This window comes from Oryzias latipes, chromosome 20, assembly GCF_002234675.1.
Source record: "Oryzias latipes chromosome 20, ASM223467v1".
Lineage (NCBI taxonomy): Eukaryota > Metazoa > Chordata > Actinopteri > Beloniformes > Adrianichthyidae > Oryzias > Oryzias latipes.
In genome coordinates, this window is record NC_019878.2 from 4,181,555 (window position 1) to 4,239,046 (window position 57,492).

At 40.5% G+C, this 57,492-nt stretch overlaps 1 protein-coding gene across 3 annotated transcripts; it reads right to left on the bottom strand.

The window, feature by feature from the left end:
* Positions 1-8,845: 8,845 nt before the first annotated feature.
* On the bottom strand, positions 8,846-54,006 carry fam69c (family with sequence similarity 69 member C). Of its 3 annotated transcripts, none has more exons than XM_023950337.1 (10): positions 52,941-54,006; positions 47,649-47,736; positions 46,281-46,925; positions 20,283-20,486; positions 20,158-20,214; positions 19,904-20,082; positions 17,343-17,640; positions 14,187-14,351; positions 12,386-12,460; positions 8,846-11,705 (listed from the first exon to the last, which is right to left on the bottom strand). In XM_023950337.1, the coding sequence occupies exons 3-10, from the start codon at positions 46,503-46,505 to the stop codon at positions 11,508-11,510; spliced, it is 1,401 nt and encodes a 466-aa protein (XP_023806105.1). In that variant the 5' UTR covers positions 46,506-46,925; positions 47,649-47,736; positions 52,941-54,006; the 3' UTR covers positions 8,846-11,507. The 3 variants fall into 3 exon arrangements, with proteins under 3 accessions (XP_023806105.1, XP_023806104.1, XP_023806106.1); XM_023950336.1 differs by having other exon boundaries at positions 46,281-46,995; XM_023950338.1 differs by having other exon boundaries at positions 20,158-20,211; positions 46,281-46,995; positions 52,941-54,005.
* Positions 54,007-57,492: the final 3,486 nt, after the last annotated feature.

The following is a 57,492-nucleotide window of genomic DNA, read 5'->3' on the forward strand; positions in this document are numbered from 1 at the left end:
TTCTGGTATATTCTTGTTATGGTAAAAAGAAAAAAAACCAACAGCGACTTTCCTGCGTTTACCTTCTGCAACCCAAGAACAGGTGACCCTGGTTCAGTCAGCCCTCATTTGATCTTGTCAGGCATCCGGCAGAGCTTGAAACAAGTTTTTACTCTCATCTTAAAATACTAAGCAGTGATTTTGTAAAAAGGTGTGAAAATAATCCAAATTGCAGAAGCTCAGCCTCAGTGAAAGGGGTAGGACTTTGGTCCAATAAGACCAGAGTCCTCAAGACTGTAGCATATTAAAGAAACAGTAAAAGGTCAGAACTGACATCTCCAATCTTCATGTCAGTATGTCTCTGAGGAAAACATCCTTGGGTCTTCTCTGTCTTCTCTGCAAAGAAAATTTTCTTTGCTTTGGATTTTCCCCTGGACATCATCCATGACACTCCGCTTGTCTGTGTTTGGGTCACATAGGAACAACCCGAGACAACCATTGACCTTGTTCTGCTTTTCTAGCAGATGCTAAGCTGTTCCCAGGTCAACTGAAAAAAACCTGTCAATGCAGATTGGGTCTGTCAAAAGGTCTTGTTTTTACCACATACACTGTGATACACCATACCCGTATGGGAGTTGCAGAGTTTTGGGTTGTCTGGGCTCATACAGACTTGTAGACAGCAGCAGACACACCTTAACCCTTGTGCTATCTTAGATGACCCCACCCTTACATTGACGTGTTCTCCCTACCATGACAAAGGTGGATAAAGGTGGAAAGATTTCATGTAATCCATGGACACCAGTGAAGATCACAAATCATTGAAGAAAAAAGGTTCAGTGCACTGTCTAGTGGGTCTAGATGACCCCACTCCCAATGTTAGAGTGCCTAGGATAGCACAAGGGTTAAAGGGAGCACAGATATGTCTTGCTGTTCCCCTAAGGCTCGCACAACAGCCCTGATGGAAAGTGGAAAGTACGATTGTCATGCATGTGGTAAGTATATTGTGATGCTGTGATGTTGTACAGCGTCCTTACGGCACACTCCAGTCCAGGGAAGGGCAACTCCAGGCCTCAAGGGCAGCATTCCTTCATGTTATATGACTGGACACACCAGAACCAGGTAATCAGTCATGATTAGGGCTTGGATATCAGAAAATCATGAAGACACACTGGCCCTTGGGGACTGGAATTGCTTATCCCTGCTGTAGTAATTACTAAGATGCGAATACTGGCTCCTTACTGTTTTATTAAGGAAAAAAACATTTAAAAAATGGTCATACGTTCAGTGAAGCTGATGTTCCTTCCCTTCTGACAGATGCAGCATTTAACATATCGGTAGAAACACCAGACCAGGTAGATCCTGAGTCAGGAAGTGATCCAGGTAGAGCTTCAGAGGGCTGCAGAAACCTGTGGTACCCCTCTACCAGAACCAACAAAACCTTTGATCGGGTCACCAATAGAACATCGGATTTTCTTTATCACAGTTTTCCGTCAAAAGCAGCACTCTGATGTTTGGATGCCCCCCCTCCACCCGTATTGTCTTTTCTCATTAAAGCAGCTGACATTTTAATACCCCCACCACTACACACACACACACACACACACCTACACACTCTCACACATCTTTAATCCAGGGGGTTTATATGTCTCACTTCAGACTCAGCTCAGTGTGAAATTAGCAGCAGTTAATCTGCATTTATGTGGTTTTGAACCTCAAGCAGGGCTCACACTGCTGCAAAAACAAACACGGGGCAAAGAAATTCCTGTCTTTAAAATTATTTTATGAAATCTTCTTGATACCTGTAAGAAATTCTTATCAGAAAGTCACAAAAAATGAGCATTTTTCTGTACATCGGTGTGACGAGCTCCTACTTCTGAAAAACAGTCTTCATCAATTTATTGAATGAAGATTTAATTTATCCGAATGATTTAAACAAAACAAAAACATTATTTTTAATATTCCTTTCATTATCGTTATCATTTGCTGTTTAAGAAAACATCACAAAAAATATAGAAAAATTTTTAAAAACTGAGTTTTTTATGTGTGTCTTAGTATCCAGCAGATCTCAACATCTGACAGTAGTATTTTATGGATGGATATAATCAGTAAGAGTACTACATTCATGTAATACTCCAATAGAATAGTAATGATCCACATACTCCAAGAAAAGTGTAAAGAAAAAATCAGTTAAAACAAAAGTACAGTCTGAATTTCAAACTATTTTACATTTAAAAAATAATAATTAGTGTCAAGTTCTTGAATAAAACAATATGACACTGTTTGAAAAATCATTTAAATGAGAGCTGATAAAAGAAGTTGAATGTTTTAATTCTTTTCCAGGATTTAAACACTAAATAAAAAAGTATTGAGATAAGTGTTCTTAACACAAGTAAAAGAAACATGGATTATTAATTAGGACCATTTTTGAAAGTAAAAGAAAAAAATAAAGTCTAGCAAGTAAATGTATCCAAGTAGCTGTAACTGTAATCCAGTTTGATTGACACAAGTTTACATCCTTTACCTGGATCAGCCCTCCAGAAACTCAAAAAATACAGTTCTGACATTCTCTCTTTATTGTAATGATCTGGTGAAAAATTATAAAAATGATAAAATTATTACAAATTTTTTTTTTGACTGAGTTTAAGATTTTTTAATCTTTTCAAATGCCTATTACACAGTTTATATTTTGAAAAGCTCAAACGACAAACCCAAACCTCCCAAGAAAGCTGAACATTTTCATTCCAGAATATAAAAAGTCTGAAACGGAACAGTCTGCCTTTCTTCAAACCGTAAATTTCCAGTGAGGGGTCCCCAGCGAAATTATTTCCGGATAGGTTTAAAAACGGACGGAGGCATCACACAAACATTGAAATCTTGTCTTTGGTGGAGGAAGAAAGGATTCAGGTGGACAGCTGCAGGGACACCGACGGTTTCATCGGGCTGCAGAGATCCTGCAAACCACCCATCAATGAATAAAACATTAATAAATCGTAACTCAAACAAATGAGCTTCCAAACATTTGGAACGTTATCAATAAACATTCAGCTCACCTGTTCAATTGAGTTTAGTCGGTCTGCTCTTCTGCGCGGCGTTCACTTGCTGCTCTGTGTGTTCACTTCCACTTTAATCTCGTAAATTTACGAGTTTTTTTCTTGTAAATTTACGAGTTTTTTCTCATACGACTTAAAATCTCGTAGTTTAACTAATTTTATTTTTTTTGGTGGCCCTTAAACTCCGTTGTACAACACCAATTCCCAAGTTGTAGGGTTTTTTTCCACTGTGTCCTCCATTCCTTAACCCAGTTTTCTTAGTATTGGAAGGTTTACGAGAAACAACCATACACTCGAGAAAACCTGTGGCAGGCCATTGAGATGGCTTGTGATGACACTTGAAATGTGTCTTGTAAAGGCTGGACGAGGCACACGAGATCATGTTTTTCCCGTTGTGTGGCTTTGGTGAACATTGTCTGGGATGTGGATGATGTCCTCTGGTGTGACCCGCACAGACATAAGATGGTGAAGTGCAATAAATGTGAACCGTGTCTTGCAGTAAAACAAAAACAAAAGACATTCTAAATGTTTACTCTAATTGTTCTTTTTTGGGGGGTGAGGTGTTTCCATTCTTTAATAACCATTTTGTAAGTGTTTTGCTGTGTGTGTGTGTAGGTTTTGACAACAGAGTCTTCAGTTAGCTTTTGACTCTACAGTTAAGTATTTTGTATATTTAGACCAGATTTTGAAAATCGTGTTTGGTTAACTTGGTTTAAGGTTTCAGAAAACGAAAAAAAAACTGTAAAAATAGACTAAAACTGCAGTGAAAGCAGAAGGTGTCTGACCTGCAGATGTGAAGTAATCACTGATCTGTTGGTGGTCTTTCCAGAGCTAAACAACCTCACATTAATGCGGTTTAACACTTTCCAACCAGCCCAGAAGACTTAAAGTTTCACAGATTTTAAATTAGCTTCTGGATCAGAAAAGGTTTTCCTCGGACTGAGAGGTGGGATCAGCTTACCCCCTCACCCCCACATAAGCTGTCCTCTCTGAGAAGCCGACTTGATTTAATGTGTGCTGAAGGTCAGGCTCCTCTCTAGGATTGTTGGAACTACTTCTCCAGTGGCTGCTGGAAACATTTAGATGAGGCGGATGACTTCACTGATTTACGCTCCAGGAAACAGCTCTGATTTCAGGCTTTACTTTTCCTTTTTATTTCAGCAGAAGTGAAATCCAAGTTCTGTCTAATGAGAGCAAAACCTCCTGCAGTAAGTGGAGCGAAGCAGATTGAATCAAATGTCCTGAACAGCATTTAAATCTTTTTTAATCAGCCAATGAGCCTGGAGGCTTTTGGCACCAACTCTTAACTTCTTAGAGAGGAAGTTTTAGAGAAGAAAAGAGGCGCATTCTCCAACCTGAGGATTTACATAGGAATGACACAAGATGCAAATGTCTGGATCTAGTTATGTCATCTCTGTTTGTATTTCAGCTTACATGTTGAATAATGTTCCAATTTATGTTTAACCCTTGTGCTATCTTAGATGACCCCACCCTTCCATTGACATGTTCTCCCTACCATGACAAAGGTGGATAAAGGTAGAAAGATTTCATGTAATCCATGGACACCAGTGAAGATCACAAATCATTGAAGAAAAAAGGTTCAGAGCACTGTCTAGTGCAGGGGTCGGGAACCTAAGGCTCGCGAGCCATATATGGCTCTTTTGATGGTCACATGTGGCTCGCAGACAAATCTTTAATTATAGTTTTTTTTTTTTCATTAGACCAGTCCTTCTCGGGCGCGATGCGATGCCAGAGGCGAGCAGTAGTAGCGGTGCTTAGAGAGAGAAATCTGCGCCAGCACTAGTATAAGTTTAAAATTGTCTATTAATTCACAGAGTTTGTACCACCCGGAAACCTGTGAATTGACGTGCCTAAAACTGCGCTCCCGTCTCTGAGAAAGAGCGCGCAGATGCGGGGACGGGATGTGTGAGGAAGAAAGCAGAGGGTGGGGGTGAGGTGTTGTGGGGACAGGCAGCAGGTGAAACGCGCAGGGATTGTAAAAACGTAAAACCCGCTTCCCGTCACTCACTGCAGCGTGAGTGTGTGTTTGGCTCCAGGTCTGCAGGTGAGCAGTCTTTGTCACATCTACAGAACATTCAGACCTACGATGACGTTTAAAGTCTCAACGCCTGAACGAAGCAGAAACTCACCACGTATCAACCAGACTAGACCATCAGCAAAACTACCACGAAAAATACTCATCATTTATTAGCAACAGAATAACAATGTTATTAAAAAGAATCCACAGACTTATTGTACTTTAAAAATGTTGAAATTAAATCAAATGCACACATTCATTTGTATATTTAGTTTTAAACAAATTGTCGCGGACTGAGTTGGGTGGCTGTTGGGCCGCGTTAAAAGTTCTGGGGCCTCATTTATAAACGTTGCGTACGCACAAAAGAAGGCGTACGCCACTCTCTACGCAATAGTTGAGATTTATAAAAAGCAAACTTGACGGGGAAATGTGCGGTCCTCCACGCAAGCTCTGACCCAGGCGTACGCACAAAAACGGGTGAAATGAGAAATGGCGACACCGTCGGCAGATGGAAGAAACATGTGAAAGTGAAAATGACAATACTGCCTCTCAGAAATAACATGAAGACTTCACAAAGAAAGTCTTACAATTAACAGCCTACACGAACACCCGTTGGACCGATCAGCAGTGAAACAAACAAAAAAATCAAACGAAAATTACAACAGAAATTCAAATGAACACATATTTGCAAAAAGAAAAGTGAAATATTTTCTACAATATTGGCATGTTATGCAATTCATCCTCATAAATAATATATTTAACAGAACGAAATAATGTACAAAACTGACATTCCCGTCAATGTGTCCGTCTGGCGGAGCAGATATAGGTGCAATCAGACAGACAGATGGATAGATAGAGAGAGATGCATTAATTGTCCACTGGGGAAAGTTGTTTACATAGTAAAACATTTCTTCATAAGCTACAGAATTATGGTATTCATGCATATGCCTTTAGTTTGTTTTATTTTTGATAAAACCATGTATGGCGTATGTCTCGACCATTCAGAAAGCAACAAGAAATTACATTTGCTGATCAATTTCCCATTTCCACGTCGATTATATTACCGACATCTGCAGCTTGTCAGATGTAATTAAATAGATGGAAATAAAATGCCCCATCACAATGCGTAATGACGCACAATGGCTGATCTTGCGCTCTTAGAAGATGTGGCAAATGGAAGAATTCGGAGTGAACGCATCTTTAGACAGCAAGGAGACTTGTTGGCAAACGAGGACGAGTGGCTTATGAGCCGGTTCCGACTTCCTCTGCGGGCTTTTGGGGGTGTGTCACCCCGTGCATCTGGCGCGTCGGTGTTCCCCTGCGCCTCAGTCACCACTCCACTTAAAAGGGATTCCCCAATTATTGCCGCCAGTCTCTCATCAGGAGGGGTCAGCTCCGGTGTCCCCCCCCCCCCCCCCCACACACACACACACCCATGGCAGACACGGGTGTGTGTGTGTGTGGGGGGGGGGGGGGGGGTGGTCAGCGCTAGACGTTTTTTTGCCTTGACTTTGATGTCCGACCTTTTCTTTTTTATTTCGGCCACGGTCCGAGGTTGTGAGGCTGCAGCATTTACGGCGTCTGCCACCGTTTGCCACTCACGTGCCTTTTTGGTATTATTAATGCCCACACTGTGCCCTCCAAACAACATTATTCTCCTCTTTTCCACCTCGCCAACGATAACTTCTACTTCACATTGAGAGAAGTTACGTTTTTTTGATTTTCTCTCCGTGTTTGGCATGGTTTCGCAATCAATGAATATTCATTTGTGGGCGTTTCACGGACTATTTATGGGCAACTATAGGCGTGTCATGAAGCCGCAAAAGCTGCGCAGCATTTAGAATTGGTTGTGATTTATTAAGAGAAAGATGCGTAGGATGTGCGTGCGCACGGTTTTATAACTCCGAATATTTCTGTGCGTACGCACGTCCTATGTTTCATCCGTACGCCACTTCTGACGCAAATCCTACGCAAAGTTTTATAAATGAGGCCCCTGAACCTTACCGTAGTGATAAACATCCAGTAAACTTGTTGCTTTATGATGCTTCATGGTCTTATCCCCCCCCCCCCCCCCCTTCTATTATCACCCTCCTACCCCCCCCCCCCCCTTTAACATCCCTCTCTCTTCTTCCCTCCTTTCCTTTTCCGTCCGGTCCAACACAAATGATTTTCAAACATGATTGAAATTCAATCTTGCAAACTATTAGTGCAAAGGTGAGCTAACACCTGTGCTCAGGTGAGTGTTTATGTTCTACTAAAATGGATGGTGGAATGTGAAAAGAAGGAGGGAGAGTTTCCAGCCATCCCCACACCAAGACCCCCGCCGCAGCAGCAGCGGCAGCCAGAACCCCCCAACGCCACACGGCAGCAGGCAGAGAACAACCGCCCCCCGGGCGATCACATCCGCCACCCAGGCCAGGGCCAGCAGGACTGCCGCGAGGCCCCCAGAGCCAGAGAGCAGGGAGACATGGGGGGAAAGAGAGTGACCCCACCCCAACCAGGAGAGCAGCCTCCCCCGCCGCACCGGGAGGGCCCAACGCAGGGTCCCACCCGAGAAGGGCGCCCACAGCCCCAGACGAGCACCCCACCACCACCCAGGAGTTCTGGGCATTCCCCCGCCCCAACCCCAGGTACGAGCCAGGACCCCCCAAGGGGGACCCGCTCCGCACTCCAGGCAGCCACCCAACCGGCCCACGGTTGGTCCAGGAAGGAGCAAGGCAGGGGCCAGCCTGAGAGTAAGAAACAGAATTTAGATTCATTCATTTTTTTTGGTTCTTCCGTGGTTCATTCATGATACATCTGTAAAAATGTCACATAAAGACCGATTTTCATCCGTGTAATATGCGGCTACACAGTGGCTGTGTGATATAGCCTTTGGCTTTCACTACAACCTGACGCCAGAAGCATGTCCGTAAAAACAAAGTTCCTGTATATTTTTTCTCTACAGGTTCACTGAGTGGTGCACGAGTTTGATATTTTGTGCAGACAACCTGTATGGGACACACATATGTTTGCCTTTTTTTAAACACATACAGCCTGTAGTCACCCACAAGGGCTGCTGGGACTGAGGCATTAGGAGACTCTTTTTTTTTTTTTTTAACTTGTCTTGTCCAACAGTTGAGCAGACAGATGAGAGTTGAAGGCTCTTGTATTGCACATATTTTACTGTTACAACAGTGGTTGTGGCTCTTCTGACACACAAGGTGTATATTTAAATAAACGCCTTTTGTCATTTTAATGAGAGCAACAGCCTCATGTTGTTGTCTAGGAGACATTTTCCTGGTTGTCTTCACAGAACAAAGACTCTGACCATATCTGCTCCAGAGGCCCTGCAGTCAACTGATCCTACTCTTAGTTTATTCATTCATTTTCCAATCCATTTATCCCTTTCGGGGTCACGGGGCTGCCAAAGCCTATCCAGGTCACTTGTGGGCAAAGTCACCAGTCTGTCACAGGTTGGAGTGTCCAAAATCACACACCGATATTTACACCTAGGGACAATTTAGATTAACACATGCACAGGGAGAACACGCAAACTCCAAACATGCAAACTTCACAGAGAAAGGTCCCTCAATGATGTTCTGGTTCAGGAGCCCTAGCTGGGACTTGAACCAGGGACCTTCTTACTGTAAGTGGCACAGTGGAGCTAACTACTGTGCCACCATGCAGCACTACTCTTACCCTTAGTATTTAAAAAAAAAAAAAAAAAAACTCTGTTGCCATCCATTTTTTCTGATGGTTTAAAACACATCCATTTGCCGACAGAATCTTTCAGAAAAACGGTTTCTCCAGCTTTTATTTTTTAATTCTGTAAACTTTCATCCAAACTCTCCTGGAAGAACTTAACGTGAAAAAACAAAGAATTAGTCAAACATCAGAAAACGTGAAAGATGAGGGACACAGGAGGATCTGATCAAGAGCAGCAAACACTAAGAAAACAGAAAGAGCACTGGTCACCGCTACTTGCAACCATGTGTGATCATGACTCAGCAGAAAAACAATTTCATTAGAAACTACAACAAACCAAACATGAGCTTAAGCGACATTAAATCAAATCTCGTCCACATGGGACATACAGTACATGTAAGTGATGGGATATTAATGCCTTCAAAAACACAGAATTAGTCATTTTCTTTGAGCCTCATGAATTATCTGACCTCAAATGCTGAAAAGAAACACTAAAGTGTGAAAGAAACATGGAGGCTGAAGGCCTTCAGCAGCAACCAATCATGATGAGGTGGAGACACAGAATTAAAAAAGGAAACAAATGAATGTTCACAGTAAAGATCTAACAAGAAGCTGCTGGATCCTGGAATAAACCCTGAAGATCTGGTCCAACATGAGGCTTCTTGTATGGTTCCACTGAAACATTTGCAAAGTGGAGCCATAGTTGAGCACAGCTTGACCTACTTTCTTATAGCTGATAACATCATGGAACAAAAACAAAGATGGGAAAAGACAAAACAAAAGAAAATGTGCATAAAAAATGTATGGTTTAAGTGATTTTTAAAAATATATTCAAATGTTTTGCTCACTACTTTATTCATTTAAAATAGAAATTTTTAGAAAATGTAAATGTGATAAGTTCTTCATATGGATTTTGAAATAGCAGTTTTTGGACGAAAATATGTTTTTGTTTCATTTTTTCATCTTTGCATGTTAAGGCTTTGTCACACAGCCACTACATACATTTAGCACATTTTCCACGTATGAAATTTAAGTCTTTCATGACACATGCGTGACACATGTAATTTGTGAGTGTTTCTCGCGTTTATCATTCATCGATGTACACAGAGGTCCATCAAGGCCCGGTAAGTGATCTTTGCAAGATGCATATGCAAATTGTGGCTTTCCACGACCGTTTCACCTCTAACGGGCATGTCCCACCGATGCAAGACATTTATATTGCGTTTGCGGCCAACATCTCACATTCAAATTACGTAATTGAGGCATGAATCACATATAAACAGTGCAATAATCATAGTTCTGTTGATTTACGTGTTCTTTGCGTGGTTTATTTTGAGTTCTTCCGTGGTTTGAACGTGGTTCATTCGTGAAACATTAGTGACAATTTCATGATCACAACTTTTCTCACTTTTTCCACCTAAATTCATGTATGACCAATTTTCATCTGTGCAATATGTGCAGAAATGTACGTAGTGGCTGTGTGACACGCCTGGACCATCACAGCCCTGTTAGAGTCACCTTGTCCAGGTTCCTCTGAACGTCAAAAAACAATATATTTTTGGACTCTCCTCTCAGCTGAGACATTTTCTAACAGTGGAACCTTTCTAACAGTAAGTATAAATGTGGGTTTAAGTCTCAGTTTAGGATCATTTTGCAGTCACTTTGTAGAAAAAGCATCCGTAAATGCACAAAGATGAGAAAGACTAGTAACATTTTTTTCCCAAAAAAATGACCACAACCTTTAACCTAATGCATAATTATGTATTTTCTTAAAATGATCAATATTTACAAATAAATTATGTGTAAACATGATTACATGGCTAACAACATAAATAAAAAGAAGAGTCAGATAAAAGTTGTTCTGGTTTGTTTTTGTCCATCTGTAAAAAGTATGTCAAGCTGTGCTGACAGGCTGTGGAGCGCCTCAGCAGAAGCACCGACGGTGACGCCATCTGCTGCTCCTCACAGTCGCTCTGATGTTTGGAGGAACTGCATCTTAGGAGGTACTTGTTTCTTTCCAGGTAACATGTTGCACACTGGCCCTTCAGTTTCTGCTGCATAGCTGTTTTTTCTTCTTCCGCGTTTCTCTTTAAACTAGAAAAATCTGTTGAATTCTCACTGAGAATAACCTTTCTGCTGGAGACTATGAACGATGTTCAAAAGAATGAAAACATCAAACCGCACAGGTAGAAAAATCCTCACATTTGTTTGAACTGTGAGTCAAAGAGAGTCAGGGGGGGGGGTTTGCTTTTGAACAGGGATGAAGACAGGACGTTGTGAAAACGGAGGTTCTTTGTGGCCACAGTTGTGTTTGGTGTGAAACTTCCAGTGTCCCCACAGGAAGTGAAAAAAACCCTACAACATCACTTTGAAGGCTTGTATAGAGATTGGAGAACCATCTCCAGGACGGACGCCAGCCTTCATGGACGGATTTGTCTCAATGCAGATGGACAACCTGCAGCCTCACACTTGATCCACGTTAGGAGGGGTGGGGTGTGGGCAGTAGGCCTAACGGCCTGGATATGCGATCAGTGAGGTGACTGACCTTATTTTTCAGAGTGGTCATTCACTTCCTAATAGAATCTGGACCCTAACATCCGATAAAAACAGGAACCACTCTCTTACTTTCAACCCCCCTCGGTCAGCTCTCCTGCTCCTTTGCGGTTCCTCCATGTGGTAATTCTGCCTTCACATTCATTTTTATGGATGATTTTACATCCTGGTCAATATCTTCATTGCTCTTCTTCACCTCCTCAGAAGTTCAGAGCTGTATGGACGTGTCTCTGTCCCTCCAAGGTTCCTCCTCCTTCTTCCTGTGGTCCCTCCTCCTGCAGGAGGCGGTTCAGGATGCGGCGCAGACGCTGCAGGATGCTTTGCTCCCCGTCTTCCTCGGGTTCATTGTCCCCTCTGTCTGTTTCGGAGCACTCCTGCACGGCCCGCTGCAGCTCCACCTGTGACAGGGGAGACCGCGAGACTCAGAGGAGAAGCTCCACCTGTGACTGAAAGAACTAAGAAGGAAGGAGTTTGAACTGAAATGTCAAATTAAATGGATCACATTCAAAAATGAACTTTCAACTTTTGTCTGTGGAGTTCCCCAAGGCTCAGTTCTCAGACCTGATTTGTTTGCACTGTGCTCTCTTGCTTGTGGTTTGATTTTTCCAAATCTGTCTCATAGTTTACTGTTGATTTGCCAGATTGTCATGCCAGGAGTTGCTGCTTGACGGAAACCTCACTGTCAGACGCCAGGGTTTATTGGCTGAAAATATTAAACTCTTTGAATAAATAAAACTGAAATTGTTCTTTTTGATCCCAAATTGTCATGGACGGAACTGCAGCCTTTTAAATTTTATAAGCAACACACTTTAGTGTGTCTTTGGACAACACTTCTAGTTTGTATAGTATTTGGCATTGATCAGCAATAATTTTTAACAAATATTTAACCCCACTGTGACTCTTTTATTCCATGTGATGGCCTGTATTCTTCAGTCAGTCAAAACACACGTTCATAAACAAAGTTTTTGCAGAACTGTTTGTCTTTAAAGTCCCACTCTAATCATCTTTCGATCTACTGTAAAAGCATTCCCAGAGTTTAGACTTGAAACAAGAGAGAAAAAAACACAGGAAAATCTACCTGCAGAGGGAGTCCTGCTTTGGCTCCGAGGATCGTGGGAGAAAACCAGGGCTGGAAGATCTTCTCACAGATCACCTGCAGAGAGGAGGATGATGACAAAGGAGAAATGTAATAGATGACAAAAGAGGAAGAGAGTAGAAAAAATCTGTAAATGAAGTGGAGAACCTGAGGGGAGATGAAGGATTTGTGTGAGAGTGGAAAACTGTGAGAACAAAGGAGAAGAAGAAAAGGAAGAAGATAAAGAGTAAAGGGAATAAAGAGGAGAGAGATGACAGGAAACACAGGCTGGAGGAGAGGAGGAGGAGGAGGAGGAGAGGAGGGGAAGGTGGTTTTGTGTTTATGCAGATGATACCTGACTTTCATCAAACACACACACACTCACACATACACACACACCGTTAAGCACACAATGGCTCTCTCTGTGAGATGACTGGCAGGCGGAGGGTCATCACAGGCTGACCTACGGGGCCTCAGATCAGCCAATCAGAGAGTGGCGTGTCATCAACTCATATCTTCACTCAAACTTTGTCTTATTCCTCATTCTTCTCCTTTTTTTGCTTTCTGAAAAATCTCCACTTGCACCTTTGACTGATTTTCCATAACAATTTTAAGATTATAATCTTTCAATTTCATTTTTATTCTTACAGATTATTTTTTAATACCACTTTCATTTTAGTGCTTATATCTTTTTCTCTCTCTCTGAATCGTTCTCTCTTTTTTTTACTAACATCTTGTCCTTTTCTGGTTTGCCAAAACTCTTTAGTCTTTACTTTTTATGTTCTTTTACCTCCTTTAATTGGACTAAACGATTGATCTTCAGGCAGAAAACGGATTTTCGCAAAGCCTGGACACGGCCATTGTCACGGAGACCCTGCGACCGACAGAGAATCTGGGGCGTCGTTTTTGTTTCGTCCAGATAAAAAAAAAGAAAGAAGAATTTATATATATATATATATATATATATATATATATATATATATATATATATATATATATATATATATATATATATATATATATATATATAGATATATATAGATATATATAGATATATATATATATATCTATATCTATATATATAGATATATATAGATATAGATATATTAGAATAAAACTGTTAAAACAAAGTTTAATCATAATCTATATTGAATCAATATTTAATTTTTACACATAAGATAAAATAAAATTCTGATTGTTACCTGAAACTTTTAATGTATATTAAATGACAGAGTTATACAAATTACCTTTTTAAATGATTTGTCCTTTAAACATTTGCAAAATGTACTACTTTGAATGATTTTAATTTTTCTTTTTCTTTGATTTAATTTAGTTTAAATATTATAGGATTTAGTGATTAGCATATTACATAAAAAAGACAGTTAAAAAAATATATATGTGTGTGTGTGTGCATATGTATAAATGCCTACAATTAAAATATTTATAATTAAAATTATAACAATAAAGGAAATAGTTAAATACTGGTGATTTATCAGGATTTTTGGGTTTAAAACAACAATCAGGGGTTCGTGTTTTTATAATTGAAAGTCAGTGTCTAAAATAATATTTCTTCATTTTACAATTTTACTATTTCAGATTTTTTTACTTGTAGAGGTGAAATAATCCACTGAGAAACAAAGATTTTCTTTTTATCTCCACGGAGCGCTCCACATCACTCCTCACACGCCGATTTTGAGAATTCCTGCAGTTCCCTAGAAAACCTTTTTTCTCTCAGTCTTTCAGCTCTTCCTCTTCATCCTCGGGCTGTCATGAAAAGTGATGAAGGGCCAGCATGACCTCTGACCTGCAGGTTGCTGTTTTGGCGGCGGGGGCTGCAGCGGCGTCTGACGGCGTCACACCTGGACGAGCAGTCGAAGAAACTGCAGTCTTCGTCGCTGCTGCAGTTCTGCTCCAGGATGTCCCTCATCTTCGGCTCGAAGAAGGCCATGTCCACGTCGATGGCCACCACCTGGACGAGAGCGCCGGCGAGAGCAAGGCCACCGCCGCGTTAGAGATGTCACAAAAACAACAGGTAAACGGAGGAAATTTTAAACTGCTGTAAGAATGTTCCCTCCTTTTAAGTTTGTATTTGAAATTTTAGACAACAGAATTTGAACTTAGTTTGTTTCTTTTTTTTTTTAATAAACCAGACTGTTGTCAATCTAGTTTAATTTTTTGATAGGTAAATCTATTTTGTTAAAGTTATTTTTGGGTCATTGTAATAAAACTGTGAAATAGAAAAACATCCTAGAAAGTAGAAAAACATTTTATTTACATCATTATTGACGTAAAAATCTTTATTAATACAAAATTTAATATTTCTTATTAAAATATGATGTCACACGGAACTTTTTATTAGAAAATAAAGCAGAAATATTAATCTGCAAAGCAGCATTGTTGAGGCTGGATAAAGAAACTGTAGCCATGAGCTCAACATCACAATATTTATGTTATTGGAGAAGAAAATATGTTTGCTAAAATCCCCCCAAACCTTTCAACAAAATTATTTTTAATGTGGTATAAAACGTTTTTAATTAAACACCAAATTAATTAATTAATCTGTTTGTGAGGAAAAATGGAACAGCAAAAGTGATCTATCTATGAAACTTAATTAAAATCAAATATTCTTTATGTTTCTTTAAAAATAAAAATGTATTGGCAAATCTTTACAGTAGGTAATTGTATTGATGTAAAGTAAACTTATTAACCGAAATTTAACATACGGTACATGAAAAAACTTAAACTTTTCTTTCCTAAAGAAAGTACGTGAGAAAGATAAAAAAGAAAATGAAAAATTTAACTCTTAATAAAGATTATGAGGCTAAAAGTTATACATTTTCAACAGAAATAAAGTTTACACCACTTTAGACTCAATCATTAAAATGATTTTCTCTGTTACATTTTACTGTAAATATCTTAGAAGCCTCTAAACAAAAACAAATCTAATGTTTTTTTGTTTTTTTTCCAGAAACACTTTCTGCTGAATCATGAAATTGGCGTCTTGTTTGGAGGAAGCTTTAGTTCTGGGACTGACACAAAACATCATCTGTATAGAGGATGACTCGAACCCTTCTGGACCTTCTCCGCTCTGCTGCATTCAAAGTCTGCAGGAAAAGTCGGTCGTAGTTTGATGTTTCAGATTTTCTGTGTTCATTTTCCATCAAAGCGGCTCCACAGTGGAAATCAAAGGATGTCGGGTTTAAAGGGAAAGAATTCTCAGGGGTGACCTGAGGTTCCAGCCAAATAAAACGGCTATTTTTATTTCTTAACATTTTTGTCCTCTAACGTTTCTAAAACGAGCTGATTTGACCTTTTATCTGATCCCACCTTTCACATCAAACTACTGCATTTCATGTGGAAATAGCTGATTCCCATCACTAAGGCTTGCTCAAGAATAATTCAGAAACATATTTTCCAGAAAAAAGACTGCAGTTACAGCAGCAATCAGCAGAAAATGCCTGAAAAAAGTCCACAACTGAATTCTGGTTAAACGAAACTCCATCAAAGGCCTGAAAAAAACATTAAAAAGTAAGAAAAGGTCAGAAATCTTGATGAAACTTAGACGGACGTCACATAAAAAAGTAATAATGAATTTTAAATGTGGAGTTCAAGGGAAGGAATCTGTTGAATTATGGAGTTTGGTGATCTTTCTAACGGAAATTTTTGCTTTAGTCTCCAAAGTTTTTGATTTACAATGACAGATTATTTTCTGAAGACAATCAATCATCATTAAGCACTTGATTTTGTAACGCTATAAAATTAATGAATTAATTCAGTGGGGATGGGATTATGTAAACTCGCTTCTTCCCACTTCTTTTCAACCAATAAGTCAAGCTCTTCTTGACTTTACATAATAATTAAATTAATCAAATGTGACTCAAGTGTGTCTTAGCTTTTGTTTTTTTTTGTTTTTTTTTAATCTACGCATTTCATCATTTCTGTAATGAGTTTGATAAATCTGGGATTTTATAGCACAGCGACAAAACAGAAGAGACGTGATCAAATTTGAGAGATTCCATAAGTGTGAGGGTTCGAGTGCAGTCCAAGCGTTCTCTCAAAGATCTGCTCCCCTGGATGGAGGGCCGCAGGAGACACTTGAGTGTGAGTCAGAGGACTTTAGATTTTGAGGAAAACACTTAAACGGAGCTTAGCAGACTATCTGCAACATGATCTCACATCACATCACATCACGGGACTCCTGAGATGTCATCATTACAGAGTGACTGAAATCCATCGTTTGTTCAATTAATTACATTTTCTTTGAAAAACATGCAGTGCTGCAAATGACAGAAAAAAGTGTAGCTACATTTACAGATTCAGGACGGCCAGAGTGTGAGATCATGGGACTGCGTTTCTGCAACAATGCTGACTTTGTTTTGGTCCTTTGTGATGGAGAAAGATCTGGATCTGCAAGATTCGGGGGGTTCTGAAGATGGGTGGGTGGATGGATTTGTGAAAGCTTGTTAAAGGCAAAGCTAAATTAGACAGACCCTTATTATAAAAAATAAAATAAAAACCTTGTTCTGCTTTTATTTCTAGTTTTGCTCATGTTATGTTATGTTTCATAATGTTGGGTGCAGGGGGGGGGGGAGGGGTGCGGAGGTCATGGTATGTTTTATTTGTTTTTATAAAAGTGCTTTATTAATAAAGTTTGATTTAATTTGTTTGCGCCCTAAAATCAATCATCTGTGTTAAAACTATATGTGTGATGGTTAAAGATTAAATAAAAAAATGCGATCAATTAAAATAGTAGTGATGTACTGGTAAGCCTTACAGAAATCTGGAGGTTTAATGGCAAAAATACTTTTTTATTGCATCAGTACATCAACTATCCATTTTCTTTACAGTACCAGGTTACTCTCCTCCAGTCCAGCTAATGAAGGGGGAAGATGAGGTACACCCTGGATGCCTTATAACTTCCTGGTTTGCTTCTGTCACTCATGCCTAATGTGGAACTTACTGTCAGGTCCTTCCTGATGGCAAAGTTCTCCGGCTTGATATCGCAGAGGTGTAATTGATGAGTGAAGTCGTTGTCAAAGTGCCACACCATGTCCAGGAAGCTCAGCGCGATTCGGTGCACCATCTCCCGGGCGGACCACCTCCCTCGGCCTGGAAGCTGCAGCCCGGGAACAGCAACCTCCTCCAGGGAGAAGATGTTCTGGTCCCAGGTGTGTCCAGCTGACAGGAACTCCACCGCGTAGAAGTGGCCGCAGGAACCCAACACTTTGGCCACATGGCTGCTTAGATCCTGCAGGATTCTGGGAAGTATAGGTAGATACAATAAAAATATGTGTACTTTTATTTTATCCAGGTACATCAGGACAATTTGGCTCCAATTTGAGATTTCCAAAGGATTTGGCCAAACCTTTTCAGAAACTTGGAATCTCATGTACCTATACTGTTGTAGGCAGGTGTTCGGATTCGCGGGGACATAAAACAAGTTGAAGGAAACGTTTCCAGGACGTGTGACTGACATTTTCCAAAGTGCTTTCAGGCATTAAAACACCATAAAAACTCAAACAGAAAGAACCCTTTTGGCTCTGTGGGGCCCTAAAGTCAACACGCTGAGTCAACAGGTTCAGACAAGAGTAATCATTTTCAAAACCAATGCTTACATTTTTAAATGACATGACGTCCTTCATCAGTTGTGAGGCAGAACTCATCGTCCTCAGGTTAGAATGATTCTGACAATTGGGAGGAGAGACTGTCATCTGAACTCTATTAAAGTCCAGACTCTGAGGCTGTTTTTGGTTCTGGGCAGAGGGAACGGGTCCTAAAGCGTCAGACGTCACTCTCTAAAACCTCATTACATTTGTTCCTCTTTAGCTCCTACTTGTTTTAAAGTCTCAGGATGAATCACAACAAATTTCTGTTGTTAATTATCTAAATTGTTGGTTCACATGGATTAACAGTTTGGAGTTCACAATAATTTGGCTGACGATAACATAATAACACAGATTTGGGTTTATCAAAAAAAACATATTTCCACTATAGATCAGTCCAAAACATGCTTAAACATTGTGGTCTTTATATCAAGTCAAATATTTCATTTGTCTTAACTATGGAAGCGATTCTGTAGCAAAATTAAAAATAAAAGTCAAAACCAGAAATGCTTTTTCATTTTCAAAATAAAGCTGCATTTTTTGACTCAAATTAAAATGAAAAAGCAATCCGTCAAAATGCTTTTTCATTCTCTTCTTCAACACACCTTATTCTGTCACTTAATTAAAATGATAAAGAACATGGTATTTGACATTTCATTTTCAAAAAGTTCTCTGGTAAATGTGTAGCAAAATTCATCTAGAAATGTCTAATTTGACAATTAAAATTGATTAAAAAAAAGGTTTTTCATTTTCAAAATGTATCTGCATCAAATGACTCAAAATGAAAATGAAAAATCAATACTTTCATTTCATACTCAAAAACCGCTTATTTGGTGTCATAATTAACCCTTGTGCTATCTTAGATGACCCCACCTTACTTTGACGTGTTCTCCCTACCATGACAAAGGTGGATAAAGGTGGAAAGATTTCATGTAATCCATGGACACCAGTGAAGATCACAAATCATTGAAGAAAAAAGGTTCAGAGCACTGTCTAGTGGGTCACAAGGGTTAAGACAAAAACGCAAAGAGGCAAACCAGGCAGTTACAGGCTTAAATTATGGAGTGTAAACCATTCATCACAAAGATTTAGTATCCAGATTAAGTGACCACACATCTGCCATTAGTTTGCTTTTATTGCTAAATCCTACGTCACGTATAGAAACGTTGGTTCTGCTAGCAGATAAACATTTGTGCTGATTTAACCCTCTTTCTTTTCTGGACTTGGAGCAGATTTGTCTTCTAACCTGTCAGACAGGAAATTGACATGGCTCTGCTCACAGAGTGTCTGATCAGTTTTATGCCTCAGTCTCTTCCTGGAAACCTTTAGCTGGAGAGATAGGGAAGTTTCCAGGCAGTCAGCCTTCTTTGTAATCTTTTCAACAGATCTGGTCTTCATGGTGGACCTTTGGAGGACATGCTGCTCTGTCATAACAAGCTGAAATCTCTCAGGATCTCAGTTTTTTTTTATTGCTTTACAGTATCAAAGTCCAAATCTGTACTCTTTGGATGTTTAGAAAACTAAATTGTGTTTCTTTGTTAAACAATAGAGACTTTAGCTGACAGCCTTTATTAAAAACAAAAAAAAGATATTAGTCAGTACTGTTTTTAAAACAAACATCAAACAAGTTTCTGTGAAGATTCCCTTTTCATGCTGTTTTTGTCTGAAGCACTTTTGGTTCCGGTTCAGGCCTGCTACCCAAGTAAAGTGCTTCCTGAAGATCCCCAACCTGTCCTAAGCCTGAGACGAGGCTTTGGTGACACCAACAGGACCATCTGAACTAAGACGACACCATTACAAAGGAACATAACAGAGAACAGAAATAAACGCTGCAGTGCAGGTCAGTGAAATCAGCATCTTCAGCACACCTTTAGGTAATGACGTCTCAGATCCATCAGAAAGCTTCAGAACAGTTTACCTGAGGAAGGTGTACTCCTCCTGCTGCAGCAGGGACCACAGCGAGTCCAGCTCTGCTCTGGAGTAACTTGTGTTTCTCATTTTCAGCTTCTTCCCCCAAAGCTTGGCCAAAGTGCTGATGTTTCCTCCTTCCCGCTCTTCATACTCCTCTTCCTCGTTAAGCCCCAGAGAGTTTCGTACCTGCATCACAGGAGACAAACACTCTGAAGACCAACTGATGGAAGTAGGACGGTTGCTCTCAAAGTAAGGACTTACCTCTAGAGTGGCATAGAAAACCACATCAAGAGCAGACAACTCCTCTCCTGTGTCCTGCTGAGCAGAAGGTAGAGTTAGGTCACACTTCTTTGGTCTTCCTCACAGGAGTAAAGCTCGGACGCCACCTCATAGTCCAGGATGCCCAGCGGCTCGTAGGAGGAGAAGTTCTCCTTTTTGGACTTCAAGATGATGGGTTTTCCTCTCCAGTGTGCCTCGATCACCTTCTTGCCGTTCTCGTAGTAGAGGCAGCGTTTGTACTCGACCCGCCCGAGCACGCACAGGTCCTCGCACATGTCACCCGTGACCGAGCCCTCGCCAAACTCCAGACACTGCAGGGCAGAAGAGAAAGCCAGGAGCGTGAGCGGACGTCTGTTTGAGCCTGCCGGTGTCTAAAGAGGCGTGCGTCTCTGCTTCCATTTTAAAGTCTCCCTAATAATGTTGTAACAGAGAAAAAGACTTGAGTTGTTCCTTCTCCTTAACAGACTCTTGAAGTCCATTGGAAAGGTTCAGATTTCAGCTGTGGGCTGTTTGTTTTTTGTTTTTGCTTTGTTTTTTTTATCTCTTTGGGTAGAGAAAAGTCTGTCCACCAGAGTTTATCTGTATGTCAACAGAAATTCTCTTTCTCAAGAGAACCCGAGTTTTCCTTTTTGGACCAACCAGAGTTCAGGTGAGCTTTCAGAGCTGCCTAGTGTAGAGAACCACCAGAGGTCTGAATTAATACTATTCTTTCTTTTTGAAAAAATGAAAAATCATTGACTGTATGTCAGAACTGAAGTGAGTGTGACATCACTCAGAAAATGTTTTACTTCTACCTCCAACCAAATGAAGTCAATTCAGTAGTTTTTTTTTTCACTATGGACGCCATAGTGGCAGGTTGGATCCAAACGGCGTGAGTCAGCAGTGATTGTTCCGAGTCAGTCTGAGTCATTATTTCTTTGGCAACCACTCTAGCCAGTCAGAAGTGAGCATGTTGGAAGGCCACACCCCTGCTACTAGAATGTGGGCTACGCAAAATCTGTCAAAGGTTTTGAACCTTGGATGTGAGACGACATACGTTTGTTTATTGAGACATCTGATTGGTCAATTTGTAACTTGAATAATTTGTGATACAGAAAAGAATGAGGATTATCACAAATATGTTTAAAAAAAAAGGTATTAGAGCGAGAATGGTTATTCTGACCAATAGAACAACTGAGTAATAGCTGTATGGGATTTTTGGCTTCTTGGAACCAGCAGGTACTTCCTTTTTTCCAATGCCAGTGGGGAGGAGTGACTCAGTCCAGTTCCCATGTACAGTGAATGGTTCAAACCCACAGCTGGTCCAAACCAAAGTATCTAAAATGAGGCAGAGCATCTGCCTGTTTGGCCTTCAGCTTCAAAGCTGGGATTGGGGGGATTAAGCCAGCCAGTGCGGTTGCAGCTAACAGGTCCCTCTGGGGGAACGTCATGTGTAACAGCTAATGAGACTCTTACTTTGAAAATAACCTTTGTCAAAACCACATCCCTGTAAAGGTTTTTGAACAACAAAGGCTGTATAATGGCATGCTGCCTGGTCATTAAAGGGTTTACCTGCTAAAAGAAGAACGACCAGAAAGAATTTAAGGACTTCTGTTGAGAAGCAAAAGACTTTGATGCAGCTTAGCAGCTACTTATTTTTGTCACGTTTAAAAAAGTAGAGCTGTGTCATTACTGATACAACATTTTCTTGACACCTGTTTTCCAGCCTTTTCCCTCATTTCTCTTTTCCATGTTCATTTTGTTTTCCAAGAGCCCCACAGTTAACTGGAAAAAAAAGTTTTTTCCAAAGTCCTTGAATTAGAGAAGTTTCATCAGAATCCAAATTTCTGAGCAACTGAGCCGAAAAGTTTCCAACCAGATGAACCCTAAAAGTAACCAGAGTCACGGTTGAAGAGGCAGGAAGTGCGGCAGACAGGTGAGCAAAACATGGCAGGTATGCAGACGGGCTCAATTGTTCTCAGGCAGACACACTGATAAAAGCTGAGTAGAGCGATGACGAGTGCTCCTTCATCGTTTCAGCATCGTCAGCCAGTCTATGGAAAGCTAAAGTTTGGAAAACACGTCTCGAAGGTTTTCTTTGTTTTCTATGAGATGCAAACTTCTGCAGAGCATTAAATATAGTACGAAATCTACAGATGATGACTGAAATGCATCTTTTCTCAATGCTTGTGTTGTAGTATATGTTTTATGTATATACAATCGTGATTTAAACAAATGAGATTTATAACTGGAGTAAATGTCATGTGAGCGGAGACTGAAGGAGCCAAAAACAAGAAAACCACAGGATAATAGAAACATACATTTTCTAAGAAATGGAAAGATTATTTAAAAAGCAAACATTCAAAACTAAAGATGAAAAATAAGACACACACACATGCAAGACCTGGACAAATGGGAAATTGTGAAGCGACACAGTAAACAATAGAATTAGACGACTGGATATCTGAGGAAAAGTGCTTATTGTGAGGTGATGAGGGCACAGAAGCTGCAGCTTCAGATTTCTGACTAAAAACATCTGAAATTAAAAAGATCATGAACAAAATGAAACAGTTCATCTTCCTTGTTTTTAGACTGCAGAACAAATAGAGTTGTTGTAGAAACATTTTAAAAATACAATTTTAATTCAAAACTAGAAGTGTAATTAAAGATTCGAACATATAAACTATAAATTTTAACTTACAATGCAAAAGTCCCAGAATAGCAAAGAAAAAACAAAAATCAATGCACATATGTTTGTTTCAGAATATCGGGAACTATGTCGGCTAATGCAAGTATTATAAAAATGAACCAATTATAACCAAAAATAAAGCCTGAACTGGACTGAAATTAAGTGGCTTTCAATTATGACAAAAAAAGTTCAAAAACAAACCAAAATAGTGAAATAAAATGATCGTCCAGTGTGACTGAAAAGTGTTTTTCCCCTGAGTTGCTGCTGAGTGAGTTGTTTAAACAAAGATTTCCCTGTAAATGTTACGTCTCATTAAAAAAACTGAAGGTCAAAGCCTTAGCCTTCTTTTTCTCTCTGGATTCCTATTCTGCACTAGATAAAAGCTTTAAATTGTGTGTGTATGTGTGTGTGTATGTGTGTGCATGTGTTGACAGACTCAACAGGTGTGGGAGGGGAAGTGCTAGAGGTGCTGAGAGTCAGTGGAGACCCAGCAATTATGGTTCCCCTCCTCCTTTCTGAATCTATAATGGCTTTTGCTGTCATTTCACTGAAAGACAAGTGTGTGCGCGCATGTGCACGTGCATGTCTGTCTATATGCAGATGCAGACAGTCACACTCAGAGAATATGTGTTGTTGAAGGACATTTCGCCTCATCCTCACGTCTTTGCGGTGATGAGGCTCAGTCTTTGTTTTAATAGTTAGACTCGGCTATAAGTCAATTAAAAAGACAGCAACAATCTACCTACAAATTGCCGGATTTTAGATCATTTTCTTTTTTCTTTAAACTTCTAAAGAGAAATAAACAGATGTGTCAGAATGACTATTCTTGCTCTGATACATTTTTAGACATGTTCTTGATAATCCTAATGTTTTACATATATTTTCTGTAGTTCAAGTTATGCAAGTTGTAAACTGACTAATCGGTGCCTCAATAAAAGTAGGCGGAGCCCGCTGCCCCCACTTCCAACATTCAAAACGTTTGATTGACAGATTTTGTGTAGCCTGCTTTCAGTGTTAGGGGTGTGGACTTCCAACAAACTTATATCTGATTGGCGAGAGTGGTTGCCATAGAAACGCTGACTCAGACCAACTTTGACCAATCACTATTTACTGGTGTTGTCTGGCTCTAAAATAGCAACAGTCATATGATAAAAATTGGTGACTGAATTGATTTCATTTGGTTAGAGCTGGGAGTAAACCGTTTTCTACAGGTGATGTCACACTGACTCAGTCCAAACTGAGACAGTCAATGGTCTCTGATAAACCCACTTTGCCATCGACCTGCATACAAGTTTGGATAAACTGACAGAAGCATCTGCAAACATCCATGGACAAAGATGGGAGTGAAATTCTCATTCTTGTTTTCATTATTTTCCCAGACCTTCTTCAGGGTCAGAGAGGTTTGCTGGGCCACACAAAGATAAACATCTAAACACAATCACTCCTCCAGATTATTCACCAATCTGCAAGACTTTTGAGCTGTGGGAGAACATGACCGTGGGAAAACCCAGACTGAACCCAAAATCAGAGTCAAACTTCAGAAATTCATTCTGCTCAACCCTGAACTCTACAAAAATTCTCAATGATTTTCCTGCTGCAGGTCGAACGGAAATGATAGATAAGAAGCGTATATGAATCATCAGTGTGGGATCCAGTGCCTTGGCAGTGACAGTGAGTGATTACTGGTGGCAGACAGCGGGTCAGAAGTCAACCGCGGTTGTGCACAGGAACCACACAGCTCTTGTTGTCCTGAGCACGCCCAGAGCCCCACAACAAAAGTGGGTTTACAGCCTCAGGGAGACGTGGGCTGAATGGTCTGTATTCACTCGGCTGTGTACAAAGTGCGCTGCAAACACGTGCACACACTTATGGTGGGGGCGGACTCACTGACCTCCGGCTAGATCACTGAGAGAGGGAGTGGGGTTCAAATGAATCACTTATCATTCATGAGCAAAATGCAAGAACAGATTTCTTTTTGAGTCAGCTGGGTGTGTGTGGGGGGGCTTTCAAGGTGCTCGGTATAAGCACTGGTGTCAGGGGGGCCTGCTCATCTGTAAGCTGTAGGCTTTACTTTCAGCATCTGTAAATGTGGGGGAGCTTTTCTGAGAATCCAGCAAAAACATAACTGTAAGGCACGGTGGAGGAAGGATGGTGATGTGGCGTGGTTCTGCAAAAAACAGGAATTCAAAGAAATGATTCACTGGAAGAAAGCTGAAACTTGAAAAGTTCATCCATCCATCCGTCCGTCCGTCCATCCTGATGCTTGTCAATATCAGGTTTGACATCTGCTCTGTCATCTCCTAAAGTCAGGATCATCCACCATTCTAGTTCTACTCCACCATCCCCTCACAAGGAATGAATCTAATATAGGCTGAGAGACTTTAACAGAAAACCCTGAAAAAATCAACCTGAGATCCAAACGCTGACACCGAAATCTGTCTAAGGGCGGATTGTCCTCCAGCTGCAGTTGTGAAACTTTATTACTTGTGTACCCAGAGAGCGAGTGGCACCGCGAGAGTTGTTACAGGGCTGTAAATTTGCTTTAAGAGCTTCACACACAGCAAAGTGATGGGAATCTGGACAATCTAGCCCTGAAATTCCATCAAATTAACATTTTATAAGAGCACCCTTCTATTCTCTATAAACTGCACACATTTTCAGCAGACTCCAAGTTTGAGGTCAACTCGCTTGCTGCACTTCATGTGTTACTTACAGACATACACTTGTCTGTCAGACTCTGAAGGGTCTCTTCTCTTTATGGTCCTGCAGGTTGTTTTCTAAAGAAATGTCTTTTTAAAAGAGAGAATAAGATCCTTGGAGCTGAAAACAGAATTCACAAAGCACTAAAATGTGTACTTTAGTAAAGGTACAGTTGTACTGTCAAAATATCAAATAATTAAAAAGTAAAGTGGATAAGAGGTACTCAACTAAAAGTTACAAGTACTTTTCTCCAGCACTACTTGAAGTAGTCCATGTTTTGAAGAATTATGAGGCTGTTTTTATTTTATTTCTGAAAATAAAACATTGACATGTGACATCATCACACTCGAAATCATCTTTAGCTCGAATAAACTACAATAATAATAGCATGCATTGAACATGTCCCCAGCTTCTGTTTAAAATTTGAAGAAAAGAAAAAAAAAGTACCAAATGTTGCATTTCCTCAACCTACCCGTGTTAAAAATGTCTACTTCACACCAGAACTTAATGTTGGTACAGCCTGGTTTTAAAAAACAGTCTTTAATATTTATGACTTCATTCACATCTCTGAGGCACCGCCTTTCACTCCGTGTGGGTACCGCCCATTTAATGACGTCAACCTAGAGTTGGCCTCAGCAGCGTGTCTGTGTTTCACCGACTAAAAACAAACATCATCAGAACTTTTGCAAAGATGAATGTGCGTATTGTGAATATAAAAATGAAGGCGTTTTTGACTATCCCAGCCAGCTCCACAGAGAAAGTGTGTGTGTTAACCTGGGGGCTGTGCTCTACTTGGAAGGGGCTGTTCCTCACTTTGTGACATCACAATGTGAGGACCCGCTCGTTTTCGTGGGTTGAAAGGAACTGGTTCTCAGACAGCAGGTTTTTAGAGGAATCCTCTGAGATGTGTATACGCATCTAAAAAAAACTTTGGGGTTGCTTTTTTGAGGACTTAACATTTTGTTACACCTAAAAGCTCAGAAAGTGGTTTTTGCTTTGCGTGATGTAGTGATCATTTTTTCATCCTGTTTGTGACAGAAATCAATCTGGTCATCAGAGAGCATCCATGCTGTCTTCTTCCAGTGTCAGTGAATTTCCGACACCTAATAAATAAAAAAAAGTTGCTCCTATTCTTTTACCCAGCATAACCGGAACCCGGTAAGGAGCAGAAACTGCAGATCCCTCCTGGGCCTCCGCTCATGAACGTTGCTGTGGCTCCGACCCCCCCCCTTCCCCCCAGCTGCAGATGACAGGGCTCCCAAGAGAAGACGCTTCCTGACGAGGGTCTGATGCTCAGTTCAGAGGCGCAGCTTAAAACCGGAGTGCTGGGCCGTTTCGGGGTCAGAGCAGCTTCAGAGGGAAGAGCAGAGCAAAGCTGGTTGACGAGGTTTGTTGTGACCCTGCGGGCCTCCTCGTTGGTATGCAGCCTTCGCCTTCAACACTGACTGCAGCTCCGTTTTTAAAGTAGTCCTCTTATCTGTGCGCTCTCCTTGCCTGACCTTCTGTTCTGCTGTTCTCAACCAGGAGACGCGGCTGAATACAGATCAAGAAGGCATGACGTGTTTGGATGATTCCTCCTGATAATAGCCGCTTTCAGCCGAAACAGCAGAGGAGGCTGACACTAAAGCAACATAAAAATAGTTTAAATCCCATTATTTGACAATCATTTATTAATAACCTGTTTTAACATTTACCTCAAATAAAATAAAGCAAAATTCATTTTAAATCATACATTTTTTTAAACTTTTTGATATGTTTATTTGCTTTTACCTAAAGATACCAGCCAAAGTGAATCTACTAACATTTTTTAATAATAACTGGAGAGAAATCTGAGCAGAAGTTTGACAAAATGAAGGCAGAAAAGTTGGGAGAAGCAGAAATGAAAGAAAGAGGCAGAGTCTATCAGACACCTGCAGCTGAGTCTCCTACACAAACTCTAGCAGCTGCTGAATTCATCTCAGGTGTCAAGGTGAGATTGCTCAGGAGGCTGATTCTTGGGGGGGGTGGAACCCAATCTGAGCAGCAGAGCTGGTATCCGTGATGCAGCCGCCATTGACTGAAGGTCAAACACTCATGTTCTTCCTCGGCTGCTAACAGAACAGGAAGCTTTGCGTCAGGGGACACATCGATTATTCCTTTTTATAATGACTGCATCTTTAGGAGACCAACAGGCACATCCATCGACAAATGGACTTTGAACACACACAAAAGATTTCAGCTCTAAAAATGAACCACATTCAAAGTAAAATGAAGGTTTCCAAAGAGCTAAAGAAGCTCAGATACCCTCTAAAGTACCATGTTTTCTGCTCTATAGGTGCACTTATAGCCTGACTTTTTTTCTTCCAAAAACGACAGAGAGCTTTATGATCTGGAGCATCTGTTCACTGACGTTGAAGTCATTTTGAGAGGCACACGACACTGTCTGTTTTTTTGTTGCAAACGAATTTGGGTCTTATTGTAAATACGCTAACATGGCTAATGTATACTGGTGTCCGACTGTGTGTTTTTTTTATGTGTTAATGACAAGGTTGGGAGTTACAGGTATTTTAAATTTGCTATTGTGGCTAACCTGTGATAACCTACATGTTAGCTTACGCATCTCATGACTGACAAACTAATCTCTGACTCTTTAGTCTCTCTTTACAGTTCGTGCTCCTTATACGACATGAGTTTAAAAATTGAATAATAATAATTTACAAATAAATTCTATAAAAATCAGAAAATGTGATTATCTGTATTTTTTCTCTCATTTTGAGGTATACCTATGATGTAAATTACTGCCTCTTTCATCATTGTAAGTGGGAGAATTTACACAATTGGTGGCTGACCAAATACTTTTTTGGCCCACTGTGTAATCCAGTGTACCCTATAGAGCAGAAAATACGGTATAAAGTCACTGTGTTGATTTGTCCACAGAAATGTCATTATTTTTGTCAGCAGCTGCAGCAGAGCCTCTCTATGTATGACATATGTGATTTTTTCTTAATTGAAACTGAATCTGATCAGGACTGAGGAGCTAAAAGTCCACTTTAACCCTTGTGCCATCCTAGGCACTTTAACGTTGGGAGTTGGGTCATCTAGACCCACTAGACAGTGCTCTGAACCTTTTTTCTTCAATGATTTGTGATCTTCACTAGTGTCCATGGATTACATGAAATCTTTCCACTTTTATCCACCTTTGTCATGGTAGGGAGAACACGTCAAAGTAAGGGTGGGGTCATCTAAGACAGCACAAGGGTTAAAGACAAAAGCACAAAACAGAAACTGTAGGCCAGATTTGCACAACTTTACCATTGCTGGTAAAAGGCTTGAATAAAATACATTGCATTGAAAGTAGCCACCATTACATTTGTCACTAAGCCACAGTTTCTGCTCCTTTTGAGTTTTTTTCAGAAACTTTTTTAGTTCTACATATTTAAGTTTAATGACTTTTTGTATTTCAACTCCCTTACAGCTCTAATAAGAACATCACTGCAGTCCAATCAAATAAAATCCCATCAGTGTGTCACTGTCTGGATGTGCAAAACCTCTTCTCCTCATTTGACCCCTCCACCAGAGAAGCAGTCAGACAGAGCTTTGCTTGGGAACCATTAGATGGTTTAACCCACCTGAACTAACCCCATTATGCTGAAAGTAATGTAGGCAAGTTTGCCATTTTTGAGTTGCTAGTATTACCTGATCATGGAATTTACAGCCTCTTAGCCTCAGGGCAGACACTCTACCACTCGGCCATTGAGCTGGAAATCTATCAAATACAAACGTTGGATGTTTTGTCCTTAACACACTAATTCCAATTCATGTCTGTGATTTTAATGCTACATTTTGAAGGCCAGATGCAAAAGATGAATTTCACACGTGTCTTCTGTCTCAGAGGGACACAGATCAATTCCTGCAAATTGCTGCAGCTTTTATAACCTCCTCTGGTGTGAAGAAGACGGATGTTCATTCATTCTGCAAACTATCGATTCATTCCAGAAACTGAAACTCAAATGATCTTTGGTGTGGCTCTGTGAAGTGGCTGTTCCGATGACCAAACTGCTTCTCATTTGAACAAATGTTGCAAACACACGACCAGGTTTTCAAAAGAAACCTTCTCGTCTAACACGTCTCTGATGCAGCCGTCGTGATCTCCTCAGAGGATTTCCTTGGAAATGAAATTGATGCCTCTGTTGGTCTGTCAGACCGGTTCATCCTCATCATCAAACCTGCAGTTTGAAAGTGTTTTTCTAAAACAACAGAGCTGACAGGCAGCAGACCTGCAGTAGCAGAAAAGCATCCAGACACCACAGACCCACCTAACCAGCCTCCTGTGCTCCCCCTTAGGGCAAATTCACACTGACAGGTTAGATTTGCACAGATAATCATTCCTTCAGATAATTAGTTCTGCTTAGCAGGGGTGAAACTGAAAAAGTGGGGTTCACTAGGAAAGAAGAAATATTCACTGTAAATAAGGTGTAGGAAGGAGGTACAGGCCCTTTTTACAGCCTGAAAATCAGACGCTTTTATTCTTTGTGTTTTTTTCACTGGGAAAGTGTGGCCCACTTCAGTTTTCAGTTTGCTTCTGAACGTCCCAGGCATGACCTGAAAACCAGACTAGATACAGGTGTGCAAAAGACTAGCATTCTCCACTCGTTCAAGCCCAATTCTTGAGACTCTCTTAGTGTGAACGAAAGCAAACTGCCATTAGCTCAAGCCAATCATTTAAATTAAAAAACAAAACAAAATGTTTCTCAAATTAATCACTTGTAAACACGATGTACACAAATTAGTGTTTTGAGGGCACAAATTAGCCTTTTATTAATATTTTGTGTGCACACAAAGTAGGAACTGATGGTACAAACATTCTCATTTGTGTACAAAATGCTAATTTGTGAACACAAATGAAAAAAACTGGCCAAAAAATGCTGAATTGTGCTCATAAAGTACTAATTTGTGTCCGCTAAGAATTAATTGGAGGGAACCATTTAAACATATTATTTAATGACATGTCCAGGGCTCCTTGCTCTCCGTAAACAGAACCTCTGTCATGGTTTGAGTTTGTTTTGTCTTGGTTTTTGCTTTAGTTCTTGTTCTGTCTTGTTTGGTTCTGTTTCCTGTTTTATTTTGAAAGGTTTCCTGTCTTGTCATGTTTCTTGAGTTTTACTTCCTTTGGTCCCCATCTGCCCTGATCGTGTTCACCTGTGTCTCGTCTGCCCTGTCTGTATTTAAGTCTTGTCTCTGCCTTCCTCCTGTGCTGGTCCATTAGCCTTTGTCTCGGTGTTCACGGCTTCATGCCATGGTCCTCGTTTCATGTCCCTTGCCACGCCACAGTGAGTTTTTGTTTGGTTTTTGTCATCCTGCTCTGCAGCGCTTTTTGTTTGTCGGTCATTAAACTTTTCAGTCCTGAACCCGTTGGCCTCCCGTCTCTGCATCTGGGTCCTACCGGCTCTCGAGCCACCCCTGCATCGTGACAACCTCCTCTGACAAATACTTAGAGTGAGGTTGATCTCTGCAGAAATAACTTTAAAGAGGGATAAAAGTTTGCTAAAAGGAAGATTACTGGATGGTGTTTTGCCTGAAACACATACGTCTGTTATCTTTGCCTCTTTTAGGCTAAAACTGAAACCACAAACCAGGATCTAAAACGATCTAGTACACAACAGTCTATTAGATCCAATCAGTGCTGGATCACAATTTTGTTTCTAGTCTGAGCTCTCCTTGTTTAATTAACACTCACAGGATTCTGACAGATCTGGATCTGCTTCACACAGGAGGTGGCAGTACGCACTCTTGAGCGACTCACACAAAATACGGCGTACCAGATAACAACATGAATTCAGACATTCATCCACAACTATCGACAGTATAAGAGAACTGGACTGAGTGTGCATCATTCATAGAAAATGGTCCAGATGAAGTCAAGTAAGACGCCGTTTTTTTCGCAATGCGGACGCCACCCTGTTGGTACCAGACATTGTCAGTAAGCAGCGATTGGTCTGAATCAGACAACCAGTCTCGCCAATCAAGAGTCTGCTTGTTGGAAGGCCACACCCCTACTACTTGAAAGAGGGCTTGATAGAGACATGGGATCACCTACTTTTATAGAGGCATCTGATTGGTCAGTTCATGACTCAAATAAAAATATATTATGAAAAAAAAAAACATGTAAAAAAAAAGGTATCAAAGTAAGAACGGTTATTCTGACCAATAGAATAACTGAGTAACAGCTGTTTTTTTTCTCTATAAAAGTCTATGTGATTTGGAACCACAAGTACTTCCTGGTTGGAACGCCAGGGGGGAGGAGTCACTAAGTCCAGTTCTCATATACACCCAGTGTACATGATGCATTTATCAATCGCAGCAGTTCTGTGACTTTTGGGGTCAATGCAAGTTGCAGTACAGATTGTCTGGTGTGAATGTACACTAACAGAGAAAATGAAAGAAATCCCCAAACTCTGAACATTACAAACATTTGAAAACGTTCTTTTCTTCATCCATCATGTGCGCCTTTCCCACATGCTGTGCTGAGGTGTGGTGGCGGGTTCGACACTCCAAAACGGTCAAAGTCGAGTTTTATTATGTATTTCTTCCTTTTATGAGCAACAGTAAAAACCTGCTAATGAGTTTAAGCTGACAGGCAGCAGTGACCCACCACCGCGGGCAAAGCCCCTGCAGTCTGAACAAGAATGATGACCTTCATTCCTAACAGACAGGAGCAGCGTTTTCACCGTGACACGCATGCAGTCTTAATCACTGCTGGCCCTGTAAGGTCAGCTGACCTTCACAGAAAAACAACAAATGTCTGCAGCTTCACAAACACTTTCAAACTAAACACAACTGTCGTATAGATTTAAAGCCTGATGTTTCTCATTTTCTCTAAATCGACCCAGATTAACAGAATTCGTTCTTGCTCCTTCTGGGATTCACCTGGTAGCAGTAGATTCACACCAGATGCCAATAATTCCATTTCCAGTCCTGCTGTGAGGAACGGTGGATTCATTTTTGGACGAATTACTTTAACCTTCACATAAATCAAGTTTCCAGAACCTCCTTCTTTCATCTCTGCAACGTTCTAAAATCAGGAACATCCTGGGTCAGAGTGAAATGAGAGTAGCTTCCAGATAAAGCCGTCTTTACTTTTTAAAACTTCTCTAAAAGTTTGAAAAGCTCTGAAATGCTGCCATTCTGATGGAGATCAGCAGAAGAGAATTAAGACGTTGGATCCGTATCTCCTCCTTGGCAGCATGTTAGCACAGATGACATTCTTTTACAGAGAAAAAAGACCCACTCTGATGAAAAGGACATTTTTGGTGTTGTTAACATGCTCTTGTGGCATTTTTCAGATAAAGGAGCACAATTATAAATAAAATTAAGACGTTGGCTGCATTTCTGAGAAGTTGTTGTGAATCAGGAACAGAAGAAAACAATTAAGTTGGAAAAAGAGCTGATGTATAACGTGGAAAAAAAATAAACTGTGTGGACCACCAGCTCCCTGCTCCGCTCCATTCTGATCATCCACTTACAGACAAATAGGTCCATGCACGTCTGCTTTCCTGGTCTGAGCTGGAATCTGGATCCAAACTGTACTGCTGGATAATTCCAATACCGCCCCTCCTTTTTGTTGCACCGCTAATGCTAGCTTGGGGTTGTGGAGGGCCGTAAGCTAGTGGGAGAGCTTGTGAACAAATGAATCATGGGAAATGAGCACAGCCCTACAGCACATAATTAAAAGGTGAATTTCTGATGAACTCCTGCTGCTCTGCAGAAACGTCCTCGAGAACAACACAGGTTTTTGATTTAGGCTAAAAACGACATGATCAGAATTAAAAGACCACTGAGAACTTTAAATGTTCTTATCTCAAGGAGTACCATTCAGCTCTTCTTCCCAGTCTGCAGGATTCCACCTGCTTGTTCCTAGAATTTCTTAAACTATGATAGAGACTTCAGTTTCCAGCTCCTCTCAGGCAGAACAAACTCTCTGCTTCAGTTCAGGAGGCAGACTCCATCTCTGTCTTTAGGAATTTTGAATTTGTTTTTCGTAAAGATGGTTGTTAACATTAACCTGAGTGATCCTTTACTTATGCTGCTATTGGTTCGAATTGCTGGGGAGCATTCCAGTGTAACTTGGGGGTTTTCTTCTTCTTTCTCAATGCAGACCTTTCCTCTGTCTGCTCCATCTCATTCATGAATGTGGTCTTGTGCCTATTTTGCCTAACAGTGGTTCTTCTAATCTTTTTGTGTCTATCCCTTTCAAGTCCTTTCTGACCCAGTCATGCTGGATTACTTGGAACCATAACAATCTGCTCTTTTGCCTTTTAGTGTGGCGCTTTATACAATCTTTAAGTTGTAGAAATTAAGTCAACATATTATGCCTTTTTAATATTCTGCTTTTTCGCTGCTTTTGTTCTCAGTTTGTCTTTCCTTTTTTTTTACTTTTCTTAAACTATCTCTGAATCTGAAACTGAAACCAGCTGGAGAAAATTATTTCAAACTGCAATTACACAAAGAAAATGTTTTGATGTTCAAAAACTAGGTGACAGAGAGGCACCGTGACTCATACAAGGAAAAAATCAAAACCCTGCAAGGCGCTTCAGGGTAATTTGGAAATCTTCACGTGAACGTTGTTTCTAATTTGTCATGAGCAGCTGCCTCTCTGTCAGGTAAATCAGGCTGTTTGGGATGTTGTGTTGAATTCAGAGACGAAGGCAAGTCCCAGTTAGGGGGGCAAAGGCAGCGTTAACAGCGGAGACTGTAACAGTATCAGCAGGCCATAAACAGAGAGAGGAATGCTGCAAGCAGGGACAGGTTCAGAGCATGCAGCAGATCCACCATAAATGTCAGAGGAGCTCCAGGAGCATGCAGATTCTGTCAGCAGCAAGCATGTGTGCAGCAGACAGGAGCATGGAGAAAAAGAAGCAACAAGGCCTCATTTAATAAATGTAACTTTAAACAAACAATTAGAGGTGTGACTCCATCACAGAGGAATGGTTTTGATGATCGGTTATGCAGGTGCAGATCTGCCGGACCCTCGTTGTGAATGAGTAGGAATGAGCTGGACTGGTGAATTCCTGCAGAACTCCTTTTTTCTTTCAGCTCAGATTCTGCTTCACAAAGGCTCCAGATTTCTGTTTCATCGTCTCTCAGATGCTTCTCATCCATTAAACATCTGCAGGATGGACAGAGTTTAAATGAAAGGTTGGAAGCTGAGATTCTCTGCACGCATGAGGAGGAACTTCTGAAATAAAACAGTTTTTCTTTTGTTTCTTTGGTCCAAAAATGTGGGTTTTTTTTTTTCAAAAGAAGATGAACAAAATCATCCATAAAAATGATAAATGACTTCACGCTGGGAGGATTTTCTCTGCAGAATCAATCAGGGATGTTTGCTTTTTAATGCCGCAGCCCAGAAAGGACGTCCCAGAGAAAAACGAGCCCTGTGAAGTTTCCCAGGAGTGTATTTTAGTCTTATAGTCACATGACGTCACCCTGAGCGGCTCTATGCTGCAGTCTTCTGCTTAGTTTTCTGTTTTTTTTATACTATTTGATTATTCAAGTAAAGCTTTTATTCTTTCCTTTAAATTCAAGCCAGAAACATGTGACTAACTATCTTTAAAATGCCAAACCTTGATAGTGCTAAACAGCATTTCATGGTTTGAAAGTGGCTGCAGAACTGGCTTACATTTTGACCAGACCGTTCTGCTGGATATTTACATTAATGCTGAATGTATAGAACTGAAAGATCATCTGCTGAAATTAACGGAGAAAGTTTAATTCAGAAGAAAAAGACTAACTTTCCGGTTGCCTGAAACAGAAATATCCAACCTTTAAAGGGCAGATGGTGTTCCTGGAGTTCTGTTGGAGTTCTGCATCAGATGTTAAAGACAGAAGTTTGAGTAGAGCTGCTGATGGTGCTGCTGTCAGGCTGTCAAGCTGTAATCCCACATCAACCTTCTACATCTGACAGGAATTAAACCCTGGAGAACCTACAGGCTCTACATTTGGCCGCTTTAAAAGAAAATGACTTTGATCTACTTAGTTTCTTGTTTTATTTATTTTTTGTTGATTGTTGCTACCTGAAATAAACAAAGACATTAAAGAATTGTCAAATTACTTTTAAAAGCCCAGAAGAAAATTGTTCCTAGGCTCTACAGGCGTAACCTTTTCCCCCTAAATTTGCCAGCATGTTCTTTTTTCTTCTCACTCCATGACTGACTCAGCATCCGACCATCATTCCTGCTCCTTTCATTCGCTCCTCATAAAAGTCATCTGCTTCAAAACCGAGGTCGGGCTCCAATGTTCTAAAAATATCTCTCTCACAGGGAGGTCGGTTGCAGCTCAGAACAACAGTTCTGAATAAAAAGCAACAGTTCATAACTGATGCATCATCCATGACTTTCTGTTGTTTGTTCTCCAAGCGCAGAAAACAAAGACTGGGGGGGGACTCAGTAAAGGATGAAGCTGCGGGAGAGAAATGATAGCAAAGATGTGATGGATGAGTAGATCAAAGGAAAGGAAGAATACTACACAAAAGATTCTCGGTTTTTTTAAGTTTTACTTAATCATCCGTCTATTTTCTTAACCCACTATATCCTTTTCGGGGTCATGGGGTCGCTGGAGCCTGTTCATGGCTACTATTGGGCAAAGCCCGGGAACATCCCGACAGGTCAGCAGTCTTACAGGATCACACAAAGGGACATTTCAGAGGAACCAATTAACCTATAAGCATGTTTTTTGACTGTGGAAGGCAGCCGGACTGCCCAGGGAAAACCCACGCATGCACAAGGACAACATGCAAACTCTACACAGAAAGGCCCCAGCCGGGATCCAGGTTCCTTGCTGTGAGGCAAGACCAGGGTGTAGCTGGTTCCTGGATCAAGTCTTTAAAAATAACAACGTTTGTTTGAAGTTGATGTGTGTTTATTTGGACATTTTAAATTAATAATCAGAAAACGATCTGAAAAGAAAAAAGAAGTCAGAGCTCAGCCAGAAATTCCTTTTCTACCAAATGATCTACTAGATGCCGTTCAAAAGAACGTAGATCTCTTTAAAGAAGTGAGAACATTTTTCTAACTTTTAAACGATTAAACTACAGATTCGGGATTTTTTATTCCTTCCTGTAATAATGTTTCACTTACTGCGGAAACTAAACACATTTGAGTTTTCTTCATCTTCTTTTTACAACGTTTCTGCTTCAGTGATGATCTATTCCAACTGTACAAAGTTGTGAGGCTTCCTGGTTCTTTTCTTCTCCAGAGCCATCTAACGCTACGGACACACCGGACATGTGACAGGTGTTCAAGAACCTGCTGAACGTGGGTTCTTGAACGCACATTTATCTCATGGTAATCACGCTGAACATGCAGGGAGGGGCTTCTTTTTCTACTGTTTACTAGCGCATGTCCCCCATCTACAGCTGGCAGACTTTTGGTGTGAAAAGTTGACGCACTGCAAATCTGGTGAATCTTTTTCTTTCAAAGACTTATGCCAATATATAAATGACTTGGTGTGATAAAATTCCAGTAGACTTTTCCTTTCCAATTGTTACTTTTTCCCTTAAACGAATGTCCTCAGAACCTGCTGGAGTCGGGTTTCTCCTGCCTGAAGCTCTTTTCAATGCCGTCTGTCAGCCAAATATAGATCGAAGGCTAAGTGAAGCTCTGACAGCTCCTGCCACGGTGTTTAGACGGTTTTCTACTTCAGTGAGTGTCAGAGAAAGGAGGGATGCACCTGCAGAGATGAAACGCTCAGCAGACAAGTGACAGACCTCCCTTCAGGTCGCCGCAGGCGAGCGAGGCAAGCCAGAACGGATCGGAGCGCTAATCTGGTCCTGACAGCAGCGAGTCAGCGCCGGCGGCCCCGGACCCCACTGTTAACGGTTTGAAGGAGGCCCACATCTGTGCTGCGTTACTGCTGAAACCTGAAGCCTCATGTTGCTCTCAAGGAAACATGTCGATGCCGCATTCATGAAACCAGCTCAGAGCACCACTGAAAGATCAGGACGGATGGAGTCTGTCTGCAGTTTGCATCTCAAACTCATTTTAAGAGGTTAAAGGTCAGAGCGTGGCCCTAAACAATAGCCCAGAAATGACAGTTGGTCCTTTTTGTTTGTTTTTCTGTTCCTACCCCCTAACATTTGTGCTTCTTTTGGAAAAAATCTCAAAGTTTAGAATCCTTTTCTGCTTTCGTTCAAAATCCAACTTCAAAAAAATTGTTTTGGGCGCTAGTGCGCAGCTGTAAGACGTTGACGTGTTTTTCACGGCTCTCCACTGCAACTCATACTTTTCCGTTATACAATAAACCCTTGTTTTTCGCGGGGGTTACGTTCCAGAAAGAACCCGTGATAGGAAAGATCCGTGAAGTAGAAACCTCTATTTTTTTTAACAATTATTATACAATTAAATACTCTATTATACATTGAAAAGAAAGAACAAACCATTTTACAGGCTCAAGCAATTGTTTCACAAATCAAAGTACTTTAAAAACGTTTATTTTTCAACAAATAACTTCTGTACTGTACTGTCAAATAATAATTTGAAACATGCTGTAAACAGAAGGCTTCAAATCGCGGAGATAAGCCCCGCCCACCGCGACCCGAGAGTAATTAAATTAAACGGGAGAAAATTTAAAATGATCATGAAAAAAATACAAAGTACAAACGGACAAATAGTGGCTCAGGTGTATTTCAATGCTCTGCAGTCTGAGAAGCTGCAGTGTTTTCTCCTTCTCAAGCCCGCGGTGCAGCTGTGTGTGTTTGTTCGGGAGAAGAACATAGTGATTGACAGTTGGTGTTGCTCTTTTTCTATGGGTTTTAGAGAAACTTGAAATTTCAAGATGATTTGCATGCACGTAATTTGGAAAGCTGATTTACGTACGTGTACATATTAAACTGCAACATTATTGACGCACAGGTAGAGAAGTAGCGGAGTGACTTTTTTAGCCAATCAGAATGCAGAACACAATGCACGATGCAAGTCCGTGAAGTAGCGAAACCGTGAAAAGTAAACCGCGTTATAGCAAGGGATCACTGTATACCACCTTAAACTTTTTCTACTTGTCGATATTTTTGTAAGTAGACGCGCCGCTGCCCATCGCGGTATTTTTCCCCCCCTTGCATTTCATTTTTCTTCCTTTCCTTTAACTTTCCTTAATGAGTACCGAACACGGATGACCCAACATTTTTCAGTAAAGTATTTGACTTGTTGCTGGATGAAAATGACTCAAACATAATAATCTCAGGAGATTGGAACTGCTACTTAGATCCTTTCCTTGATCGTCTACCCTTGCGCCCTCTTCCAGAGAGTGTATCTCTGCGGGATTTGCATAATCTCATGAAGAATAGAAATTTAGCAGATAATTGGAGAATTCAACACCCCACAGATAAAGATACTTTTTCTTTTCCAGTGTGCACAAATCTCATAGTCGGATAGATTATTTTTTAACCAGCTCTAACCTTATTTCACATATCACAAACTCTAAATACCAAAACATTTTGATATCAGATCACAACACTGTGTCTATATCACTGTCCCTAAATCTACCTAAACAAAACTATTCCTGGCGCTTCAACCCCACCCTTCTCAGTGATGATCACTTTATTAAACACATTGCTTTTAAACTCAAAGAATTTATTGAAAGAAATCACAATGGGGAGGTGTCAGACTCAACTGAAAGTTGTTATACGTGGTGACATTATTTCTTATACCTCAGCTCTCAAAAAGGAAAAAAATAAATGGCTTTCTGAAATTAAAATTGCAGTTCTATTCTAGAAAAGACATAGGAAACTTCTAAATCCCCCTCTGATTTCAGAGAAATGCTGAAACTTAAGTATGAATCCAATGTAATCATGAGCGATAACATTAATAATCGAAACTGAGGCAAAAACATTTTGAGATAGGATATAAACCCAATAAGCTCCTAGCACAACTTAAAGGAATGCAGGCTTCTAGAGCCATTCAAAAAAAAACAACCAAAAATGTCACTCTTTTAACAAACCCAGCAGAAATTAACAATCGTTTTTAAAGAGTTTTATCATGAACTTTACTGTTCTGATCAGAACATATCACAGTCAGACTTGGATAAATTCTTTGGCTTGCTTCATTTGCCCAGGTTAACTGATGCTGCAAGGCATCATCTGGACTCCAATTTCACACTGCAAGAAGTGATTGCAGCCATCAAGTCATTTCCATAAGGCAAGACTTAACGCCCTGATAGCTTTGGCTCATAGTTTTACTAAAAATTCTGTGATGATCCTTCTCCTCTCATGCTTATGATGATATGCGAGTCCAAACGCAGAGATATAGCTCTGTGTGAAGCCAACATCTCCTTAATCTTGAAGTAAGGCAGAGATCCAGCTTGTTTCAGAACCATTGCTCTCCAAAACTTTGATCAGAAGGTAATAACCAAAATTTTAGCAACCAGAATAACCCTTGTGCTCTCCTAGGCATTTTAACATTGAGAGTTGGGTCATCTAGACCCAATAGACAGTGCTCTGAACCTTTTTTCTTCAATGATTTGTGATCTTCACTGGTGTCCATGGATTACATGAAATCTTCACACCTTTATCCACCTTTGTCATGGTAGGGAGAACACGTCAATGTATGGGTGGGGTCATCTAAGATAGCACAAGGGTCAAACACATATTTAACTTCTATTATCCACCCTGACCAGACAGGAATCATCCCAGGCAGACATTCCTTTTCCATGTTAGGCGTCTTCTAGACACCATCTATGCCGAACACAATGGCTCTGGTGGAGCTGCGGTTTTGACTCTTACATAAAGCCTTTGACCAGGTTAAATGGACTTTACCTGTTTGAATCGCTGTGAGGGTTTGGGTTTAGTGAAACGTTTACATCTTGGGTGAAACTAATATATGCAGGTCCATTGTATTCATTTCTGACTAATGCGGAAAGATCAACGCCATTCCCGTTACAGCATTCTGTCCAGCAAGGCTGCCCTCTTTTTCCTGCTCTGTTGGCCCTAGCTTTGGAACCTCTTGCTGTTAAAATAAGAGCACATTCACATATCCAAGGCATTCTGGTTGGGGGAACAGAAACTGTTGTTAGCTTGTGTGCAGACGATGTACTGCTATACTTGCGAAATGCTGGGGAGTCTGTGCCCCTCCTTATTGATTTAAATGCTTCTTTAAGCAAAATTTCAGTTTACTCAATAAATTGGACTAAAAGCGAATTAATGCCTTTATCTAAAACTTATTCGCCAAATTCTCTTCAAAATGTTTTGAAGTATTCAGAGATTTTGAATTAATCTTTACCTTAAATTTCACAACAGTTTTATCAAAATTAAAGCAGAATATTGAGACTTGGAAGACTCTTCCCCATCCATGATCGGCCGAATAAACTCTATAAAAATGTTTTTTCTTTTTAGATTCTTGTATCTATGCCAGAATCTCCCTCTTTACCTCACAGCTTCTTTCTTTAAGGAGTTAGACTCAATAATCAGATTTACAAAATCCAAGTTGGAAGAAGGTCTTGGTCTACCTCCTCTTGAACCCAGAAAAAACTGAGGTCATTATACTTGGTCCTAAAAACCTCAGAGATGCTCTGTCTGCTCAGATAGTCTCCCTGGATGACATAAGTATAGCCCCCAATTCCACAGTTAGAAACCTTGGGGTTTTACTTGACCAGGATTTATCATTTAAGGCTCACATATCTCAGGCGTGTAGAACTGCCTTTTTTCACCTGCGGAATATTGCTAAGATCAGAAATATACTTTCTAAGAGTGATGCTGAAAAACTCATCCATGCATTTGTTACGTCGAGGCTGGATTACTGTAACTCCTTGTTAGCAGCGTGTCCTAAGAGTTCCTTGAGAAGTCTCCAGCTTGTTCAGAACGCAGCTGCTAGATTGTTAGCAGGAACTAGCAGAAGAGATCACATCACTTCTGTGTTAGTTTCGCTCCATTGGCTCCCAGTTGATTCTAGAATCAAGTTCAAGATCCTCCTGTTAACCTATAAAGCCTTATATGGAATGGCCCCGTCCTATATTAAGGACCTCATAGTCCCTTACCATCCAATCAGAACACTTCGCTCGCAAAATGCAGGACTGCTTGTGGTTCCTAGAATTAGTAAAAGTACGGTTGGAGGTAGAGCGTTTAGCCACCAAGCCCCTGTTTTATGGAATAAACTCCCAGCTCATGTAAGAGAGGCCGACTCAGTTTCTACATTCAAAGCTAGACTGAAAACATTCCTCTTTGGACAGGCTTATTGTCACACTAGTTAGTATTCAGAGATTATTTAACTTAATGTTAGTTTGTTTAAATTAAACTTAATAATAACTATTTCTTTTAAAAGGCTGCTAGAAGTTGAAGCTGGGGTAACTATGGTGCACTGGGGTTCTGTCCTCTTTCCTTTTTTACTTCTACCCTTCCTCTCCTCTATTCTTGATCATAATTTATCATTTAGTTCTCCATGCCTCTGTTTGGTACAGTGCGATTCATGTATTGTCCCTCTTTTCCTCTCCCCTCCTGGGGAGTGGGAGTGCTTCCAGACTCCAGTTGTTTCATCCGTGCTCCTGTTCCTGACCGTTTACCTCGCCTTTGCTCCTGCTCCTACACCTGGCTGTGGATCCTGCCTCTGGCTCATCTTTGGCTCGTCTCTGCTCTGTGCCTGACCGAGTACCTCGCCTCTGCTCCTGCTCCTACACCTGGCTGTGGTTCCTGTCTCCGGCTCGACTCGCGCCTTTGACTGTCCCCACAACCACGGCTGGATGAAGCTCGTCTGCTGGACTTTTATATATGTAGTTGTAGATTTAGATAAGTTAATTCTTCTCTAAGAGTTCTGGTAAATCGCCTGTCCGTCCTGGGGGAGGATCCCTCCTTCATGTGGACACCCCTGAGGTTCCTTGTTTTTTCCGGAATCCGTTTTTTTTGGGAGTTTTTCCTTACCGCGAAGGGGGGTCTAAGGGCAGGGATGTCAGTATAGCTTAGTCAGTTTGTTAGTTCATTTTAGTATTTTTCTATTGAACTCTTTGTATTCGTGATCCTTTTGATTTCATGTTTTACTTCGAAGCCCATCGAGACGACTGTTGTTGTGATTTTGGGCTATACAAATAAAATTGAATTGAATTGAAATTGAATTGAATTGAATACCAGAATTCAAACACTATTACTGGGCTGCCAATATCAGAGCATTGATGTTTTGGCAGTAGGGACGACCAGACACCATTGGTCCCACCACTCCGCTATGGGTTAAAATGGAGGGCCGAGTGGGAGATTTCTCGTGTTTACATGCTTTGCTCTTCTCCAAACTGGAGAGGGCGGAATCTCTCCGAAAACTGGGTTTTGTCCCAAAACAATCGGTGCGCATTTAAAATCAAGTTAGAAGCTTTCTTTCTTTGCCGGACATTTCTGTTCAGTCACCAATATGCCATAATCACTCTTTTTTGCCTCCTTGGGATGATAAATTGTATCAGGAATGGAATGAGATGGGTTTGACTAAACTTGAAGATTTGTAAATAGATAACAAATTTGCATCATTTAATCAACTTAAACAAAAATCTTTAGCTTTACCAATTCACACTTCTATAGGTACTTACAAATTAAACATTACGTTCAGTCCAAAATTAAACAATTTCAAGATCTTCCAGCTGAACATAATCTTTATGACATTTTCCAAAGTGCCCCTGGCTGCAGACATTTGGTTTCTAGAATAGTGCATTTATTTGATGACAGCACCAGGGTGAAATCGACAAAAATGAAAGATGCTTGGAGCGAGGAGTTGGGCATAGAAATATTCGAATCAATGTGGGAAAAGTGTTTATCCAAGATTCACTCTTGCTATGTTAACAGCAGACATCAACTGATACAATTTAAAATCATCCATCTGCTCCACTACTCCAAAGTACGATTGCACAAAATACATCCTTCAATTACTCCCATTTGTGATAAATGTAAAATATCTCAAAAGCACATTGGTTCAAGCTTTTTGGTCTTATCCCTCATTGGCTGGCTTTTGAAACAGAGTATTTGATTGGTATTTCAAAGCCTATGGTTGCTTAATTCCACCCAATGCAGAGCCTGCCATTTGTGGCTGCATATGTACCAGAACTATCCCGACTGTAATACAGCAGCCACTAAAACTTGGGTTTATGACTGCAAAAAGATACATTTTGAGAGATTGGAAATCTACGGCTTCTCCCTACTTTACAGTATGGCTCACTGACATGCTCTTTCTCATTCACATGGAAAAAATTGTTCACAAAAATGTTCACAATGAACTCTGGACACAATTTCTAAATCACTTTCAGAAGGTTAAAATTATTTAGCTCTTTACTGAGACTGCATTTTTCTTTCTTCTCTTTATGCCCAATTTGGACGGCCTGTAAATATTATTGAATAGAGTGTAACTGGCAATTATTTATTTACTTGTATTTTTTCATTCGGTTTTGTAATGGTCAAAATAGCACCTGAACTGTTTGTTTTGCTTGTCTGTGATTTTGTCTATTTGAAGACGAAAATAAAATATTGAAAAAATTAAAATAAAAAAAATGTGTTTTGGACAGACAATAAATATTATCAATATTTTATCATCAATATATATGTTTGCAGATTTGACATTCTTTCCATATTTGGACATGATTTTCCAACTGCAAAATCCTTTGGACAGGAAGAGAACTATACTGCAAATTTTGCCAGCAGTTTTGGCTCCGCCCACTACAGGTAGCTGCTATGAGCAGAGCTGCAGAGATGTGAATGAAGGCGGAGCAGTCAGAGTTCAGTCAGAACTCAGAATCAATCTGTTCTTAAAGTGTGTCTCTGCTGAAGCAGCTGCTGTCTCCTTACTGCGCTGAAGAATCACTTTGCTCCACACGACTGCAGGAGAATGTAAGCTGTCACGGTGTTTGAACGCCTGACAAAACCATTCATGCCGAGGACTTTCACCGTTTGATTTATGTTCCTCCTCTGAGCGCTAAAACAAGCTGAAGAGGATCAGAGGAGAAAACTAATGACAGTAAAAAAAACAGCAGGAGAGAAAAGCAGCAGAACAAGAGGAGATCAGCAGGAGAGGAGTGATGGGAGAGAAGGAGATCTGAAAGAAAGATGAAGGCTGAGGAGGAGGGAGGACATGGAAGCAACAGAAATGAAAGAGACTCTTTTATTATCAGCTGCCCCCCGCCTCACTGTAACACCTGCCTGATGTGCCGTTTGCCCTGCAGAAAACCAGCAGAACCTTTAAAGCCTGACCATCATTATCGGGCTCTGCATGTTTCTGCACATTCATGTTTCATCGCATTCCGACAAACAGCCTTCATGACGGACATCCAGCCTGCTGAGAGGCCTGCAGGGACATCCTGTAGATTCACCCCCCGAAAGTTTCAGCTAAATCCGGAGAGGAAAGGCTGGAGCCGAGCAGGAGAGCTGCACAGCGCGTTCAGGAGAACAGGAAACATTTGAAGCAGCAGAGTCCAGAGAAGCTTTAAGCAGACATGACTTAAAAAAAAATTATTAATGTTCTGCTAGGGACTGTTTCTGTGCTGCTTCCATTAACAGTAAATGTTTGACTTTTTTCTAAAACAAAAGGATTTTACGTAGCAAATTAATCGGTTAGTTCAGAAGGGGCCCAAGTTCATAATTTTTCAAAATAATTCAATTCAATTAAATTTTATTTGTATAGCCCAAATTCACAACAACAGTCGTCTCGATGGGCTTCGTATCGGTAATTGAGAAAGTTAAACATGAAATCAAAAGGATCATGAAAACTAAATTTAACTAACAAACTGACTGAGCCAAACTGGACATCCCTGCCAGTAGACCCCCCTTCGCGGTAAGGAATAACTCCTAAAAAAACGGATTCCGGAAAAAACGAAGAAACCTCAGGAGTGCCCACATGAAGGAGGGATCCTTCCCCAGGACAGACAGGCGATTTATCAGAACTCATAGAGAAGAATTAACTTATCTAAATCTACGACTACATATTTAAAGTTCAGCAGACGAGCTTCATCCAGATGGAGTTGGAGGCACAGTCGGAGTCGAGCCGGAGACAGGATCCACAGCCAGTTGTAGGAGCAGGAGCAGAGACGAGGTACACGGCCAATAGATATATTATATGTTCTATGGTCTTCAAGGGGAAAAGCTATCTGATTATGTGCAAAAAAGTCCCAAGTTCATTGTAATGTATTGACGATGCTTGACATATAAAATGCATTAAGTCCAAATTCCTGTCTCTCTACAAATGCTAAAGAACCACAGAGAGCAGCCCCAGAAGCATCTGAGCAGTTCTGAATCAAATGATGGAGGAAGTTTAAACATTCTGTTGGGATGGAAATGTCCTTTTTCTGACGTCCAAAAAAACAGACTCCCGCACCGCACTGACAGCTCTCACTGAGGATCGGTTAAGATAAAGGTAAAGTCCCACTAGCTGTCAAAGACCAGGGTGTGTGAAGTTTGTTCTCCGCATTTGACCCGCCCCCTGAGGGAGGGGTGAGCTGCACGCAGCGCCACATTCGGAAACCATTTGTGGTTTAACCCCCCAATCCAAACCCCTTTGTTCTGAATGTCAATTTTAAAGTCTTTGGGATGAATCAACCGGGGATTTGAACCCCCCAACCTGTCTGGCCTCATGGGATGACACTCTACCACATGACCACTGAGTTGGTCCTAAGTGATTAGAAAGTGTTGTGCTCTTGATTTTTAGTGCAGTCTTTGGTTTTGTTGATCCTGTGTTTATACTGACATTCTTTGTTTTAAAAACCCAACAAACGTCGTCCTGGCGGCAGAAGTTTAAAGTGAGGAACTAGCTTGACTCACCAGTCGCTGCAGGATCTTCTTGCTCTTTTCATCAGAGCAGTAATCAGACAGGATGCTCCTGTGGACCAGAACCAGACCATTCAGGAACAACCAGGACCCGAACCAGAGCAGAACGAAGACCAGGGTTCCCCGGCGGGACAACATCCTGAGGCCCAGCCACTTCAGCAGGCACAGCCCACCTCCCCAGCCCCCTCCGCCCACCACCGGTCCTCCGGGCAGCATCATGGCCTGGGAAGCGACTCCTCAAGAGGCTCACCTACCAAACCGGCTACTGGTTCGAAAACATCTGCTGGTGAAAACGTCAGCGGAGGTTCTGTGTCGGCAAAGTCAAAGTTCACCAGAAAGATTCAGGAAAGAACTTTCACATAGAAAAGGTTCCTCGATGCTTCGCTGTCCTCCTCATCATCATGCAGACCTGAGTCTGCTGTTAGCAACAAAAAGTTTGTCTGAACAGAGACCAGATTCAATCCCAGAGTCCATGGTTCCCAACGCAGAAACTTTCCAGTCTCCAAACTGACTTTTCATGTCCGGCTTTTCATCTTTTTCCACAAAAAAACAGAAGATCACAGAATGAGGTGAGGAGATTCCAGCTTGAGGGCAACTGAGCGCATGGAAGGTAGACTCCAAGGGTTTGCACTCATATCCCTAAAAGGATCACAATGATCCCGAAAAAAAAAACAGAAGATAAACATCCAAAAACCAGGATCCAGCAAAGCTGCAGAAAAATTAGATGAGTTAAAAAAGATTCATTTAATATTGTAACAAAAGTTTATTATATTAATATTAAACACTGACATGTCTCAACTAAAGAAAGATTCAGTTTTCTCTACTAGACTTTTGAACATCTAATTTACAGATCAGTTACTCATGTTAGTTAAACTCTAAATCAGAAAATACAGCTAAACATCATCTGCATTGAAACTATTTCACTGTGTTTTTAAACACTAAGAAGTTGTCTTTCAAAATAAAAGGACCCAAATTCAAGAACTCCATAAAATGGAGAAAAACATAGGACACGTTTACCTTTACAGTATCTTGAGTAAAAAATAGACAGTTCCAATTCTGTACAAAATGGCAAAGCCTTTCAAAGGTGCAGCAGTGCAGATGTGTAGATTTATTAACCTTTATTAAAAAGGTTAATTAAACACTCATCTTAAGTTAATTAACATTTTTGAAAAAGGTTAATTAGCTGAAAGTAAGTTATAGTAAAAAGTTTGAGTTTTAAAAAAGCTAGAAAGAGTGTCCTGAGTTTTAATCCACTTTTTTAGGCCTCGTTCCGCTGCCTGTGGTTGCTTCCCCTAAAGCATGCAAACTATTAACTGAGAAAAAAACACAAAAATGAAGACTAGAAATTGTGGGTTAGCTCACCAGCAGAGTGGGGCTCCGTCAGGCTCTCAACCTCTTTCAGAAATATGGAGACTCAGAGGTCCAGAAATGAAACAAGGAGCTGCTCCTTCTGAAAGAAAAGAGCAAACGCTCAGTCACCGTTTGCTTTTGTTTCCTTCTGACGATGGAAAAAGGACAGCTGCTCTCAAACTGCTGTCCCCCTGAGACCAGGAAGAGCTTTAGTTGCTGGTTATATCATCTCCAACAGCAGATTCCTGCAGCCGAGTCCTCCCCTATGGTGGCCGAGAGGTGCAAGACACGCTTACATTTAAGATACAGCAACAGCAAATCCCAGTATAAATGAACAAATCACAAAACACAACAGCAAATCATGAAACACAACAGCAAATCAGGAAACACAACAGCAAATCAGGAAACACAACAGCAAATACTGAAACACAACAGCAAATCATGAAACACAACAGCAAATCATGAAACACAACAGCAAATCATGAAACGCAACAGCAAATCACGAAACACAACAGCAAATACTGAAACACAACAGCAAATACTGAAACACAACAGCAAATCAGGAAACACAACAGCAAATACGGAAACACAACAGCAAATCATGAAACACAACAGCAAATCATGAAACGCAACAGCAAATCATGAAACGCAACAGCAAATCACGAAACACAACAGCAAATACTGAAACACAACAGCAAATCATGAAACACAACAGCAAATACTGAAACAGAACAGCAAATCACGAAACACAACAGCAAATACTGAAACACAACTGCAACTCACGAAACACAACAGCAAATCACGAAACACAACAGCAAATACTGAAACGCAACAGCAAATCATGAAACACAACAGCAAATACTGAAACAGAACAGCAAATCACGAAACACAACAGCAAATACTGAAACACAACTGCAACTCACGAAACACAACAGCAAATCACGAAACACAACAGCAAATACTGAAACGCAACAGCAAATCACGAAACACAACTGCAAATCACGAAACACAACAGCAAATACTGAAACACAACAGCAAATACTGAAACACAACAGCAAATACTGAAACACAACAGCAAATCATGAAACACAACAGCAAATACTGAAACACAACAGCAAATCACGAAACACAACTGCAACTCACGAAACACAACAGCAAATCACGCAACACAACAGCAAATCACGCAACACAACAGCAAATACTGAAACACAACTGCAAATCACAAAACACAACAGCAAATCATGAAACACAACAGCAAATCACGAAACACAACAGCAAATCACGAAACACAACAGCAAATACTGAAACACAACATCAAATCATGAAACACAACAGCAAATCATGAAACACAACAGCAAATCATGAAACACAACAGCAAATCACGAAACACAACAGCAAATCACGAAACACAACAGCAAATACTGAAACACAACAGCAAATCATAAAAATTACAGTCCTGAAACAAATACAGAATTACAAAAAAATAACCCTGTTACAAATGACCAAAACCAGAAACACAACAATGAAAGCGGAGACATGGCTTCTAACAGAAATGGACGTTATATAAAACTAATTGTGTATGATTTTTTTTAAATATTATTAATTACTGTTTTCTTTCTGTGGACATTTTAAATACATGAAACAGTCCTGAAACATTCTTGCTAGAGTGGTCTTAACGGAGAGGGAATACCCTTAATACCGGAAAAGCAAAAACTTTACCTTGTTAAACGTTGTTGTAATTTTTATTGTAGTAATACAATTGAAGAAATGCTTTTGGACTGTCTCATGTATTGAAAATGTCCACATAAAAAAGACAGTAACAAGGAAATGTAGAAAATAATACACAATTAGTTTTATATTACGTCACTTCCGGGATTCAGGATGTTCCGTTTCAGTTAGACAGCGTTTCTCCGCTTTCCATGTTGTGTTTCTGGATTTGTTCATTTGTATCGAGATTGTTTTTGTAATTCAGTATTTGTTAGTTTTCACCCAAAATTGCTTTTGTGTTCCAGGATTCTGTCATTTGTTCCGTGGTTTGCTGTTGTGTTTCATTATTTGTTCATTTGTTCCGAGATTGTTATCAGTGCTTTGTGATTTATTAGTTTGGGATTTATTGTTGGTTGTGTCCTAAATATAAATGTGTCTTGCACCTCCCGGCCACCATAGGTTTCATGATTTGCTGTTGTGTTTCAGTATTTGCTATAGTGTTTCATGATTTGCTGTTGTGTTTCGTGATTTGCTGTTGTGTTTCAGTATTTGCTATAGTGTTTCATGATTTGCTGTTGTGTTTCGTGATTTGCTGTTGTGTTTCAGTATTTGCTATAGTGTTTCATGATTTGCTGTTGTGTTTCAGTTTTTGCTGTTGTGTTTTGTGATTTGCAGTTGTGTTTCAGTATTTGCTGTTGTGTTGCGTGATTTGCAGTTGTGTTTCAGTATTTGCTGTTGTGTTGCGTGATTTGCTGTTGTGTTTCGTGAGTTGCAGTTGTGTTTCAGTATTTGCTGTTGTGTTTCGTGATTTGCTGTTGTGTTTCAGTATTTGCTGTTGTGTTTCGTGATTTGCTGTTGTGTTTCAGTATTTGCTGTTGTGTTTCACTTCTTGCTGATGTGTGTTTCATGATTTGATGTTGTGTTTCAGTATTTGCTGTTGTGTTGCGTGATTTGCTGTTGTGTTTCGTGAGTTGCAGTTGTGTTTCAGTATTTGCTGTTGTGTTTCGTGATTTGCTGTTGTGTTTCAGTATTTGCTGTTGTGTTTCGTGATTTGCTGTTGTGTTTCAGTATTTGCTGTTGTGTTTCACTTCTTGCTGATGTGTGTTTCATGATTTGATGTTGTGTTTCAGTATTTGCTGTTGTGTTGCATGATTTGCTGTTGTGTTTCAGTATTTGCTGTTGTGTTTCAGTTCTTGCTGATGTGTATTTCATGATTTGATGTTGTGTTTCAGTATTTGCTGTTGTGTTTCGTGATTTGCTGTTGTGTTTCAGTATTTGCTGTTGTGTTTCGTGATTTGCTGTTGTGTTTCGTGATTTGTTCATTTGTACTGGGATTTGCTGTTGCTGTATCTTAAATGTAAGCGTGTCTTGCACCTCTCGGCCACCGTACTCCCCACACAAATTTCACACAAAACCAAACATTTCACCGACAAAGACTTTTTGAAGGCTAAAAGCTATTTAATGTTTAAGTCTTTCAAAAAATGTTTCTTTAAAAACATTGCAAATATAAAGCATCTACTTAATTTCTTATTTTTACGATAAATATGGTCTCCAGATCAAAATCCGCATCTGCCATTAATCTGCCTTTGCAACAGTTTCGCTCCCCCTACCCTCTCAATGACCTTTATTTTCATTTTTACATATTATGTGATGATTGCCTGATGTCTGGAAATGTCAGACTGTGATGAACCAATCAGGTTGCAGGAGAGTGGTACGGCAGCAGCAGGGTAAGTTAGCTTGGCATTCACCTGCTGAAGTTCACGGGTGGGTCTCTTCTACTGCTCAAAAGAACTAACACTAAAAAGGTTTGGATTATCAAAAAAATATCGTGTTTCTTTGCTCCCAAAGGTTATTTACATCAGGCAGCAGTGGATGCAGTTTGTTTTTTTTCAGAGACGGAAACAAGGCTGTTTTAACTGACGTGAAAACAGAGAGTCAATATATATATCACATCTGTGTAACCACTGTAAAAATAGATTTGTTTGCAGGGATTAAACTGCTTTATTTGATTCCTGTTATATCTTTACTTCAAAAATCAACATAAACATAAATGAGTTACATCGTGTTTAGGAAGAGCCACAGTTATTTAGAACTAAATAACTGCCATGTCATGTCTGCAAATGAAGGTATGATGATACTTATCCAACCACTGACTGTATACGAGAACTGGAGTGAATGAGTGAGTGTGTTGTCCCCTATAGGAAACGGCTTACTTATGGCTCCAATCAAGTGATGTCAATTCAGTCGCCATTTTTTGGGATATGCATGCCAACATATTGGAGCCAAATGTTGTTAGTAAAATTGTCTAAATCAACTTTTCTATGGCAGCCACGCTTGCCAGTCAGGAGTGAGCACGTTAGAAGGCCACACCCACCAGTTAAACACAGGCTCAGTGGAATCTGTCAAATAAATGCTTCAAAAGTTTGACGTGCAATCACCTACTTTTACTTTTAATCAGTTATAAACTGATTGGTCAGTTTATAACATGATTAACTTGAACTACAGAAAAAAAATCAAGAAAATGTTGATAAAATGTACCAGAGCAACAATGGTTATTCTGACAAATGTAATGACTAAATGATAGCTGTTTATTTAATAATTTCTATGGTATTTTGGCTTCTTAGTCACAGTCCAGTTCTCATATAAAGTGAATGTATTCAACACTTTATTTTGTAAGTTACTCTGCACTGTGGACAAAATTGGTGAGACATAATTAATCACGCATTTGATCATTTTTAAATCGTTTTTCACATTTAGCTCTCTCTCTTCAAAGAAGTAGTGAGATGCAGTCTCAAAATTTAGTTAGTGGTTTAACACCCAATCCAACCCTTACAGCTATGAAGGGAGTTGGTATGCCCCATTTTTAGAGTATTTGGTATGATCCAATTGTGTTTTGAAATCTTCTATATCTCAGGCTAATGATAGCCTGACCTCTAGCCAAGTGAAGAAGAAGGAAAAAAACACGCCTTTTTTTTTAAATGCAATGCTTTAAAAAGTCACATCGAGGCAGAGTTCACAAAGCTGGAATAGTTTTACTAAAAAACAATTAGTTGTCTCAGTCATTCTCTTTGTTTCACATGCAGGGGACTGAAGGTATCACCTTTGAGCGGAACTTGAATAGGTTTTATATTATGTACGGTAATTAATGTTATTACATGGACATTCTTTTTATTCTACATTTTTACAATTCTGCTGCTCTGTTTTTCATTTTAAATCTTTTTCTTTGTGTTTCAGTCACTCTTCTTTCTGTTGAAAGAATAAATAAAGTTGTCCCCCCAAGTGCAAAGTTTTACAATTAAACAGGAGCTGCTCGCGTGCCCCAAAGCCTAAATAACCTGCAGGTTCCATCATCTAGGCTTGATGTGGCTGTGCAACTGCGACCAATCCGGTCTTTCTACAGCTGCATGTTTGCTCACTTCTCACCATTTAAGACTTACAGCAGCTCCTGCAGGTAAGTGTCAGGTTCAGACCTGCAACTTTACAGCTCTCAACATAAACTTTACTCTTAACTAGTTAAAGTTTCAAGCGGAATTGGAGAACGAGGCAGAGGCAACGATGATTTTTGTAAGAATCATGCAAAGGGAAAACTTTTCTCACCATTCTGGAAGCCTGTGAAGTGATGATCTGCAGAAAAAAAAACTCCTGCTTTATTCCTTTCTTCACTTGTGAGGGTAGAAAGATCAACTATTAAATAAAATTAGAAATTTCTTTGGTTTTAATCCAGTTTAACCTATAACTCTTCTGAGATATTTTTCGTCTGATTTTTGAGCTCCCGATGATAAAGATTCTTCATTTCCTGAATTGACAATCGAAAGTGCAGGTCTAACTTTGCTCAAGAGAAATCCCAGTGCCACAGGCAGCTCATCTCCACGGTCCAGATAAGAGCACTTAATTGAGTCAGGCTTGTTTTTCTCTCTCTGAGGAGCTGAAGAAAGCAGGATTTGCCTGCAGACGATCCTGCTTCTGTGTGTCAGAGAAACCAGCTGAAGCTTCCAGTGGACATCAGGGTTGGGGTTCCTCGAGGTGATGGACCAGAGTGGGTCTGACCAAAGACAGTCTAACATGGGTCTGACTGAGATGCTCCAGAGGGACTGCGTGGGCCATCCAGCTGCTGGCGGAGAGTAAACCCTGACTCTGGACTGCCAGGCCACCTCTGAGGCTCCAGCAGCCGTCTGGTGTTCCTGCAGCTCCAGTTCCTCCTCTTCCTCGCTCTTAGACAGAGTGTGTGTGCGCCTGTGAGAGAGAGTGTGTGTCGCGCTCAGGCTTGTTTGCGCAGCCTCATTCCTCCTCCTTCGCTTTGCTTTCCCACCAAGTCTGTGTGTTTGTGTCATAACTCATTCTGCAGAGAAGGCTCCTCTCAGCTGCTCTGCCACTAACAGCAATCGCATTTAAGGCTACAGATGTCCCTGGGAGGATTGAAAGCAGGACTCTGTGTGCACCCTTCCACCTTAACCCCTCCCCCAGATCCCTCTTAGCCGTTACCACGGTAGCAAGTCACTGTTCAGGTTCAGTCCCCACATGGTGCTTTCCTGAGCCTCGACAAACTGAAAGCTCTTGGCCAGGTTTATCTTTCCTCCTCCCCACAAACGTGCACGTTAATAACGGCTCAGAGGCTTGTGGCGTGTTGGTAATAGCTTTGTTTGTAAAAATGCCAATAAAGTTGTGCAAACACGAGGAAGGGTGTGGCGTTTGCACGGGCCCCTCACGCCTTCAGGGGTTAAAAATGCTGTGACTGTTTGGCTGAAACTGTTGATGATGAACGCTCGGGGAATATGCTCCAGTTTACACCAACCTCTTTAATAAGTTTGGCTGACACATAAACGATTGCTGGTTTTGGTAATTTTGAGCCATAGAGGCAGTAAACACATGCTGCAGAACCCACCATTAACTCTTTCATGGATTTAAAGACAATTTTAGACATTTTATAGGCCAGTTGGTGTAATCAATACTCACACATTTAAATAATTATCAAAATGAAAAAAGTCCTCAGATTTTAGGCTCACTTTTATATAGTTTTACTCCCCTGACAGTTACGGGACAGCAAGTCATCAAACTGGGTAACAGAGAGAGATGGAGGGTCAGCTGAGAAGAGAAAAAAAAGAAAACGTCATTCTGACGCAGCTCTAAAAAGCTCCCATGAACCCGGACATGGAGACATGTTTACTGTCTCTTTTGTTTGAGCACAGTTGATCATTTCTTATTCCTAATGAACTCCTGCAGCTCTGCAGAGACTATGTCCTAAAAAACTACACAGGTTTTTATGATTTTGGCTATAAAGGGCATTACCATAATTAAAAGACCACCGGAAACACCTTTACAACAGATCAAAAGATGATCAGAATGGGACGTTAAAGTACTTTATAGACAAATCCTCCATCAAAAAACAGAAAGAAGAGTGACTGCTTACTATTTAAAGTTCACCACAACCTGAAATAAATAAAAAAGAATTACATCTCATCTTTAATTTCTCTTTCATCATGATTTCTTTTCTCAGTTGTCCCCGTCTTCCAATGCCTACCCCAACTATATGAACAAATTTAGTCTTCAGACTTAACTAACATCTACAGGACTACAGGTTTCTATTGATGCAGGGGAAAAGTTCCTTTAATCCCAGTGAAGGTGAAGCATTACTGTGTTTTTGTTAGAACTATTGGGCAGAATGAAGCATTTTCTTTCAGAATAAGATCATTTAGCTTTGTTTCAACCTACTATATCAGCTCATCTTTTTTAATGACTGAAAAAAATCCCATGCAGAACCTGGAAGTCCAGACACCAAACAGATCTAGATCTGCTTAGCAGCACATCTAGACAGATGTTGAATGACTATCTCTTTGCTTCTATGAACATATTATCCATGAACCATCCATCCATTTTCCAAACTCAATCTTTTTTGGGGTTTCAGGGTTGTTGGAGCCTATCCCAGGTACCGTTGAGGGCGGGGTCACCGGTGTGTCGCAGGGCTGACCCTTTCGGAGGGGGAATGGATTGAACAGAAGTTCTTCTGGAAGCCCTCCCCCCTTTTAAGGCGCCACTGCCAGTGATCAGTTCAGTTATCCCTATTTTTCCTCATAAAACCAAACAGTAAGAGGCTCTGCTGATACATTTTTCCTGTAAAAGTCCACTTAATTGCCCACAGAGTCAAACAGCTGTACCTGCAGTGAGATCAATGATGCAGAAACACAAAGACAAGAAGATTTAAAAAAAAAAACAAAGCTTGGCTGCAAGACAGAGGAGGATCCTGCAGCCACTCTGTTCCTCTAATTGCCAATTAAAACATCTTTGCTGCTCAGTGGTCGATGGCAGAGCGGGATTTCGTAAACAGAACAGAACCACTGATCTCCCTTTCATAACTTCCTGCTTATCTGCAGCCAATTATCCGAGTCGGCTCGTTAGAGGGAGCTGCCTCTCCTGCAGTGTGTTAGAGATGCTGCAGCAGCACCTTCAGCTGTGACACAGCCGTTTAAAACAGAAGAGGGTCTGAGACTTTCATCCCTGATGTAAACTCTGTTGGACAGTCTGGACCTGAAAACAGTTAGAATGTTAAATTGTGTCGCCCCCTGGTGATTGTGGATGTACATTACAGCAAAGAGAAGTCCCTGACCTTCTGGCCTGTAAAAAGCAGGGCGACCTTTTCTTGACATTCTGTGCCTTTTAGTTGTCTTGGTTCATGTTTTGAACTCTGTTCATGTTGGTCTGTTCTCCCTCAGTCACAGCTCAGTGTGATTGTCAGCATCAGGTTCAGTGGGTAATAATGATGCTTCTAGTGACGGGCGATAACACACTTTTAGGATTTGATACACAGTATTCAATTGTAGCAATACAGATTACTGGTAGTTTCTTATTGTTAAGTTTTTTCTCATGCATATTATTTGTTATCCTAAGAACAAATACCATCAATAACTTTATTGTGAAAGGTTCAAAATTCAAGTGTTCTTTCTAAAATCGCCTGCTCATGCTGTGCTGCTCGTGGCTCGTCTGGTCCCATGACTCGTGGAGCTGTTCAATATGCTGTAGGTGGGGTGTGTTTTGGCACTAAATGCTGGAATATCTCACCTAATAACCATTGGTCATCTCAATACTTTAATATTTAAACTAAACTTGGTGACATTCGGGAATCTGTATTTTGATACCTTGGTATTGACACTCCCATCACTAATGCTTTTCCATTTAGCTGACATAATGCTCTGTGCTAATGTATGGTATTCACATTTCATACCATTACATTTCCGGAAATCTTGCAGACACACCGGCCCTCGAGGCCTGGGTTGTCTATCCCTGCACTGGCCTCTGAATCCAGAGATCCCAGTTAATCCAACCACAAGGGGGCCCAGTCCAGTTCTTTCATGCTCCAGTCCAAGCTCAGGTAAATGCAGAGTTTTGTCAGGAAGGGTATCTGACCTGAAACCAAAGTCTCATCAGTCATGTTAATCACAAACAGAACTTTCACATGGATCAGCCGTGACCTGAGTTAACAACAACTGGTGCTGTTGATCAATAGTGTTCTGGTGGAAGTTGGACTTTTGTTGGAAGGAGAAGACCAAAACGAGTTTGTAGACCGAGAGAGAAAGACAGGAGTGAAGAACTTAGAGCAGAAACTTTGGTAAGATGGGTTTTCACAGACCAGATGGAAAGAGATCAAAGTTTTTAGACTGGAAGCAGCTTCAAGATGTTTTATCATGGTGTAAATGGAAAGAGAAAAAGATCCTGAAGGAGGAGTTTGTTCTGAAGTGAAGGGAGGGTCAGATAGGTTGGGGCTGGAAGTTAAAGGTGTGATGTTAATTGTTGTCAGTGATTATGACCCCCAGATATAAAGTGAGCTATAAAGGAGATGGAGAAATTTGAAATTTTAGTCTAGTGCAGCTGGAGATTCCTTTGTAGTTTTCTCTTGACTGTCACCTTTTGTTTGCTCCGTGTGGGAAAAACAGAAAATCTTTTCCTGTAATCTGTAGGTCACTTTGCCATTACTAAAATCACCTTATTGGAAATGTCTGGACTACAATGGATCTTTACAATCAAAAGTAATTAACTGGGTTTGGTGTTGGTTGCTTTCTGTGCAACACCTTCAGATGACCTAAATTATTACCTGGAGCTTAATAAATAAGCTGACTTAGCAGACACAAGGTTAAGGCACCATGAAAACAATGAAGGA

Coding starts and splice junctions, on each gene's coding strand:
- fam69c (XM_023950337.1), bottom strand. CDS start 46,505: ATGATGCTGCCCGGAGGACCGGTGGTGGGCGGAGGGGGCTGGGGAGGT. Junction 14,352..17,342: donor CCATCAGGAAGGACCTGACA/GTAAGTTCCACA, acceptor GCTCTCGTCCAG/GTGGTGGCCATCGACGTGGA. Junction 11,706..12,385: donor AAGCAGGACTCCCTCTGCAG/GTAGATTTTCCT, acceptor CCCCTGTCACAG/GTGGAGCTGCAGCGGGCCGT.